The sequence below is a fragment of the Paroedura picta genome, chromosome 2 (assembly GCF_049243985.1).
Source record: "Paroedura picta isolate Pp20150507F chromosome 2, Ppicta_v3.0, whole genome shotgun sequence".
In the NCBI taxonomy this organism is placed as follows: Eukaryota; Metazoa; Chordata; class Lepidosauria; order Squamata; family Gekkonidae; genus Paroedura; species Paroedura picta.
The window spans coordinates 55,489,255-55,561,343 of record NC_135370.1 but is presented as its reverse complement, the minus strand read 5'-3'; positions in this window follow the sequence as shown (position 1 = coordinate 55,561,343).

Sequence of the window (72,089 nt, the reverse complement as noted above, 5' to 3'; positions counted from 1 at the left end):
ATCATAGTTTAAATAAGCCATAGCATCATATAATGTTTGAACCAAGTCTTAATGTGATACAAACATTCCAGGTTAAATCCTGGGTTGTTGCCTGAATACTCCAACCATATACATGTGCAGGAGGTGAGTGGGAAAGTACAGGTACGGAAACCCATAGGCGTTGGTGGAAACCAGGATTTGAGCCAAGTCTTTGTTTCACAATCTAACTAGAATGAAAATGAACCAGAGTTTCTCTGAGCCAAGCCTATAATGTTCATCCAATTTATAATCTCCTTAACACATTATGAATCAGGACTAACAAACTAAGGAATAATCAGAGCATTCCTGATATGCTGTTGAAGCTAAACAAAATGGATTGTAGTCGTGTAGTGGTTAGGAATACGGACTTCTAATCTGCACTCCCCCACATGCAGCCAGCTGAGTGACCTTGGACTCATCACAGCCCTGATAGAGCTGTTCTGACTGAGCAGGAATATCAGGGCTCTCTCAGCCTCACCCACCTCACAGGGTGTCTGTTGTGGGGAGAAGAAAGGGAAGGTGACTGTAAGCCACTTTGAGACTCCTCCGGGTGGAGAAAAGTGACATATAAGAACCAACTCTTCTTCTGTTCTGACCGAGCAGTAATGTCAGCCTCACCTACCTCACAGGGTGTCTGTTGTGGATAGGATAGGGAAGGCTACTGTAAGCCGCTTAGAGACTCCTTTGGGTAGAGAAAAGTGGCATATAAGAACCAACTCTTCTTCTTATTATTATTATTTAACAGTATAGCCATACATTTCCTCTATGAGTAAGCTCCGGAACTTCAACACTTATGGGGAGCTTTACAGAATATGTATTAGCAGCTTCCAAATGCTGCTACAATCCAAGAAGGTTTCCAGGTATAAATAAATCAGCTAAGCCTTTGATTATATTTCTGTGTTCCATCTGACTTTTGTGCTAATGACTTCATTAGCTGCTTTTCACACCACAAACATCTACATACTTAGCTGGCTGTTAAGATTTTGTTCCTTCATAAGAAAGTCTGTCCTGTCTAGCAGTTTTGATTTTTGAAGCTTAACAAGGGCATTTGTCTTCCTGTTGATTTCCAAACTGCTAAATTATCTGAATATAACAAACATCCTACACACATTCAAAATATACAACGGGTTTTATAAAAGAGTGATTACTTTGCTAGAAAGTTCATTATCGCCCCAGGAACACATTTGGCAAGTGCTTTTCAGCACAACTCAGAAACAAATTAAACTAAAAATGTCAGAAAATGAATTCCCAATCACTCAGCGACATCAACAAGCATACAGATCTTGGGGTGATTTTCCCCCCCTCCACCATAAAGTACAGACTGATAAACCAAAAATGAGCTGAAGTCAGCTTAATGCATACCTGTCTGCACACTTGCATGATCTGAGAAATCGTCAGCATTTGAATCATAACGAAGTAGCTAGAGGAAGGACAAATTACATGTTATGAGTAATTCTGCAATTCTCCCTCACCCCCACATTCTTTCTTTAAAGGAAAGTAGCTAAGAACAGCTTTGAGGATTAACATAATACCAGTGCGGGAAGAACAGGAATGGCTGTTTATTGCTTCTTGCCATTTGTCACTTCCAAACTGGCCTCCCCACAACACATACATTGCTCTTCTGCATATGAGATAAAAGACATTGGAGATCACAGAACTATGGTGGAAAAGTGCCATTGAGTCACAGCTGACTTATGGCAACCCAGTGTGATATTCAAAGCAAGAGATGACAAACAAAGGCAGTTTGCCATTGCTTTCCTCTGTGTCACAATCCCGGACTTTCTTGGTAGTTTCCCATCCAAGCACTAACATATGCCAGGCCTGCTTTTAGCTTCCACTGTGTGATGATATCAGGCTTACTTGGGCCAATCAGGTCAGGGCACCACAGTCTATATGTAAAATATTCTCTCATTGTATTATTAATCATAAACACCTACTGTGTGACAAGGAAGGAACATTGACAGGAACATTACTGCTACCTGCACCATCTAAGATGTGCTTTGGCTTGTTCTTCCTGATTCCTTTCTGCAGATTCCTTTCTGCAGATATAAATGAGGGACAGGGACAGAGGTGTGAGCTCTTGGGCATAAGCTGAAGGGCACTTGGCCTGGACTAATGCCTTATGACCTTGGATGAGATAGCTCACTGGACTGAAGACCAGCCCAAGGTCAATTTTGTTTGTATATGAGAGTGTGATTGGACTTTGATTGCCTTTTATTGTTGTGCCACTAGACAGACTAATTAACTAATTAACAGACTATAATTGTTGACTATGGCTCAGTCAGCCAACTAAGTGTCAAACTAGGACTGGAGTGGTCTGGTTTCAGATACCAACTCAGTACCAGGAATGTGCGATATGCTTTGGATAAGCCAAGATGTACCTGGATCAATGCTGATTCAGATGCTCTTCAGATGTATCTGAGCTGAATTGCCCATCCATGTACTTTAAAGTGGACAAATCAGCATATCCAAATCTTGATTTGGCAATGATTCAGCCAATTTAAACTTCTCTCTCCCACTTCCACCTTAGCTTTCCCAAGTGCTCTCGGCAGCCTAGGAAGAATCTAGGGGGAGTGGTGCCAAACAGCTGATCGGTTAAGAGCCGGATCTCAGTTGTGTGAGAAGGCTAAGGGGGGAGTGAATCCTTTAAATGCCTCCTCCTAGTTTTCTCAGGCAGCAGTGATATAGAGACAGATTTCTGCCTCCTGGGAAGTCTGGGGGTAGATATGTACACATGAAAAAAAGGTACCATTGATTAGTGATTCAGTTGTTTTGGATTCAGCTGAATTGATTCAGGTCGAATAAAAAAGGTACTATTTTTTTCCTGTGCACATAAGTATTCAATACCAAAACAGACCTTCATCAATTTCAGATAACATAACTTCCTTGTGTAACTCCCATCCAAACTGTGAATTTACCTTTTTCAATATGGCAGAGATCTATTAATTTCACCCTTTATGGTTCTCATACATGAAACTAATTTCATCATCCAAGGTCAGTCACTTTTTGTCTGCCTGATCTACCTCAAAAGAGTTTTGTGAAGATAATTTTTTTTTTGGGGGGGAGAACCCTGTATTTTGCTCTGAGCTCCTTGAAAGAAGATTTGGATAAAAATAAAATAGATGAAGCATGAACCCTGAAAATGGTTTATATTTTATGGCATTCTGCCCTGCTATGAACCTTCATTCTGTTATAAACTCTTCCCCTTCCCACTGTGAAATTTAGATAACATTATCAAAACTGTTTTTGCTTACTCTGAAATTACTTGAATATTTTGTTTGAATAGGAAACTGCCTTAAAATTTACTTTAGATGAAATTCTGTGGCATCTTGAAAAGAAATGTAGCAAATGAAAACTGGACTGAATAACAAGACTGAAGATGTAAAAGAGATGGGGGTGACATATTATAGCCATTCTTCCCATATCTTCCCTTTAGTTATTGCTATAAAGGGTCATAAAATAATTATGCTTTTGCTCCCTCTTTCTCTGCTATTTATACACGACATAGTTTATTAATGAGACGATAAAAACGTTTCTTAGATCCTGGGGCCTTTTTCCATGCAAGTGAGAACTGTATTGCTTTTAGGGTCTTTTGGACAGCCCTAATCCATATACAAGAATTGGGAAAAACAACATATTTAAATTAAAAGCAGATTAAAACAAATCCCTTCTTTACTGAAAATATAGCACTGAAAACTAGCACGAGTAAAAAGGTCTTACATTGCTTCTGAAATATGATCCATTTTTGACAAACCTCCAGTAAAAAGGAAAGTCTTATTTCCTGGGTTTGCTACAAGAAAGCCAATTTAAAGGAAGACACTTATCTGCTTTGGAAATAAAAGTGGGACAAGGGAAAGAAGAGTATTCTGGGAGCTACATAAGAAGAACCACAATGTGAAGTAAGCACTGAACATTACCTGAACCGATACAGATAATACTGTAGTGATGGCTGCTCTCTTGTCACTCCAGTCATCAGATGTAATTTCCACCCATATAGTTCCAGCAGATCAAATGATTATGCACCAGGCTAATGAGCAGCAACACTCATGTTTGGTGTCATTGGTGTGTGACATAAGTACACTGTGATAACTTCTGGAGCTGAACTTGCATGCATTGCTGGAAATTACATCAGAGCAACTGAAGTCTACTGAAGGAGCACAAGTGCCAGCAGAAATGGTAGTGCTCAGTTCTTTTTGGATTTGTTGAGATTGGAAAACGTATAATTAAAAGAAAAAGAAAGGGATACATTGGAATCATTGTTTCTGAAAAGGCTCAGAGGGACGTCTTTTCAACCTATAAGATGATAAACAATTTTTGTGTGACACAAATTTTATGAATGGCTGTGTTTTGAATGCCTTTGCATGGTACAATGGCCTGGGTGCAGTTTGCTTTGGTTTTACTTGGTTTTCATCTCCCCGTGCTTTAAGACTTCATTCCTTGTTTTGGTTTATTTCAAAATGCAAATTCACAAAACTTTTAGAAACAGAAAGTTTCAGAAGGATCTACAAAGATAAAGCAATAGATAAAACCATGCCCCAGTAAACTGATAAGGAATTCTTGACAAAAGTGATAAATACACTTTGATATTTTCAGTAAAAAAAAAATTTAAATCCAGGATTTAGCTGGTACTACTAATAAAAAAGTTACCATTTTAGTGTCACTAAGTGGACAATAAGACAGATAGCTTCTAGCGAGGGAAGTCAGTCTTTGAGCCTATCTAATGATTACACTTTCTAAACTAGAATGGAAAGAGGAGAAGAGATTCTCTTAGGTACAGAGATGCAATTACACATGTCCTTGAATTACACATGCCCTTGTCCTTCAGCCGAATCAGTATAAAGGAGAAACTTATTATCATGTGCTCTATAGCTTCTGGAAAGCATTTTCTTTGGGTTTGTTCTTCCTCTTGGCAGGGCCAAAAGTCCAAAGAGACTTCTCCAAAGGAAGAGAGGCTTTAAAGAGCAAAAAAAAAAAAAAACCCTCCACTGCAAATGACCAAGCAGAAATGTGCCAGTCAGGGCAAGATTATCCACAACTAGCTAAACATCATTTGACAAGGAAGAAATCAGAATAACAACTCAGCCGGGCTAATTCCGCACACGTAGGATAATGCACTTTCAATGTGCTTTGACAGCTGGATTTTCCTGTGCAGAACAGGGTGTAAACTGCACGGAGCTTTTATTCCAACCCCAGATAGATTCAGTCCCTGCCCTCTACACAGAATGCGATTTCCATTTGAATTTGGGGCGATTTAAATTTTCCTTCTTCAGCAAGAAGGATTGATCCAGAGTAAGGTAAAGGTAAAGGTATCCCCTGTGCAAGCACCGAGTCATGTCTGACCCTTGGGGTGACGCCCTCCAGCGTTTTCATGGCAGACTCAATACGGGGTGGTTTGCCAGTGCCTTCCCCAGTCATTACCATTTACCCCCCAGCAAGCTGGGTACTCATTTTACCGACCTCGGAAGGATGGAAGGCTGAGTCAACCTTGAGCCGGCTGCTGGGATTGAACTCCCAGCCTCATGGGCAAAGCTTTCAGACAGCTGCCTTACCACTCTGCGCCACAAGAGGCTCTTAAGATCCAGAGTGACCCTACCTTTATTGTGCAATATCTCAGAGTGCTTTTAATCCTCAATATCCATTTGGGAAAGAAAGCTCAGTGGTAGAGGACCTCTGATAGGCTACACCTGGTCATGTGACACGCTTGCCTTAAAGGAGAAGCCCCTAATTTCTCTCAACTTCTGTCAGTCCTGGATTTTTCCTCCCTCCTCTGCCTTTTTCGATCCTCTCCCCCACCCCTCCAAGAAAAGAAAGAGGCTCCCTGCTTGGCTCCTCTCCCCCCACCCTTCAAGAAAAGAAAGAAAGAGGCTTGGCTCCCCCCCACCTTCTGAATTACCTTAACCATGTGCAGAAGACATTCCTGTTTCAATGGGGGGGAGAAGAAGACCCAAGTTCAAAGCGATCTGAATTCAACAGGATTGACAATGGAATAAAGAAAGTAAGTGTAGACTCTGCCCAGGAAAATCTACTTCTAAAGTGCATTATCTATTGTGTGCAGAATAGATCCAGGTCTCCACCACCTGATCTTGCCAAGGCAGAAGACTAAATGTGAGCTTCTTCCAATGTTAACATTTCTGAAAGCCACAGGAATTCATAAGAGGAAACTTCCTTTTTTTCTTCTGGTTTCTAGAAAGCATTGTAAGAAAGTACTTCAGGATATATAAAAACAGGGTAGGTGTTGAGATGAGCCAAAATGAAGCATCCTATAGCTGTTATTGGCCACAAGATGTGGCTGGAACTTACCCCAATGCCACTTTGTGAACTGAGGGAGCAGCAGGGTCAACCATTGTGCCCAGTGTCTGGCAAGCCACATGGTTGGACCATGGACAGGACCTGACAGTAGCAGTCAACCCCAGCAGACAAGAAACATATGCAAGGCAGGGCTGGGTGTGGTGGGCTCTGACTGCCCACTCACCCCAGATGTAAGGTTTCTGCTCCATGCAGCAAGGAAAAGATGTGCCATGTGGTCCGCTGCAGAATACAAAGTCAAACATCATCCAAAGATTTTATAGGTTCCACAAAGCTAGCCTCTGCATTCCTGAGCCTTGAGCTAATCCTGGGCCGAAAAGATTGTCTACAGCACCTGGTTCCACTTCAAAAGAAAATTAGATGTTGGGAAAAGGGTAGAAGTGGCACCTGTAGGCTAACATGATTGTGGTGTTCATAAGTGTTGGTGGAGCTCCTACTGACCCATTATGCACGGGGGGAATAACGCACATTCGGGGTGGAATGGTGGCAACTAAAATCACCGATAACGCACGGTGCCGGCTGCAACTGGCCGCAGCTTCGGTGCATGCCGCCAAAAAAGCCGCGTTAGCGAAACGCGGAAGAAAGCGCAGCTTCCAGGTGATCGGGACGCAACCAGAAGCGGCACCGGGATCGCCGCGTGCATAATTGGTTACTCTGGGTTTTGCCGCCATCGCACCCCGTCCCATGCATAACCGGTGTGTGTCGCGTCTTCCCCCTCCGCGTTTTCCATGTGACCCAAAATCGCCGTTTCAGCGGCCGTGCATAATGGGCCACTAAGGTACAAGGTGGAGTGGGTGCACTATTTGAAAAGCCAGCATACACTCCTTATCAGCACTTGACAAATTGGGGAGCGGTGTATATTTTCTCATGGGTTTGATCAGGTCCCTCCTCCTTAGCTCTTGGGAAGGCAAGACGTATCTGAGGAAATGTACATGCACACAGAAACTCATACATTGAATAAAACTTTGTTGATATTAAAGGTCCCACTAGCCTCAAAATTTGTTGGTGCATCTGTTTGGCACACATGGGGTCTCTACGTCACTCCAAACCTTTTCCTGGACAGAGGGCATGGTTACCACTTTAAACTGAGAGCCAGTTTGGTGTAGTGGTTAGGAGTGCGGACTTCTAATCTGGCATGCCAGGTTCGATTCTGCGCTCTCCCACATCCAACCAGCTGGGTGACCTTGGGCTTGCCACGGCACTGATAAAACTGTTCTGACCGGGCAGTGATATCAGGGCTCTCTCAGCCTCACCCACCTCACAGGGTGTCTGTTGTGGGGAGAGGAATGGGAAGGCAACTGTAAGCCGCTTTGAGCCTCCTTCGGGTAGGAAAAAGCGGCATATAAGAACCAACTCTTTTTCTAAACATAGATGGTCCTGGTGCCCAGGAAGCCATGATGGCTCTGGGGGAGAGGGTGGCTCCATAGGCAGCTATGAATGGGACCCTGGATAAATTGCAGCAAATCTGGGGATACATGACCGCCCTTTAGGCACTCCAGTGGGGTGGGGTCACTTTGTTACACCAAATGCATGTCTATAAGGACATGTGTCTGAATTTAGTTGTGGGGAATTAGCTAGTAGAGACACCAAGAGGCAGCATGGCATAATGCAAGATCTTTTATTGCACATTTTACCGGGTAATAATATCACTGAGATAGAACTGAGGCAAACAATGATCTATACATGGAAGGATTTTATTAACACACACTAATTAGACAAAAGTTAACACATGTGCACTCTAGCATAGAAATATACATTCCTAGCCAGTAGCACACAGGGAAAAGGCTCACAGGGATGGAACATATACTATGGGTTGAAAGTGATATCGACCTGTCTTCTGGGTAGAGCAGAGCTCCAGAGGTCCGGGTAAGCGATTCAGGGTGATGGACGAGGGGCCAAGACAAGCGTCGGGCAGTGTTTCTGTAGCCTGGAAACTGACTTTGTGGCTGCGTGAGCCCGATATTTAAAGGAAATTTGTGGCCTGAGGTTATTGGGGGGTGATCCTACCTTGTCCAGGGGTTGGACAAAGAGTTTGATGGCCGGTAACGATCGCAGCCATGTCCCAACAAAGAAACAGGTTGCTGAGACAAAAACTAGCTGCTGGGAATATTTCCTATCTAGAAGGGCTGATGGCCCAGTTCTGGCAAATCCTGGATGATTGCTTGTGCCTGGGGATAGTGATAAGGGAAAGGACCAAGAACAAATTTTGGATTAGATTTAGTGTTGAAAGAGGGTGGCCAGTTCCCTTTACAAGACAATATGCTTGGCAGGGTGGAGGGGTGCCTTTGTGCCACGTGTGCTGACAATCTCCTCTTTTGTTTGCAAGCAAGTGGGTTGGGGAATCCTAGCTCCAATTCCTGCTTGAGTGCAAGAGTTGGATTTTAGTTGCTCTCCCATTATGCTTTGCAAGGCTTGACCTGGCGTTCTGTCTCTGGTGCCACGGTCTGTGCGGGAGTGCCGGGGAGGGTTGGCATGGCTATGAGGTGGAGGAGTGACAGCCTACGTAACAACCTGGTGCAGCGGGCCTCCAGTCAATACCTTCCTAAGGAGTCCAAGTGCACTGGAGGCTGTGAGAAAGGCCTTACCTCAGGACACCAAAAAGCCACTGTGCTCTATAATGGATAGTCTTGCCCTTTATGCACCAAGGCAGGTGCCACCAGGGCAAATGCAAATTCAGCCTGCCTGCCTTGGACTACACCTTCGGCCATCTTGTCGCCTTAGGGAGTAATCACAGCAGCCCTCTTGGGGAGCTTGATCCCCTGGCTCCTGTATTAAGAAGGAGGGAGTATCAGGGACCAGCAACAGTACAGCAGCAGTCAAGGTCAAGTAATTCAACAGGACTGCTACCTTTTGATGGTCATCATGCAAGAATCCCAGTTCACTTGCAAGCCCTGTTATCCCATCGCATGGTACCCCACCAGAGCAGTTGTGAAATACCTGAGGGAGGGGTTTGAAGTGGGTTCTGGATTCCCTTTACAGGCCCCAGGGTCTCCATAGACTGCAGTAACTTGAAGTCCACCAGGGATTTGCTATAGGCCATGGCCAAAAAGGCTGCTAAGGAGTATGCAGCAAAGTGGGTGACAGACCCCTGTGACAATCCACTGATACATAACCTCAAGGAATTCCCCTTGGGTGTGGTGCCAAAGAAGATCCTCAGTGAGCATTTAATTCACCACCTTATTCACCCCAAGGGTTTGTCAGCCAACTACTTTATCACCCAAGAGCTTTGGTTTGTCAGCTATGATTCATTTGATCATTCCATATAGATTTTTGGTCTTGTGACCCAGGTGCCCTAATTGTGAAATGTGCCATTTAGTTAACATTTTTCTTGTTGCCATTTCACCCAGAGGACTTCGGTTTGTTTATGTTTACATTTAACAGTAGCTGGTATGCTGACAAGGCCATGCCCTTGATCCTTTGAGACAGTCAGCTTGTTTCTCAAGTGGATGGTTAAGGACTGCATGTAGTGCTCTAGCATCACCCATTACCTAAATGATGTTTTATTGGTTAAAACTGTGACCAACATGGCTTGTGCTGGTATCCTGGCCACTTTTCAGGCTTTGCCAGCAGAACTGAGGTTCTGTTAGCACAGGACAAGAAGGGGGCTTTAACTTATATATTTGGGCATACAATTGGATATCGATGGGCATGTCTTGCTTTCTTGTGGATCAGCTGTTCACTGCGTGTGTGTATAATTTCAGTTACTAACAGGACTTTCATGAGGTGTGTATGTGAGAGTGTATGTGTTTGTGCATGTAATTTCAGATTTGTTTGAAGAAATGGCATAGGGAAAAGCAATTCATCAGTATCACAACCATTGATTCAAGATACTACCTCCATGATTTGAAATCTTAGGAAATGGACAATCAAATCAGTGCTGTCTTCTGTGACATGTAATTTGGTCCTAACAACTGTATTTGAATTTGACCTGTACCTATACATTTCTGAAATAGAAAGATCTTCAGAATGACTAAAGACTGTTTTCTTCTCAGCAATGATTTGGGACTATGGTGACCTGCCAAATATTCTACAGTGTGTTAAATTAGATAATACAGTTTTCGTCACCTGAAGACAATGCATTTGTTTAATTCAGATATCTTATTCAGTTATTACCAAATGGAATCAAAACTCTTATGTAAATTCAAGCCCATATAAGTCCATTCTCAAACTGAAATGGATACAGAGATATTTTTGTTCCCTTTCGAATGGAGCATGCTGTTCTATGGGATCAAAGCTGGGCTGAGTGCCAATGGGCAGGAGGCATGGAACAGCTACTTAGACTATCTCCACCTTCCAGCTACAGATTTTTGCTACCAGACTTTGCCAACAAAGAAGTTGTTGGCAAAGTCTGGTAGGGCTTGCCTTAACAAGTATGAATGGATGGGCAGCACAGCATCAGAACCATCAGACACTTTAGCAGTGGAGAAGGGCAGGAAATGCTCATGAGGAAATGTGCTGTTGTGAATATTAGAAAAGTTGGGAAGGGCCAGACTTTTTGTGTCTAGGGAAAGGAGGCTTCTGGAGGTTTGGAATTCTAATTTAACGTTCCCTGGGTACGTGCCAGAATTGTGGAATTGATGGTAGGCGAGTATGCTGTGACCTTGGAGAGTGTTTTGGTAGAGGGGTATTTCCCATCTAAGGGAAGCAGAGGTTGCAAATTTATTTATTTACAACATCCGGGGGGATCTTAAATATAAAATGCATCCAGAGAGATGTATAATACTTCTAGCCTGCTTACCACTTTGGAAAAGCCATAGCTAAAGTAAGCTAAAGTTTGTGATGCATTTTGGCTGATTTGTGGTTCATGAACTTAAGTTTGTGGTTAGTCAACTGGCACAAATTTTTCACAAACTTTCAGTTTATGGAGATTTGTGGCAGTTCATGAATGGATATATTTACAGATAGACTGTCTCCACTCAGACACAATATTTACCCAACTTCAAACCAACAAGAATGCAGAATTTTCTAGTCCTGAAAACACTCTTGTCAGTCGCAAACTAGTTTTGTCAGTTTTGTGTATGTTTTTTCCTCCTTTGCCATTGTCTGTTCCCTTCCTATTTTTTTGTAAAATCTTCCCCCTTGCTAGGATTTGTTGTGAGACTGTTTCGAGAGCAGTTCTTTTCAGCTTGTATTACCACACTGGCAATGGGTTCTGTTGGGCATTTTGCATATTGTAACTGGTTGTGCTGAGCTTAAAGCAATGTCCTCCCCTTTGGGTTACACTACAGGGATTGTATGGCTTGAGATTCATCCTCTGTTACTTGCACTGCAACTGTGGCACTGGATTCTGTACACTGAAGTGGTTGTGATGGACTTACAACTTCACATGTTTGGGTGATGATTCCCATGCCTTTCTACCATCCTGCTTAAGTACCACGCTGTGGTGTATAGCATCAAATAACTGAAAAGGGTAAAGCTGCAAAAGGGTGTATTGATTTGTTACATATAAAAGAGAAATCCTTCTTCTAAAAGACAAAAAAAGCAGATAAGTGGGTATATTTTTAAAAGTAAATTAATTCCACTCACTACAACAGCCCTATTGGCATTTTCCTGATTTGGCATTGGAAAGCATCAGAGTGCCTGGACTGCTGTGGAAAAGGGCAAACAGGCAAGACCTATTTCTGCAAGCATGCTCATTGTTCACAAAATCTGTTCTAATAGTAGTAGGTTTCATGTACAGTTTGGAATGAAAATTGCTACATGTACCTTTTATCCCCCCTCTCCAAGGAGATCAGTGAAATTCCTTGTAACTTTGCAACAACCTTGCGAGGCAGGTCAATTAAGAGATTATTACTGGTCCATGATCACCAGGTGAGCTTTGTGATAGTTATTTGGATTAGAGCCAATCTTTATGCCCATGCTCATTTATTCCAGTTTGCTTGATCTTACTTCCAGGTAAGCATGCTTAAAATAGGTATTGACCTCTCCTGATGAGATGATAAACTGAGCTACTGAGACTACTGCAAGAGCCAAGTGTTCTGGCATTGTTGTCATATTCCAAAGCTCTTGCAGTATTCTCTTCAAATTCTATTTACTTTGCAATGGTTCACTGATAGGAAAAATGGATGTTCAGCATTTGATTTGACATTTTCTACAAAGTGCAGCAAAGTTCCACTTCATTTGTGAACTGACAGATCTCACACTACATATTCACAATCCTAGCAGTGTTGGGAAAACAAACCCGATAATTTTGGTTTTGATATAATGGAAAGGTCAGCTCTCACCGTACCATGAAAAAAAATCTCTTTTGAATTTAAACACATGCAGACAATCAGTTGCTTTGTTTTATCTCAGCAAACATCTAAGGTGTTAAAGTGGGGTATGAAGTCAAGCGCTTCTGAAAATGCAAGGTATGTTTTCTTCTTCCCCCAAGTTACAGTTGACCAGTTTAAATAGGTTTTTATGCCGACTGCAAATTACAATGAGCCTTGCTTAATCTTATCTGCATCTGCTGCATGTCAATGTCAACAAAGTAGTTTTATTTTTCTCGGAAAGAGTTGCCATCAATGAAATGCATCAATAACTGCAATTTTGAGTTTAAAGACCCACTTCCAGAATACTGAATGTGAGAAAGCTGTCAGAGTCTCATCCTGTCTTATCGAAATGTGGCAAAACACTATGATTTTCCTCTATGCGCATAATGCTATAACACTTGGTTCATAAGCTATGGGAAGACACAAGCAATGCCACACTATGATTTTTATCTCAAATAGGGTAATGTGAACTGTTTGAGGTGGACAGGAATAGTCTTTCTCTTTCCTCCACCCCCAATTTATTGGTAGGTATCAATGATATTTTAAAAATTGCTTATCTTCTTTATGCAATGCAAAACACAATCACTACTTCTAGAAGTTTAAAAACTGGGTTTGATGTCTATGATTCCAAACAGATATTTGGGCTCACAAAAAGCTGCAATAGAAGATAAAATAACAATGAATAAAATTTTATTATACATAGGACAGGATTGTTGGACTCAAACTTAGAGGCTTTTCAGAGATTTCTTACGTTTTTTCTTAGATGTAAGTTTTTCTTTACAACTGAGAAGTTTTTGTTTTCTGTGACCCGTTATGCACGGGGCTGAAAATCCAGGATGGCAGCAGCAGGGCAGCCCCGTTTTTGCACCCTGCTGCTGCTATCCCAGCCCTGGCCCAGAGCAGCGCCCTGGAAGACCCGCAACAAGGGAATGCGGAATCTTCCAGCGGGTGCCAGCGGGGGCTGGGTCGGGCCAGCCCCGTGCATAAGGACAACCTATGGTGTCCTTGGAGGGACACTGCACGCCCCTGTCGGCTCTGCAGAGCCAACTGGGGAGTCCCCCCACCCCCACCTTGGTGGGAGAGCATCATGCCACTCCCCGCCATTGTGCAATGGGGGCCCCATTCCCCCCTACCCCCCTCACCTCCTTGCTGTTGCTGCCTCCAGGCAGCAAGTTGGGCTTTCCAGCCCTAGTGTTGTGCATGTGCGTGTGCGCACTTCCACACTATGCCGGGGCAGCCCGCATACTCTGCGGGATTCCTTCTCCGTGAGTACACAGGAAGCGCCGGGGTATCCTGCCCTGATGCAATACCAGGCAGTAGCCCAGTGTGGCTGCTGCCGTGCATAATGAGTCTGTGTTTGTCCAAAACATGTCTGCTTTTATTCTTTTGCCTTTTAATCTGCTAAATACCTGGTTTCTAGAAGGCAGGTATCCTTCTGCTAGTACCACAAATTTTCCTTTTCTTAGAGTACCATTTTCTGTCTGACTTCTGAGGAGTCTGAAGCAAATTTTCCAACACATCTAAGGAGATCCTCATTCCTGATTTCCCCCTTCTCACTGGGCAGGGTTTCGCCTTCTTTACTTAGAATAATTTTTCCCTTTCCTTTTGGCCTTAATTGGGTGAATCACTTTGCTGCACAAATTTCCTCTGCCAAAATATGTATCCCAGTTATCCAGACCTGGTGAGTTCAGCTTTCAATGCTTACTAAAGATTCTTTTCTTTAATGAAGATTTCTTCTCAGAGCAGATGTTCAGCTGAGCACCGATAGGTTCTTCAGTATGCAAATCCAAACCAAATAAATTATCTCCAGCATACAGCTATCAATTCCCTCTCAACTGTTGTTGGCCAGTCAGAACACTTGGATCTGCCTGTCATTGAAGCTCTCTCAGACTATTTCCACACCAGAGGCTTCACTGGGTGCTGCAGGGTGGATTTTGAGCCAGGGCAGGTTGCTCCTCCTGTTCCTACTCCTGCACAGGGGAGCATTTGGCCTGGTGCACCTCATCTACCCCGGATTTGTGTTCTTGCACAGGAGCCAAGACAATGAAGTTCCCAATGTGGAAATGGTCTTATTGAGGAATTTTAACCTATCATTACTGTTACTTCAGTACTTTGAATCTTACTATTATAGTGCTGTCCATCTCACTCGTGTTCTGGAATGCTTTTAATTGTCTCATCCCTGCTGCTTTATTTATATTTTTATATTTATTATATATTTTGATTATTTCTGGGCTCCCCCCTCCCTGCTAGTGGGCTTGGGGCGGCTCAAAACACATAGTAGCATTAAAATCATTAAAAATATAAAACATTTTAAAAATAATTTCTATACTGATTTCTGCTTCCATAGCCCCCTGTGTCATTTTAATCCTCTCATCTACAGGCATGATGGAATTCTGTAGGTGTATATGGGAATGACATGGGAGATGGGAAGGAAAGGGGATGGAGAAAGAGGGGAGTCAGGGAGGGAGCGACATAGTTTGTTCTATTTGTCCTTTCTTCTATCTGAACTCCTCAATCTTTATTTTTGTTGCCACATTCACTATTATTTAGTCACCAGCGCTGAACATGTAATATGTATATAAATTATGAACATTGAAAATACAAATGCTGCATACATTTCATAAAAATGCATCCGTGTGTAGCCAATATAAATGAATCTCGAGAGCCAAGAGTGAAAAGCAGAGAATAAAAATTACTGGAAAAACTAGAAATCAATATAAAGAAGAGATTAAGTGGGCAACATTAGCTCAACTCTGCATATGCTGGTTTTTAGCTATGCTACTCTAGTCTGAGCAATTTGCACAACAGCCAACACAACACATTGGATCACATTTTGGCATTTGTTTGCCACTATAGTATTTTGAGCGCTTGCAATCAAGTGCCAGAAAGGCAATTCATTGCTGTATTCAACACATGAAGTTGGCATTCAGACCAGTAGCTCAGCCTATGTCAAACAGTCCCAAGTGAGCCTGGACAAATCCAAAACTACAGCTACCATGTACTGGAAAAGGTCCACACTGAAGTCTTTTTTTAATATCATGGAGACTTAATTGTTCAAAAGCCATCAATTCTATCCCATGCAGCTTTCTGTTATGCAGATTTTTACATTACTTCACATTAAATGTGAAGTATTGATTTTAGATTTTAATAGCTACACATTGTTATATTTTGCAGAGAAATGACATGTCTTTCAACTATAGGGCTGTTTAAAGCTTGTACTGAAAGCCTTTCCATATTGATAGATTCTCAAGGTCACAACAAAACACATTCAGTCAGTGCATAATTTCGGATGCTGATGTGTGTATGTGTACACGTGTTTTTAAGACTGTTCAGCCTAAGCACACTTGACTGCAGCTTATACAAAGATATACTTTTAATAAGTCATCTCATCTGAAAACGTTTGAGTTTTTTTCTCCCTTATATAGTTATTCATTGTAATGATAACGCTGACAGAAATGGAATAAATGTAAAAGGAGCACAACAATTTAATGCTGTGTATAGAGGATGAATTAACATATTGGCTTGATGTTTGGCCTGTACTGGTGATAAGATGACTTAGATTCAGTACAAAGTTTTATTCAGGCATGACTACTATAATATTGGTCACATATTAAGTCCTCAAGTGTAATACATGCCTAGACTACCCACTGATATAACTTTACATAAAATATCAGTTACCTTACAGCTAAAACTTTAGTTTAAGCATCCTACAGGAACCAAGTGGGAACCAAGTAGAAGGAAGGACTCCCTGGAGAAGAGCCTAATGCTGGGAGTGATTGAGGGCAAAAGAAGAAGGGGACGACAGAGAATGAGGTGGCTGGATGGAGTCACTGAAGCAGTAGGTGCAAACTTAAATGGACTCCGGGGAATGGTAGAGGACAGGAAGGCCTGGAGGATCATTGTCCATGGGGTCGCGATGGGTCGGACACGACTTCGCACATAACAACAACAGGAACCAAGTCCCAGTACACTGGGACTGAGAGCATGAAGGGAAGCAAGGCTGAGAAGACCTAAAGAAGCAAGGCACCAGGGATGCAATCCTGACCCAATTCAACCTCCCCATTTTAGTCATTTTTGAGAAGTTTCAAATATCTGAATACTCAAGCATAGTTCTACAGTATTTCATAATTTATCCTTTAAAGAAAATGTTGTGATCCAAGCACAAGTCTCTTATATAAATATGGAGTTTGAATTTCAGTGCATTTTGTCCAACCGGAATGTGATGTCATAAATAATCTATGCCATTCACTTGGTTAAAAACGAAAGGATTGCATTCATTAATTTTTTATACATTAAAAAAAATAGAAACAATTTTTAAAGGAACAAATGGTGGTGAGCATTTTATGGAACTAACAATTCAGTCCTAAGTAGAGCTACACCCTATGACTGCCCCCATATGCTTCTGTCTCTTTCTTACTGAGCCACCCTATTAGTGTGTTTTCTTTTTTGCTGAAGAACTCTGGCAGTCCCATCCTATCATACTATGTAATTTTACTGCTAGCTCAGGCCAGGAACCTGAGGGAATGGCTGAAAGCCCATTTCCCCTTCCACCATTAAAATGGTACTCAAGGCATTTTGCAAGTAAGAAATATCACACTATTTTATTTAACATAGAAGGTAAGGTCATGTGAAATCAGGGGTAAAATTTCTGAGGTACTAGAATAAATAATTTTGAGGTAAAACAGTATATGCACATAATTTAGTTAAAATGCATTTCAGGATATTGAAAGTTTCATAAGATTTTCCCAATGACTTAGGAACTTCAAGGTTCAAGGAGCTTTTGCTCCAGTGTTTCCCAAACATTCCAGTATACTTTCTTTGAGTATGCAGTGACTCTTTTAGTTTCCAGAAGGCTGGTACACTTATTCCAGTATCCAACCCCCTTTTCTTGAAACACAAGTATTGATTCCTAAGGTCTCTAAAAGCAATTTCTAACCACATCATACCAGAGATCTCTGTCCTTTTCTGCACGATCACACTGTTCTAACAGGACAGGGAAAAATCGTTTCTCTTTAGATCTATCCTCTTTTCAGGCTTAGTCTTTGCCTAACTATCCACTCATCCTTGCCAACTTCCCCAAGTTCCCTGTCTGTGTTGTCAGATATCAGAAGCTAAGCAGAGGCAGTTTTGCCTAGCATTTGGATGGGAGATCTGCAAGACATACCAGGGTCAACACAGAAGCAGGCAGTTGAAAACCACCTCAGAAATCTCGTCTTAAAAACAACTACAAGAACAACAACAACACGAGGTTGCCAGAAATCAACTGTGACTTGACAGCAAAAAATTTTAAAATCTTTTTTTACTGCTTAGTTCTGCACTGTTATACATTAATATTATCAGTTGTGTATCACATCAGTGACTGACCTTGCTTCTATTGGAGTAGCATTTCACACACATACACAAAAAAACATCTATGTTTCCTGCAACAGGATTTTGATTTCAAGTCAGGTTCTTGCCTTCTAATTAGCCATGTGTGCTCCTATGAGATTGTTTTGGCACAGAAAAAAAGAGATCATCCAGTTTATAAGGCACAAGTCCAAGAAGACCACACATGACATGTTATTATTTTAATTAGATCTCAGGAGCTGAAATGTATGTTATTTTTAAAAAAGGGGAAAAAAACAATGTTTCCTAGCATAGTGTTTGTTGCAAGAGTTGGGCAAACTACTGCTGAGGTAATATGCCACTTAAAGTAGCTGCTGACTGCCTATAGAAAAAAGATATGGTATGCCACTAACAAAAAGGCGAATGCCATTTTGGGGTTGTATCAACAGGGGCATCACGTCAAAATCACAAGATGTCATAGCCCATTGTATACGGCACTGGTCAGACCACACCTGGAGTACTGTATGCAGTTCTGGAGGCCTCACTTCAAGAAGGACGTAGATAAAATTGAAAGGGTACAGAGGAGAGCAACGAGGATGATCTGGGGCCAAGGGACCAAGCCCTATGAAGATAGGTTGAGGGACTTGGGAATGTTCAGCCTGGAGAAAAGGAGGTTGAGAGGGGACATGATAGCCCTCTTTAAGTATTTGAAAGGTTGTCACTTGGAGGAGGGCAGGATGCTGTTTCTGTTGGCTGCAGAGGAGAGGACACGCAGTGATGGGTTTAGACTTCAAGTACAACAATATAGGCTAGATATCAGGAAAAAAAATTTCACAGTGAGAGTAATTCAGCAGTGGAATAGGCTGCCTAAGGAGGTGGTGAACTCCCCCTCACTGGCAGTCTTCAAGCAAAGGTTGGATACACACTTTTCTTGGATGCTTTAGGATGCTTAGGGCTGATCCTGCGTAGAGCAGGGGGTTGGACTAGATGGCCTGTATGGCCCCTTCCAACTCTATGATTCTATGATTCTATGAAAAACATTCAGAAAAATATTTTGTTGCTAGGAAAACTGGGCCATGGGAGGAAAGAAACAGATATTGATTAATACATTTCTCACAGCACAGTCTTCTACAGAAAGACCCCATAGACAATAGTAACAGTGCATAGGATTGTGCCATATGTGTAGAGGAAGCCAAAGAGCTTAGGGTTATTGATGAACCAAAATGAAGGGTCATTATGGGGAGCAGAATTTATCCTTCTAAAATTAACTTTTAAAAAGATATATGCATTACTTCCTAATGTTCTTTTTTTTTCTTTTAAGAGAGGGACATTCTTCAAAGATAAATCAATATATATTTTTGTTACACACCAAGGGGGGTGCTGTTGGAGGATGGTAGGGAGATTTGGGCAAAACATTGCCTGCTTCTGAGTGTCTACACCAGCCTTTTTCAACCTTTTGGCCATGGAGGAGCCCCTGAAATAATTTTTCAGGCTTTAAGGAGCCCTGAAAGTGTTGTCAACTGGCCATACTTCTTTGCCATGGCTGCTGGAAGTGAAATTTCACTGGAAGTGACATCACTACCTGTGTTGACAGGCAGGCTCAAGGAGGATTGAGGAGGAAGAGATAGGAGGCAGTTTAAAGTGGGAGAAGGCATGCAGGTTCCACCCCCTCTTAAGTGCAATAACCACAAGATAACTCACTTACACTCGGCAGTGGGGACAGGGGAGCAATGGAAATGGCTGATTCCCTAACTTGTGGCTGAGTCCATTAAGGAAGGAGAGGAAAGACTACAGCCCCCTGGTTGGGAATCCCTGGTCTACTCAGTGAAATCACAAAAAAAATTACAGACTCTCCTTTCCCATCCCTCCTCCCTTCAAATTTAGTTTTGATCTAAACCTCTAGACTAGACTTCTGTCACTTGCTCCACGCAAGCCTGCCCTTAGCCTTGATCTAAAAACTGCAATTGGTCCAAAACGCTGTGACCAGGGTCCTCACAGCAACACCATGGAGGTCCCACATTTCGCCCATCCTGCAACAACTACACTGGCTTCCTGTCAAATACCAGATCAGGTATAAGGTTCTGGTAATCACCTTTAAAACTCAACAATGGCCACAGGATTGGAAAAGGTCAGTTTTCATTCCAATCCCAAAGAAGGGCAATGCCAAAGAATGTTCAAACTACTGCACCATTGCACTCATTTCTCATGCTAGCAAAGTTATGCTCAAAATCCTACAAGCTAGGCTGCAGCAAGATGTGGACCGAGAACTTCCAGAAGTACAGGCAGGATTTTGAAGAGGCAGAGGAACTAGAGAGCAAATTGCCAACATATGCTGGATGAAAGCTAGGGAGTTCCAGAAGAACATCTGGAGTTCCAGAAGAACATCTACTTCCAGAAGAGTTCCAGAAGAACATCTACTTCTGCTTCATTGACTATGCTAAAGCCTTTGATTGTGTGGAGCACAACAAGTTGTGGCAAGTTCTTAAAGAGATGGGAATACTAGAGCATCTTATTTGTCTCTTGAGAAACCTATATGCAGGTCAAGAAGCAGCAGTGAGAACCGGGCATGGAATCAATGATTGGTTCAGAATTGAGAAAGGAGTTCGGCAAGGCTGTATACTGTCGCCTTGCCAATTTAACTTGTATGCGGAGCACATCATGAGAAAGGTGGGGTTAGATGAGGCACACATTGGGATCAAGATTGAAGGGAGAAATATCAACAACCTCAGATATGCAGATGATACCATTCTAATGGCAGAAAGTGAAGAGGAACTAAAGAGCCTGTTGATGCGGGCGAAGGAGGAGAGTGCAAAGGTTGGCCTGAAACTCAACATCAAGAAAACAAAGATCATGGCATCCAGCCCTCTCAACTCCTGGCAAATAGATGGGGAAGAAATGGAGGTAGTGACAGATTTTATTTTCCTGGGCTCCAAGATCACTGCAGATGGGGACTGCAGCAAAGAAGTTAAAAGACACTTGCTCCTGGGGAGGAAAGCTATGGCAAATCTAGACAGCACCCTAAAAAGCAGAGACATCACCTTGTCAACAAAAGTGTGTCTAGTCAAGGCTATGGTCTTCCCAGTTGCAATGTATGACTGCGAAAGTTGGACCATAAGGAAGGCCAAGCGTCAAAGAATTGAGGCTTTTGAACTCTGGTGCTGGAGAAGACTCTTGCGAGTCCCTTGGACTGCAAGGCGAACAAACCGGTCAGTCCTAGAGGAGATCAGCCCTGACTGCTCCTTAGAAGGCCAGATCCTGAAGATGAAACACAAATACTTTGGTCACCTCATGAGAAGGAAGGACTCCCTGGAGAAGAGCCTAATGCTGGGAGCGATCGAGGGCAAAAGAAGAAGGGGGCGACAGAGAATGAGGTGGCTGGATTCAATCACTTCCCATTGGCCCCTGAGCCCCCCTCTCATGAAAACCACCACTAACATGTCCATCGTGTGGGGCCATCAGTATGTTACAGTTAAAATTGTATGTTCTCACCATGTTTGTTCCGTTATGTTACTGTTCTCCTGTTATTACTCTTTCACTATTGTTCAATTTATCATGTTATCTGTACTGTTTTTTTTAATTCCAATTCCATGTAAATTGCCCTGAGCCTCAAGAGAGAGTGGTATATAAATATAACAAACAAAAAAACAAATAAATAGAATTGATTAGAAGTAGGCTCCTAATTCCTAAAAAGAGGAAAAGAAAAGGATTGTTGGTTTACAGGGGGGAACTAGGCAAAGAGGAATTAAGAGAATGTATCTCCACAATCCTAGAAATTGGGAGTGTAGAGAGGAAAAGACTGGACTGGGGAGTTCAATCCTACTTACCCCACCAGCCTGTCTTCCTCCTATTGTTCAACCATAGCAGTTGATTAGCACATGCCTAACTCAGAGTTCCATGTTCAGCCTACTCATGCCAGAATCAGGAATTGTTCTGTAGGCAGCTTTCTTTAATAGAAGTTTGAGTTCAGAAAAAGAACTGGAAAGTGTCACAAAGATCATTTATGCACTAGAGGTTTAATGCCAGGCTGCAGGCTGAAGTTTTAGCCATGGCAGGTTGCCCCACCTCTTCCAGCACCCACACTGGGGAGCATTTGGTCTGGTGCGCCTCATCCACTCTTGATTTGTGCTCCTGCACGGTGGCTGGGGCAGTGAAGTTCCCAGTGCATAAATGGTTAAAGTGGTATGCACTGGGCAGAAAGTGGTTACTCAAGGACTTGCAGTGTTCTGTACAGGCACAAGTATGCATCTACATGTAGACTGCTTTTTTTGCACTTTTTTGTCAGTCCACATGAGTACCTGTCTATTATCACAGAGGAGGAAAAGATGCAAATGAACTGAAGAAACAGAACCCTGTGTAACACTGCATACAGACAGCACTCTGTACAAACTCCAGAGTAAACAATGAATATCTATTGTATCCACCTTGCTTTAGAAACAAGACCAGCTCATTTTTAACTCCAAAATTCAGGTAAATCATTGGAAGAAGAGAATTTTGGAAGTGTTCCTAAATATAGTTGCAAACCTAAGAACACTTTCCTGGGAATAAGACCAACTGAATACAATTGAGGCTTACTGTTATCTACTCTGTATTATACGTGGTTGTATAGCAATGGGTTTTCAGAGAAGCAAAGCTGTTATAGTGTCATTGATGTTCTTTGTTACAGTCTTTATTACAGGATTTTGAAAGGTTTCTGAAATAGAGTATACTCCAGTTCCACCCTGTGTGTTGTGGGGACAAGTGTTAAAATATTTCAGAAGAAAATTGGAATGCAAATCAAAAGGACATAATATAGGTGAGGTATTTATATAGTGCATTAAACACTGAAAAGGACATGAGTTGTGTCCTGTATAGACTTAGTGAGAATGTTGTTCAATAAACCCAGTTTAGATTGAAATTATAATCAATAAAATGGGAAAGGTTGATGCCTGGGTGCTAAAAATAAAACTGAGCAATCTTTTTCATGCAAATGACAATCTTTGCTGAGATCTTTGCCTTTCTTATATGGAAGGTAAAGCTTAGAAAAGTGAAGAAGAGGAAGCAAGAGGTGCAGGAAACATGAGGCTACCCATTTGACATGGGCACTAAAGGGAGATATTCCAAGAGGGCAAATGTGAGAGTTAATATGTGTTTTATAATATTCTGCTGATCATCGATATTTCAACAGAAGTGATACAACAACAGCCATTTCTAGCCATCTTCCATGGTACCAGGTCTCTCCTCCTGAAACACTTCTTTTGTGGAGGATGAAGAGGCAAAGGAGAATATATTCATCCACTGACCAGGTAGAGGAAGAAAGACAGGTTTCTTATTAAAGCAATAATGGCTAGTTCAGAGGCTCCCTATAGTTATTTTATTTATGGGTCCACACCATGTCAAGTCCACTATGGATCCTGTTGAAGCAGACATGTGCTGGGAGTTTCACATCAAACCTGAATTCCCAACCGTGTGGATGCTCAAATTAGATTGAGACTATAGCATGTGAGGATAGAGTGCTCCAGCCTCCTCTGGACATCCTAACCTGATATTGCTGGAGCGGCGTAGAGCTACTATTTGCTGTGTTGGAGAAATGTATATGTAGTTTCCCAACAGGGCAAAAATCAGCTTCCCAGGCTGACAAAAAAACCCAGCATGGGGACTATGATATTGATGAGAATTGGACCTCCAACAGGCTTGGGAATATAGACAACTTCCACATGTGCAAAATTAAGCTGAACATCCTCTGAATGTTGGTGGCATATTCAGGCCCCTCCACATGATGTTGCCTACATTTATTTATTTATTTATTTATTTATTTATTTATTTATTTATTTATTTATTTATTTATTTATTTATTTATTTATTTATTTATTTATTTATTCATTTAGGTTTTTATACTGCCCTTCCCTACGGCTGCACATCCCTACATCCAGAGGCTGCACAGCAGCCGGCTTGTGATTTCACCATTTTTAACTCATGAAGTGGTAAATCCAAGAAAGTGGATTTATTACCATAATATACATGAGCCACAGGTGAGCAACCATCAAGCAACAAGGGAAAAGAACGTATGGAGCGACAAAGGCACGATAGACTCAGCAGCATTGTCCTGCCCTCACTGCTGCTTTCCCCCCTCCATTTTCTGCCCAATGAGGGAGGCAGATTCCCACCTCCATGTCATGTCAACCTCCAGACCCAGTTCTAAGATATACAGCTGGCATTATTGATTGGAAAAAACCAGAATTAGTAGCAGTAGATCAGAAAACTTGCAGGGTAATAACACACTACATCCTAGATTGTTTTTACGTACCAAGAAAATTTGGTGCCTTAAAATTTAAGCAAGCAGTTGAAGAAAAACAAGCACTGAATGACAACACCAAGAAAAGCAAAGAAAAGCTTCTAAGTTGAAATGTACCAAGGCATACTTATTTAAAGCTACAGAAGCCAAAGAAGATTACAACAGGAAACAAAAGCGCTGGACGCTATTTGAATGACATTGAGAATAAAACACCTCGAAGAGACTCCAAAACAAACACATGAAGAAGGAAACAGAAGGACTCATTCTAGCGGCACAAGAAAAGGCGCTCAAAATGAATAGTATGAAAGCCAAGATTGATAAGACCAGTGATGATAGCAAATGTTGACTTTGAAAGACAAAGGATAAAATAGACAACCACATGATCAGTGCCCTTAGTTTCTGTGTGGCATCCTGAACTGAATGGCAGTGTTGATATTTGCTCTGTGAAGAATTTCTTCTGGATCCTTTAGTTCTTCTGTAACCTCAAATAGTGAGTTGTTTAGATAAATGGCCACTCTACATTTTTTTCTTTGGTGATGAAGCAAGATGTGAGCCCAAAGGCACCTTTGAGACCTACAAAGTTTTATTCAAGGTATGAGCTTTCATGTGCATGCCCACTTCCTCAGGCAATGGAACAAATATCATAAGAGGATACATATAAGGAGAGAGGACAGATATGCAGCATGATGATGAATATTGGATAGTTCCTTGCTAGAATAGCAAAATCTGTCCTTTGGGTTAGAGTTTCTAACTAGGATCTAGAAGATGCAGGTTCAAATCTCTGCTCTGCCCAGCAAACTCACTGAGTGACCTTGAACTAATCACATATACTCAGCCTAACTTACCTCATAGGATAGCTGTGGAGATAAAATAGAGGAATGAGAATGATGTTTTGGATCCCCATTGTGTAGTAAGGTGGAGTATCGATGAAGTAAATAAATATAGCTGAAAATTGTGGGCAGACAAAAGGTTTGTTGGTGGGTGGGAAGAAGACAAGAAAGAAGGAAAAGGTAAGGCTATAGAAACTGCCAGAAGGAGAAAAAGAAGAACTAGTGTGGGCAGGAGAAAATGAGGTACCCCCCCCCCCAATTTCCTGTAGGCTCTCTGCCTTGTAACTAGGCTGGTTAAAAGGTAAAGATAAAGATATCCCCTGTGCAAGCACCGAGTTATGTCTGACCCTTGGATTTGCCATTCCCTTCCCCAGTCATTACCGTTTTACCCCCCAGCAAGCTGGGTACTCATTTTACCGACCTCGGAAGAATGGAAGGCTGAGTCAACCTTAAGCTGGCTACTGGGATCAAACTCCCAGCCTCATGGTCAGAGCTTCAGACAGCATGTTGGCTGCCTTACCACCCTGCGCCACAAGAGGCTCTCTAACTAGGCCAGTTACAGTAGTCAAAAATATACCGCTTTCCTCTAGTTTTCCTGGGTGGGGGCAGCTGGCAGAGGGAAAGAAGGAAAATTTAATATTGGGGAAGATAAAAGTAGGCTAGTTGTTGGGTGGGGAGGTAGCAGGAAAATGGGAGAAACTATGGGCAAGGCAAAAATAAGATGCGCCACATAAGTCCTTGAATGATATATATTTGTCCAGGTGTAGAAGAAATATATGTCCAGGTGTAGAAGAAGACAAGTGGGATATATAGATATATATAGGAATCAAATTTTGATTTATCTGACTTTACCTAGAATACAGTGTTGTTTAGAACTAGGGAGACTCTCCTTGAAATTTCTATGTGAGCTTGGGTTAGTCAGTTTCTCTGCCTAATTACCTCTGCCTAAGCTTGTTGTCCTGGGCTCCTTGTAGGTAGTGATGGATAAATATATAAGATGTATAAGATAAATGTATAAAATACACACACACACACACACAAACACAATAGCAAGAAAGCTGGAGCCATAGCAGGTAATCAGGGCTCATTCTAGCAGGGAATCAAGGCTTGTTAGCAGTTTGGGGCTCGTTTGCAGTTTGTCTCTGTCTGTCTCTTTCCCTCTCAGCAGGAGCCATAGCAGGTAATCAGGGGTCGTTTGTGGTTTGGCAGGGCTCTCTGTGTCTCTCTCTCAGGCGTCTGAGAGCAAAGTGGCTAGTGTCCAGGGAAGGAATGTGGGAGCTATAGGGGCAGGGCCAATCAGGGTGATTGGCCCTATTTCAACTCGGATACCCTGGACATGTTCCACCCCCCAGGCAATATGTTCCCATTAAATGAAATATTTCCCCACAAAAAGCTGGGAAGACAATGGATTAGATTGGAAAAAGTTGTTGAGGATGTCAAAATGACCCTCTTCCCTTCATTAGGTGATCAAATTCCCTATATTATCCCTTTCTTTGGATGGAGACAGGTTAAAGGCTAACCAAAACTCACATCCTGACCACAATGGAATCCGTAGTTGTGAATTTATCACCACAAGCTTACCCATACTTTTGAACAATGAGAGACATTAAGCCTGAGACATTCTTTCCAGTATTCGGGCAGCTGGTGAGACAAAGAACTGAAGAAAACAAGGTGAAGAAAGAGAAATGAAAATATCAACATGACATCGTAGAGAGTTGGAAAGCACTTTTTAGAGAGTGTCATGTGTTTGCTTCACACAATTATTGTCAAAATGGTTGAATCTCCAAAGAGCTTAATGAGTGTTCTTCATGAGGCAATTAGCATTCTGAAATTTCCATGATTAGAAACTTCTTCTTAATCTCTCTTAGTGTGACTTCTGGGCTCATCACAGATTTTCTCCAAAGGCAGGTTCCCCAGTCATTAAAAATTCATTTTCTATTAGGACTAAAAGCCTTAATTGATTGATTAGTGTGATTAACTGACTAATCCATTAATTTCAGACTAAACATGCAGATATTAAATTAGATTTTAAACAGATTGGTGCCCTTTGAAAATGTTGAATCATGTGGGCATTGGTGTAAATAATCTGAATGCATCTGGTATTTTAAGGCATTTCATGATTTTTTTTTTAGTCAAGTATTCACATATAAGTGCTAATGGGTAGCTGGAGAACTTCTTTGCCAAATAATTTGTTCCCTCTCCTGGCTGGCAGATCACCATCCACCAGACTAATTATCAGCTAGGCAGCTGCAACTGGAACAGAAACTGGTAAATGTGATGATGATAGTAAAGAATAATCTGGAAGTGAAATAAACATACTGGTGACCGAATGACCAAGCTAATTAGTGACTTGCCATCATTAAAATCTTCTTAATATCAGAGTTAGTGGCATATATACATCATCAAAGGGGAGGGCAGTCACTGTAGGTATTACTGGTTCTGGTGATTCGAACTTCAGAGTTTTCTTGTTTCTCATGGCTACAAATGCCAGAAAAATAATCTATCTGTTAAATGCCTGTGCTGTTTCTCCTTAGGACACACGCTGACTTCAACACCTGTCTTATGTTGCCATAATCCAGTCATAGATCTCATGGCATAATGTGATCTGGGAAACAAGGTCAATGGTCAATAAGTGGTCTTTTGAAACACAGGCAAGGAAAACAAGCTGAACTCCCTGCCTGCTGTGGTTTCATCCCAACAGCTGGTACTCAGGGCATCTGAACATGGAAATTCAATTCAGCCATCAAGACTAATAGCTGTTGATGAACCTGACTATACTTAAGGGTTGTCACTACATCTCATAGCAGTAAATTCCATTGTTTAGAATGTCTGCAAGCATGTGGATCACTACTGATTAAGCACAGTTGCTCTCCCCAGGATCTGACACAGAGAGACTATTCTTCTAGAGAATTGATTTTATCAATACAATACAATCTTTTTTTCATCCTCCCTTTTAGATCTGAGTACTTTTTGAATGTGCATCCTATAATCCATTATCATGCAGAAGACTCCTGAGAAGATTAACAAAATTTAATTTAATGTAAAACTTAGTAGCATTGGAGGAGAAGAATACTTCTCTGGGGATGGATGAGGTTCTCATATTGGTCTCTTTCCTTTAGTTTACTTGGGTGGGAGATTAAATTTTATTAGTAAAAGGCTGCAACTCTGTAAAGGACAGGAGCTCAAGAGACTGGATGACCTTTAAGAGTTGATGTTGTCACTTAGCTCACGTGATTAAAAAGGAGAACTGGTAAGGCTTCAGAGACAGAATACTGAATACACCCAGTTCTAGCTAGAGACAATTCATCAGAAGTATTAGATAAATTAATACATAATTTAATTTAATGCAATGCCTACTGGAGGAGAAGAATGCTTTTCTGGGGATAGAAGAGATTGTCATATTTGTTACTTTTGTTTATTCAGATGGAGATTAATTTATATTATTAAAAGGCTGCAACTATGTGATAGACAGGAGCTCAAGTAATGGGGCGATCTTTAAGAGGTGGACTGTCACTTAGCTCACATGATCAGGAAGGACCATTGGCAGGACTTTAGAGACAACGGCCGTGAACTAAGGACTTGCTCTTACTGAGATGGTTTAACTTTAGGTACAGTCAGGAAAAAAACAGCAGCCACAGCCTAAACACGCATCTCTCAAGATATCTGCCTAGATACATTAAGTCTTCTCAGCCTTAGTTCTCTTCATATTCTCAGTCCAACTGCTGCCATTGTTCAGTAGACTTGGCTCCTGTAGGATGAGGCTTAAACTCAAGTTTCATCTGTGAAGTAATTTTATGTAAAGTATAAGGTCAGTGGGCTGTCTCGGCAAGTATTATACCTGATGACCTAATAAGTGACCAATATTATATCGTCTGAATAAAACCATGTACCAAATCTAAGTCATCTTATTGCCAATACAGCCGAGATACCAAGTCAGTAGATTAATTCATCCTCTATACACGGCATTAAATTGTGCTCCTTTCACATTTATTTAGCTTCTGCCCACATTATCATTACAATGAATAACTATGTAAGGGGAGAAAATCCTCAAATATTTTCATATCCGAGGACTCCTTTAAATTATATTTTTGTATAAGCTGCAGTCAAATGTGGTTAGGCTGAACACTGTTAAAAACACATGCACGCGCAGACATACATCAGCATCAGAAATTATGCACTGAATGAATGTGTTTGTGATGACCTTGAGAATCTATCAATATGGTAAGACTTTCAGAACAAGCGTTAAACAGTCCTGTAGTTGAAATATATGTCATTACTTTGCAAACTATAACAAACTGTGTGTAGGTATGAAAATCTAAAATCAATACTTCACATTTAATGCTGTGAAAAATGAATTTCTATAAAAATCTGCATACTAGACAGCTGCAAGGCATAGAACTAATGGCTTTTGAACAAAAACTTTGTATTTGTATGTATAAAAATGTTTTGTTATCCATTTGTATTACCAATACATTAAATGGTTTTCTCCTTAAAGTCCTGAAGCAGCAGAACAAGGTTGCTCACAATATTGTTTGCTAGCATTAAGACAGATTAGAATTGATGATGATAAACAGATCACATATCTGAGTAGAAGAAAGCTCAATGGGGACGCTTCCTGATTCCTTCCAGACAGGAAATCTCTCTGCAATATACCACTGTAATTTTAAGTTGTATTGCATAATGGAAGCTCATGCATACTCTTTTCACTCACATTCTCTCAGTGTGTCCTTGATTTGGAGGGGAAAATAATTTAGATCCACATTTCGATATATGGAATCATCCGGGAAGTACTAGGAATTCATGGATGGCAATATCTATCAAATATGTATAAAGCACATACAATATACACATCTATGCCATGTGATTCATCTGAATTATTTAGCAGTTCCTGTTGGCAGCAGGGGATAGGACCTGCAATAATGACTTTCAACTATGTGTAGAACAGCACCAGCTAGATATCAGTAAAAATTGCTCACAGACAGAGTAGTTCAGCAGTGGAATTGGCTACGTAAGGTTGTGAGCTCCCACTCCCTGGCAATCTTTAAGTAGCAGTTGGACAGATACTTATCCTGGATGTTTTAGGCTGAGCCTGTATTGAACAGGAAGTTGGACTAGATGTTCTGTATGCACCCTTCCAACTCTATGAATCTGATTCTATTATATCCATGGAAATCCATAGTGCATTATTGGAAGGATGTAGTAAAAGTTGCAGTACAGGATGGAACAGCCCTAGAACTCAACTCACATTTACTGCAAAGCTTTCCTTTCCTGCCAAATGTGCAGTTGCAAATGCCAGTCTTGATGTATTTCCCTCCATTCATGCACATAGGATTGCAGACACCTGCAGTGATGATGTGAAACAATGGAAGAAATTGAGAAGTATTCCAAGGCTTTCTGTTCAAATGTGTTTTTTTCAGTTCCATGAGGACAATGCTTTGTATACTTAAGGAATTTGTTGAGGTCCATTGCATGCAAGAGACATTTCAAGGAGCCTTCAGAGTTGTCTCACTGGAGAAATGAGAGAGTCATTAATTATAATGGTTCTTGAAAAAGTAAATAAGAAATCTTTAGTGGCAGCTATAGCCAGACCAGGACCACTTGTTACTGCTGATTGCCAAATTCTTGTTAAATCCAGTCCCCTCCTGATTGGAAAACACATTCTCAGGCATTCATCTGGATCTGCAAGAGCTGACAGAGAATTGATTAGTTTCACACAATAACAGGAAAGGGTTTTGATTTTATCCATCAAGGATGAGAGACAAGGTAAAGCCAGAATTGTCTGAGAACAAAAATTAAAAACAGGAGTCTAACTGTTAACTATGCTCTATTTCAAGCATTTATGTCAAAATCCTTTGGCCACTGAGGTTCAAATATCGCAGATCTGTTGCCTAATGATTATAAATCTGTTCACATCCAACAATATTTTTTCCAGTCAGATGAAGCACTAGCCAGCTATAGATTGAAGGTGGAATCATATGGTCACTTGGCTACGAATAAAATGTAAGAAAAATTTACATTGCAATGCTTTTTCCTATACGTCTGCTGCGAGTACATGTCAATCTGCATATGGATCTGGTCACCTTGGTCCTTTCTACACACATTGGATAATGCTCTTTGAGTGCACTTTAGAAGATGCAAAAGCACCCTGGAAGTGCATTATCTAATGTGTGTGGAATTATAATTCTAGTTATCACAAAGGTTATCTGAGAGCTGGTGGTATAATTGTTAGAAGTTCAGGAGAATGAAGCCCAAGTTCAGGAGAATGAAGCCCAAGTAAAAAAGTTCAAGTTCAAGAGGACTATGTATGGGGCGGGAAGTCCAGGCTGGTGGTAGCAGGGTAGTAAGGCAAATCCCCGATTGTGCATAATACAATGCCATCCTGGCCCCATTCCAACCCTGGCCAGACTCAGACCCTCAGACGGCCTGTGGTAGGGGAATGTGGATTCTTCCATGTTCCCTTTGGTGCCATAGTCACCATCATGGTCACCATGCACACAGGGGCTGCTCCCCCAACCTACAGCATCCCTGCAGGGACACCAAATGCCCCAGTCAACTCTGGGGAGGCCTGGAGCCAAACGGGGCATTTCCCCACCCCCACAATGATGGGATAGCAGTATGCCACTCTCCTGCCATTGTGTGGTGGGGCCCCTTGCCCCCTGCTCCCCATCTGCTGCTGCTGCCACACAGCACAAATGGCTCTTCCAGTCCTGGTTTTGCACATGCACAAGCACAACATCAGGGCAGTCCACATGTGCCGGGGGATTCCTTCCGCTGTGCATTCTCAGAAGCAGTGGGGCATTCTACCCTGCCACTAGAAACCAGCAGCAGCCTGGTGTAGCTGCTGCCATGCATAATCAGTCTTGGTGACCATGGCAGTGTCTCTGACCATTTATGCAATGAGAATATCACTGCCCCAGCTCCGTGCAGGAGCACAAATCGGGGGCGGATGAGGTGCACTGGGCCAAATGCTCCCCCGTGTGGGTGCAGGAAGAGGTGGAGCAACCTGCTATGACTAAAACTCCAGCCTGCAGCCCGGCATGAAACCTCCTATACATAAACGGTCTCTGACTGTCTCTCTGTGTCTCTATTGTTAAGTAAATAAAAGAGAGAATGGAAGAATGATGCTTGATAGAGGTATGCACTTCACAAATTTTCATTGGGACACTGGATTTCAGCATGGACATGCTTGTAGTTATTTTCTGTGGAGGCAGAGTTAGCATCCCACAGCACATGGTGGAGGGGATTGTCATGTCAGTGTCTTCTTGTGAATTTCTCTGAAGCATCTGCCTGGCTACTGCAGAGAACACAGAGCGGGACACATGGAACTTTGATTAGATTCTGCACGCTTCTACTTATGTCAAACTATACGTAAGGATAAACATGCAGATTCTGCACCAGCCTTTTAAAGTGACAGAATATGAATGACTAAGTGGGAAATTCTGAATTGGTTCCTCAGAGTAGTTAACTACTTCTTTAACTTGCTGTGATTTTGCATCTGTGCAGTGAGAGGCAGTTGTGCACATGATTAAATAGTTAGATAATCAATTTAGCTTGGATACATTGCACACTGTGAATTTAATATCCCACATTCCAGACATTATATTAAATAGATTGTATGATCTGGATTTTTTATCTTGGTTCTGGTGAATTTACATATATTAGTTGCCACCTTTATGCTGGTGGTTTTTGTAAAGGATAAAGGGAAGCTACTTGGGAAGGCAACATAGATGGTGTCTGTTGTGGGGAGAGGAATGGGAAGGTGACTGTAAGCCGCTTTGAGCCTCCTTCGGGTAAGGAAAAGCGGCATATAAGAACCAACTCTTCTTCTTCTTCTTCTTCTTCTTCTTCTTCTTCTTCTTCTTCTTCTTCTTCTTCTTCTTCTTCTTCTTCTTCTTCTTCTTCTTCTTCTTCTTCTTCTTCTTCTTCTTCTTGATTTTAGTACTCCCATTCACCATGGCCTACCTTTACTGTTTCCTTCACCCAGCATGAGATGCCATTTTTAGTAGCCAGGAGTGGTGAAAAAGACTTCATATTATTTTGCAGTACGTATCACTCTTATTTGTATTTATTGGTGTTTATTGCAAGTTATTGAAAATGGCCCATGATAACACATGATAGGCAGCCATGTGTCTTTTATTTTAATCGATGTGTTGGGTGAGTCATCTCAGTTTAACACTAGTGCCCAGTGTCACTAGTGTGCCTGCAGAAATTTTAAAAAAGGGGAAAGGCAATTTAATGGCAGGAATGATTACATCAATGGTGTCCCCTGCCCTCAAATTTTAAAACTGGAATGCAACCCAGTGTGAAGAGAAGAACAAGGAATTAAAATAGGAAATAGTATGAAAAAAGGAGGAGGAGTAGACTGGGTCTTTATGAGGGAAAAGTCATAGGACTGGAAACCTGATTACTGTATATGCATGAAAACAATTTCTACTTTAAATATGGCCAACATTACATATTTTATTGCTGACAACTCCTTGGGGGGAAATTCACCTGCCCCTTTCTTAGAGGCTTAATGGGATGTTATTAACCAAGTGTTTTTATTTACTAATGTTCATGAAAAGTCTCCATGGGAAGACATTTATTTCTCCTGGCTATTTGGCAATCCTTGAAAATGACTGGCATTTTTGATTATTGTGTGACATGGATATTTTGTTTTGTTAAATGTTAATAAATCAAATTTTGGCTTACATATGATGACTGACCTTTGCCTTTTCCAGGGAGACCACTCCTGATTTGATTTTTGTTGACTCTTTCTTTTAAAAAAAAGGAGGAGATGAAGAGAAAAAAAACATTGTGAGTGATTTGGCACTTATTAATTAAATTGGGATTGTTTAAAATGCTTCTTAACTCCTGCTGTCCACTGCAGGAGCCCAAAATGTGTGTAGTCAGCAAGTAATTGGATGAACAAAGTATATTCCACTGAAGGAACTGCTGTACTGATAAAAGAAGTAGCTGAGGACAGTAAGAACAAATATAGGATAATATGGGAGCAAATTCAAGTAAGTTTATGTGCAAATAAGTCCCATGTAATTCATTAAGATTTACTCCCAGGAAGGTATCCTTAAGACGGTACTATGGAGTAAGTTATCTATTAAGACACAAGTGGAAGGAGGTCAGCTGAAGCATTTTTAAACGGAGTTATGAAAAGGTACTTCAGATAAAGAGATTTAACCATTTTCCCCACTTAATCTTGATAGCACTCTGATAGTGTGGGCCTGAAAGAACACCCAAACTCTAGGATAAGGGCTGGGGAGAAGAGTCTGAACAGCCAGCAGCCATAATCACCTTGACAGCAAGACCAGTTGTATCCTGTCACCTAGTGTCCCACTACACAAGCAAACACCCACGTTCCACAGACAGGGAGAGGGTGGGATGTGTGGCGTACTCCAGAACCAGTCAGTCCTTCAGTAGTATGAAGCAAAGGGGATGGATGTGAGAGGATTGTGTGGCCGCCATGGGTGATAAAAGCAACCATGAAAAGGACAAGTTCCCCTGAGGACTTGGACTGTATTGACTGCTGTGTTCAGTGCCAACCCTGTCCCAGAATCGCCTTGGCTGTGGTATGGTTGAAAGGGGGCAGCTCCAGATTCCTGTAGGAAAGGGACACCTCATGGACCTTTAATAGTCAAAGTCACTACAAATCAACATCCTCGTATGCAAGCAGAAATCCGGCCCTGTGACCCATCAAGCAGTGGCTGCCTCCCATTTCTTTTTAAGTGCTGAATATAAAAACTGTCTCTTGCCAAAAAGAGTTTGCATCAGTTAGTTTCCTATATAAGTCAGTTTGAATCAGTTGCCAACATTCCTAACCTCCACATCTAAAAAGCTGATTTTGCTCTTATCGGATGTCATGTATCACCAGCACTACCTCTCCTCCAAGTCACTGCCAACCCTTCCAACAGAGTTTCATGCTGCAGCTTAAGGGGCAATGGCAGAAACTCTCCAATGGCAATTGAAAGCCCCATGGATGTGGATGGAAGAAGAAAAGTTGGTTCTTATACCCTGATTTTCTCTACCCAAAGGAGTCTCAAAGCGGTGTACAATTGACTTCCCTTCCTCTCCTCATAACTGATAATCTGTGAAACAGGGTTGGCTGAGAGAGCTGTGACAGAAATGCTCTGTAAGAACAGCTAACCTAACTGTTACTAGCCCAAGGTCACCCAGCTGGCTGCATGTAGAGGAATGGGAAATCTAACCTGGTTCCCCAGATTAGAAATTGCAGCACTTAACCACTACACCAAGCTGGGAGCTGTGAAAATGGGCACTGAGATCTTTGGTGATGTTCTGGGAGTGTCCTTCACTGAGGAGGAAGGTGTACTCATTACCCACAATCACCTGGCACAGCCATGAGCATGACCCCTTCTAGCCCCTCTCATGGAGTCCAACGGAGAGCCAGCTTGGTGCAATGGAGTTCTAATCTGGCAAGCTGGGTTTGATTCCACGCACCCCAAATGCAGCCAGCTGGGTGACCTTGGGCTCGCCACAGCACTGATAAAGCTGTTCTGACCAAACAGTGATATCAGGGCTCTCTCAGCCTCACCCACATCACAGGGAGTCTGTTGTGGGGAGAGGAAAGAGAAGGCCACTTGGAGACTCATTCGGGTAGAGAAAAGCAGCATATAAGAACCAACTCCTCCTCCTCCTCCTCCTCCTTCTTCTTGTCAGACAGTACATTTTTCACCCCAGTTACACTGGTCTGGAACAAGTCCCCCAAGGAAGGATGGATGGAGAAGGAAAGGAGGCAGGCTGACAAAGACAGATCATTCCCAATGAGAAGCTGGTCAGTGGGGGGAATTGTAATGCAGTGTTGGGCAGTACATTGGCCACCCCAGTTACATTGTTCTGGAATAATTTCCCAAAGACAGGGGAAGTGGAAGAGGAAAAAGGAGGAAGGCTGACAAAGACAGATTTATAAGCAGGCCAGGAAGGTGGTTTCTTATGGAGGGATAGACAGTAAAGTTAGTAGTCAACCCAAGACAGATTGGGTAGAAGAGGAAATAAGACAGGAATAGAATGAAATCCAGGATAAGGCAAATAGAGAACATTGATGGGGTTTTGTGAAGATTCCCTAACTCCTTATCAAACCGTGGTCTTCTGTATTCAATTCCACTATATTTGAATATTAATCTGTTTTATCTGAGATCTTCTGACTGCTGTTGTTCCTAATTCAAATATTTTCTTTGTACTCTTTTATGCCACCCACACCATTTATACAATATGTGCTATGTACAGTGAAGTCATGCCATCTAAATCCCTTCCATAGGCTTGGAAAGCTGTGATTTTTAGGACTGCACCATTATTCAGTGTTTATATAACACCAGTGTTGAGGTTGAAGAAATCCAGGGTTGCCTCTTTGATTTGAAATAAAAATACCATAGGGAACAAAGAAGGGTGTGCCAAGATGCCCATGGATGCTTTCCTGGGAGAGACAGCCCAAGCCTTATCTAAATGCAAATGCCAGTGCGCATTCTGTTGAAAACGATGCCTTAGGAAACACATCTGAATGCACTCCCGTACATAAATTGCAAGCATTTTCATGGGTCAACTTGCCTTGAAAGCCCTGCAGGGTCACCATGAGTTGTCTGTGATTGAACCATACTTTACAGAGGCACACACATTTTGTACATTGAAGAAGGCGATTCAACAATTTATAAATGCAGTTGTTGCAATTTCAGTCAGTGAACCAAAATTGCTCCTTCAGAAGGGAAAAAAAAACAGATAATTGAATAGTATCTAGTAGGTATTTTCAACTTGAACTTAGCAACAACAGCTTATACACTGCCAACCTCAGTAGGTAACTGGCACTGGAAGTAAGAAGGAAGAGAATGCAACATCCAGGTCTCATGCAGTATGCTGTGGATTTTGGAGTACTCTTACCTCACCTTCCGTAATATCTTGTCTCTTTTTAATAAGATTGCCCTTTCTGCCGGATCACAATTTAACATCAAGGGCCTAGGCATCTATTTTAACACCTCTTCCATTTTAGTTATGAGGTGAAGAATCCTGTGTAGGACTATTATTAAATTGGTTTCTTGATGTCATTTATAAGCCCTTAACTATTGTCTGGGTCATTTCAGGGGAAATGAAGGCCCATGTACTTAGCTAGTACAATTAATTACCTGTCATCACATTGCCTAAGCAATCCTGAAGCGGAGTGAATAACAAGATTGCCTTGCAATGCTGACTAGGAAGATACTATTTAAGACAGGTTGGATTTCTTTGCCCTGCGAAGCTGGTAAATTGACCTCAATAATATATCTCAGCTCGACGATAGTTAACCTATAGGGATGTACAATTCGGATTCAGGACAAATCTAATTTGACCAAATCACCCATAATTTTTTTTTTAATTTCTTCATATCAGTCAAACCAAATCTGACTTGATTCAGCATCATTGAAATCAATGGCACTATTAAATATTGGAATTTTTCACTTTTCATCATTTCTGGGCTTGGTGGTGGGTGGGAGTTTGATGTGGAAGCACCAAACTTACAGTGTGGCTACAGAAGCCTCTCCTCAAAAGAACATCCAAGCTGCTAAAAGATTGGACCAAAAGGTGCATTTCCAGAGGGTCCATATTTACCATCTTCTCAGGGCAAAGAAATTGATTCAGTGTCACTGGAACCAATGGTGCTGATAAAGTTTATAGGAATTTCTCCACATCCAATCTCCATTATTTCCTATGATGAGAAAAAATAGATTCATTGGTCTATTTGTAAATTCTTGTCATCATCATAGGAAATAATAGTGGTCAGATGGAGGACCGTCTTTGGGCGCCCTTAGAACTGGACCCCCTGATCCAATCTTTTTGCAACTTGGGGTTTCTTTTGAGAAGAGGCTTCTGCAGCCATGCTGCAGGTTTGGTGTCTCAACCTCAAACCCCCACCCCCCAGAGTCTGGAAAAGACAAAAAGGGGAACTTTTTTCTCTTTCTCTTTTCCTTTAAGTTTATGGCTGCTTGTCCTCATTCATTCATTCATTCATTCATTCAGTCAGTCAGTCAGTCAGTCATTCAGTCAGTCAGTCAGTCAGTCAGTCATTCAGTCAGTCAGTCAGTCAGTCAGTCAGTCAGTCATTCACCACCCTTCCTTGAGGCTTAGTGTGGTTTACATGGGAATAGGTACAACACTGCTTTACATAGAACATGGGAATAAGTACAACACAACACAGCAATGTCAAGTAAATACAACAACAGCAACAGTAATCTCATAACAGTTTCAACAACATTATCATACAGTCCCATATGTTGGTTGAGTTGGGTTCCATTCATGGGGAGGGGGTTTCTGGGGGGCCCAGGAGAAGATTGGTCAACCTCAGCCAAATGCCTGATAGAAGAACTCCATTTTGCAGGTTCAGCAGAACTGCAATAGCTCAGACAGGACCCTGATCTCTTTGGGGAGATTATTCCACCAGGTAGGGGCCAGGATGGAGAAGGCTCTGGTCCTGGTTGATGAATCAACGAATCGTGCTGAATCTTGATTTGACAATTTGAACATCACTGATTCAACCATTTAAACTTATTGGGGAAGGGTGATTCAGCCTGGATTCAGATAATTCATGCACAAATCAAGGTTGATTGGTGTACTTTTCAGCCAATCCAAATTGAATTGCACATCCCTAAGCAGAATAACTTTAAGGGATATACTCCAAATTAGCTAAACAGTGCAACGTACCAGATGTAGCTGTGGGGTGGTTGTTTATGCCCAAAAATAATAAATGATTGAGAAATAGGACAAGGTATGTGCCACTCCCCCAACAGTATTTCTTAGGCATATTGAACCCCCCAAATATTGGTATTTCCCAATATTCCCAAATCCCGTTAGCGGTACGGTCCCTTTAAATGCCTTTTGGAAGCTATAGGTGAACTTTTAAGGCATTTAAAGAACTCTTTTAAAATGTGTTCTGCAAGCAGTGAGTTCACCTGAAAGGATTCTTAAAAGGGACTACAATCTCTTTAAATTCAACAAAATAAAAAATATCCAGTCATCTAAAAAAAAAAATCCCAAAGATTTTCAGGATTTTTAAAGTTCAGCTAATTTATATCTGGCTGAAAGAATTGTCAGAAAATACTAGTGAGGTATCTCTTGGTGTTTTTTTCAGCCCAAGTATTAAATATGTAAATACATGCATGCATGTTTCTGTGCATGTGTGTGTGCATGCATGTAAAGTCACTTGTAGCTGATGACAACCCTACGAATGAATGTTTTCCAAAATGTCATATCAGTCATAGCCCTGATCAGGTCTTGTAAACTGAGAGCTATGGTTTCCTTTATAGAATCAGTCCATTTCATGCTGGATCTTTTTGTTTTCTTGCAACCTTCAACTTTTGCTAGCATTATTGTATTTACCAATGGCTCTTGTTTTCTCAATATTTGATCAAACTACAATATATTGAGTTTACTAATTTTAATTTCTAGTAGAGTTCAGGCTTGATTTAGTCCAGACTCCATGTCCTTTTGGCAGTCTATGTTATCCATAAAACTCTCCTTTACTACCATATTTCAGATGAATCAACATTCCCCATTGTCCATCTTTCACATCGATACATAGAAATGGTGAAAACTATGGCATGTATTAACTTGATTTTGATTGCCAGTGACACACCTTTACACTTAAGAATCTTTTCAAGTTCCTTCATGGCTGCCTTTCCTGATATCTTGATTTCCTGATTTCTTGGGTGCAGTCTCCATTTTGGCTGATGATGGAGCCAAGGAATAGAAAATGTTGAACAAATTCAATTGCTTCACTATCAAATTTAAAGTTGTACAATTCCCCAATAGTTATTACTTTTATCTTCTTGATGTAGTCCTATTTGAGCATTTTCTGCTTTAAATTTTAGCAGTAGTTGTTTCAGGTCTTCACTGTTCTTTGCCAGTATTGTGGTGTCATCTGCATCTCTCAGATTGTTAATGTTCCTTCCACAGATTTTCACTTCCCTTCATCTAAATCTAATCTAGGTTTCCTAATGACATGTTCTGCATATAGATTGAAGAGATAGGGGGATTCTTGTCTGAAACCTCTGCCAATTTAAAACCATTCTGTGTTTCCATATTCTGTCCTAACATTAGCTTCCAGTTCAGAGGACAGGTTGCACATTTTTAAAAAATCAGATGTCATGACACAGCCATTTCTTTTAAAACATACCATAACTTTTCATGATCAACACAGTCAAAAACTTTGCTGTAAACTATGAAAGACAAGCTGATATTTTTCTGAAATTCTTTCATATGCTCCAATAATCTACATTTGCAATATGATCTCTAATGCCTCTTCCTTTTCTAATTTGTTTTAAATGTAATGCATTCAGAAACATGGCAGGGAATACATTATTTATTTTAAATTATTTGTCTGTTCTAGCATGAGAACTGAAGAGGTAGTATTAAGTTAATTTAGGCAGCAGGGCTGATCCCCATATATGCATGATGTTGTTACCATCCTGGCCCCCTTCTGACCCCAACCCACTGTAGGACCTCCAATGGTCCGTTGCAAGGGAACGCTGATTTTTCAGCTTTCCCTTTTCTTTTTCTGCAACCACCATCAGAGGTTAGGCTGGGACAGGCCCATGGATATGGTCAGAGCCAAGCCTTTGAGGCCCAGCTCCTTTGAGGCCCAGGGAATAGAAAGCAGGGGCTCAAAGAGATTCAGAGTCCCTTTCAGTCCCTGCTTTCTGCTCTATCTACAAATTGCCATGAAATGCTTTAAATGTTTGTGGAAGTTTGCAATGGCAGACCCATCACAAATGAACAAGGCAATATTTGTGATGAATTTTGCTTTGTGCTTTGGTTCATGCCCATTCCCACTTTCTATCATAGTGTCAATATCAGTAGCAAACCACTGAAAAATAAACCTTGTTCCCCCCTCCCCTATCAAATGTGCTCTATAATAATCACTGAATGTATATTGGGCCTTTGTATCTGCCAAGACCTTTGCTCAAGGGGTCTTAGCACGTTCCAGCTTCTAGTACTGTTTTGAATCAGCTTGAATCCTGACAACTGCTCAGTCAGAACAGCTTTATCAGTGCTGTGGCAACCCCAAAGTCACCCAGCTAGTTGCATGTGGGGGAGGGCAGAATCAAACCCGGCTCCCCAGATTAGAAATCCACACTCCTAACCACTACACCAAGCTGATGGCAAGGACCATGTTCATTGTGATGCTTCTTCAGCCACATGGTCATAGGACAGCCACTGGGAAGCTTGGGCTGCATGCATAAAAGGTTTAGGGTTAAACTATTAAACATTAAATCAGTTGAGCCTGGCTCCTGCCTTCCACCCTTCCTTTCATGCTGTGGTCCCAAGTCACAATGGGAACCTGCAGCTGCTGTGCAGCTGTTGGAAAAGTGATTTAGGTCTGGGTTCTCAGGATCTGTCTTTTCCAAAGATGTATTACTTAATTTCTTTTTAATGATTGAACAGCAATAACTTTCTGCAGGAGGAGAAGAGTTGGAAGATCGATTCATAGTCAATAACCCTCTGACTGGGAGTTTTAGCTGGGGGCATTAATAATTTTGCATAGGTTTTAATTTTTAACTCGGTATGTTGTTTTTAATGAACGATATGGAAAAGCAGAATAAAAATTTAAATATATTGCTATTGCTATTGCTATTGCTATTATTAGGCTTTAAGGCCTAGATGGGATAGTAAAAATGTATTTTATAGTTTGTCTTTTAGTTCCCTTTGAACTAAGTTACATCTGAGACTGCTGGGGCTTCATATGTGCATCCTCTCTGTAACATTCAAACCAGCCTTTTAGTTTGTTCAGAATCACGAGCCCCACAAAATGATGAGACAATTACATTTACATTAATGGATTTTAAAGCTTAAGGCATGTATGGGGGGAGGTTGGTTGCTTTTCTTGATACTGAGCCTTTATAGCATATTAATAGCAAATTTTCCATTCAGTCTTTGAAATTATGGCCAACAAGCACACTACTTATTATTTATGAATGAAAATTGAGTTTTCAAGATGACAGCCTAAGTCTGTGACCTTGGAGACGTTATTTGAAGCAAAGATCTTCCTTCATATATCAGTTCTGATTATGCAGCGTATTTGAGCCTTCCATTCATGTACACAGTCAATGACCAAGTTGTCTTTCCTACATTCATTATGCATGGGGAAGGCAGATTCCTAGCCACATCCTGCAGTGTGGATTGGGCTTGCATCAGTTGCTTTGCATCTTGATGTGTATCTGAATCAACCTGATTCAAGGTTTCAAAATATATTGAAAAGACTGGGAGCACCATCTGCATACTTTGGCCACAGATACTGTTAGAGTACAAGGAGGTAAAGCTCTAAAAACAGGTAAACACTGGGCAAAAAATAATTTTATTTTCATACAGCACTTCATTATTCCCAAAATCTACCATTCATGAGAAAAAATTCAGACAGAAACATCATTGAGACAACAGTGGATATAACTGAAGCTGCTGGGTCATAAGTGGCAATTGTATGGCTCCACACTTAGTTTGAACAGGCACCCATATATATTTCATAATTACTAAGTTACTGTAACTCATTTCTGCACTGAGTTATACTCAGAAGAGGTCATATTTGCATTATAAGGAACACTGGGAGAAAGTCTGTGGATGCTTCACTGAGTTTGTTACTTGTTTTTCTTGAACATTTCCAGTACAGCCGTGGGGGGGAGGGGGAACCCTCTTTGGAATTATTTGGGTACAGTTGACAGAAACAATAATATGCAAGTCAATACTGTTAGTTCATTGAGGAAAAGGCTGTCCAACTTCTGTAGCCATTGTCAAATTGTTTTATTTCTGACTGGGTCTGTCTGGAATCAAGGTTAGTCCCAACAGCAGAGATCAGTTCCCTTGTTGAAAATGGCTGCTCTAGAGGGTGAGCTATATGGCATTATCACCCAAACCCTGCCCTCCCAAGCCTCCACTCCCAAAATCTCCAAAAATTTCCCCAACTGGAGTGGGCAATCCTAGTGATAAGACAGCATGCACTGCTAGAAGGAACATTCAAATTAGATCTTGGAAATGTACAGCCTTCAGATGTCACATGCAGTTGTTGCACAGATCTCTACTCACCACTTTGGAATTGGCAGGAGCATGGGGTGGAGGCTGTTAAGAAAATGAATCGGCTTATGCAGAGAAGAACATGTGTATTTAATGTATTATTATTATTATTATTATTATTATTATTATTATTATTATTATTATTATTATTATTATTATTATTATTATTATTATTTCCCACCACTCCTGGAATTGGCGGGTTACAATAGTCCAAAATAAAACCCCAATAAAACCCCATTAAAATAAATACAAGGGCACAGTAAATTACAACATGAGAGCAAGAAACATGGCGGGGTAAACTCAGTCATCCATCCCCTCAATAACAACATCCAGTAGAGGAAGTGGTAGGAGGGAGCCATAACCCAGTGCCAAGATGACATATGGCATAACTGCTGCTTCACACCGGGGGGGGGGGCTGATTTGATCTTCCTTGCCAACCAAGCCTCAACCATAAAACTGGCAGAAGAGCTCCATTTTGCAGGCCCTGAAGAATGCAGAAAGCTCCTGCCATGCCCACAGCTCTTCCGGGAGCTCATTCCACCAGTTAGGGGCCAGAACCAAAAAGGCCGTGGCCCTAGTTGAAGCCAGGTAAGCTAGTGGTAGTGACAGCATTCCAGTTGAACTATTCAAAATCTTAAAGGACGATGCAGTAAAAGTGCTACACTCAATATGCCAGCAAATTTGGAAAACTCAACAATGGCCACAGGATTGGAAAAGGTCAGTTTACATTCCAATCCCAAAGAAGGGCAATGCCAAAGAATGTTCAAACTACCGCACCATCGCACTAATTTCTCATGCTAGCAAAGTTATGCTCAAAATCCTACAAGCTAGGCTCCAGCAATATGTGGACCGAGAACTTCCAGAAGTACAGGCAGGATTTCGAAGAGGCAGAGGAACTAGAGATCAAATTGCCAACATACGCTGGATCATGGAGAAAGCTAGGGAGTACCAGAAGAACGTCTACTTCTGCTTCATTGACTATGCTAAAGCCTTTGATTGTGTGGAGCACAACAAATTGTGGCAAGTTCTTAAAGAGATGGGAATACCAGAGCATCTTATTTGTCTCTTGAGAAATTTATATGCAGGTCAAGAAGCAACAGTGAGAACTGAACATGGAATCACTGACTGGTTCAAAATTGAGAAAGGAGTTCGGCAAGGCTGTATACTGTCGCCTTGCCTATTTAACTTGTATGCAGAGCACATCATGAGAAATGCGGGATTAGAGGAGTCACAAATTGGGATCAAGATTGCAGGGAGAAATATCAACAACCTCAGATATGCAGATGATACCACTCTAATGGCAGAAAGTGAAGAGGAACTAAAGAGCCTGTTGATGCGGGTGAAGGAGGAGAGTGCCAAAGTTGGCTTGAAACTCAACATCAAGAAAACAAAGATCATGGCATCCGGCCCTCTCAATTCCTGGCAAATAGAAGGGGAAGAAATGGAGATAGTGACAGATTTTATTTTCCTGGGCTCCAAGATCACTGCAGATGGGGACTGCAGCAAAGAAATTAAAAGACGCTTGCTGCTGGGGAGGAAAGCTATGGCAAATCTAGACAGCATCCTAAAAAGCAGAGACATCACCCTGCCAACAAAAGTGCGTTTAGTCAAGGCTATGGTCTTCCCAGTTGCAATGTATGGCTGCGAAAGTTGGACCATAAGGAAGGCCGAGCGTCAAAGAATTGAGGCTTTTGAACTCTGGTGCTGGAGAAGACTCTTGCGAGTCCCTTGGACTGCAAGGCGAACAAACCAGTCAGTCCTAGAGGAGATCAGCCCTGACTGCTCTTTAGAAGGCCAGATCCTGAAGATGAAACTCAAATATTTTGGCCACCTCATGAGAAGGAAGGACTCCCTGGAGAAGAGCCTAATGCTGGGAGAGATCGAGGGCAAAAGAAGAAGGGGACGACAGAGAATGAGGTGGATGGATGGAGTCACTGAAGCAGTAGGTGCAAACTTAAATGGACTCCGGGGAATGGTAGAGGACAGGAAGGCCTGGAGGATCATTGTCCATGGGGTCGCGATGGGTCGGACACGACTTCGCACATAACAACAACAACAACAAGCTTCCTTGGGGCTGGGAACAACCAACAAGTTGGTACCTGCAGAGCACAAGGCTCTGCAGGGGGCATAGGGTGACAGGCAGTCCCTCAGGTATGTAAGTCCCAGACCTCAGAGGGCCTCAAAGGTCAAACCCAAAAGCTTGAACTGGATCCAGGCAGCACCTGGCCACCAATGCAGCTGCCTCAGCACAGGCTGGATGTGGGCCTTCCATGGTGTACCTGTGAGGACCTAGCAGCCACATTCTGCACCAGCTGCAATTTCTGGATCAAGGACAAGGACAGTCCCACGTAGAGTGAGTTACAGAAATCTATTATGGAGGTGACAGTTGCATGGATCACCGTGGCCAGGTATTCAAGGGACAGGTAGGGCGCTAGTAGCTGTGCCTGGTGAAGATGGAAAAATGCCTGGCAAGCTACCCTCTTGACCTTTGCCTCGAAGGTTAGTGAGGCATCTATGGTCACTCACAGATTCCTGATCTGGGGCACAGTTGTAAGTTTTGTTTGAGCCAGGATGGGTAAGCGTGCTTACTAACCCGCTCTTCCTACTTCCCAGTCACAGGACCTCTGTCTTGGAGGAGTTGAGTTTGAGTTTCCTACTGGCATCAGATTGACCGTTTACCCACTGGGAACTTCACTGCCCCAACTCCCGTGCAGGAGCACAAATCGGGGGTGGATGAGGTGCACCAGGCCAAATGCTCCCTTGTGTGGATGCAAAAGGGGTGGGGCAACCTGCCACGACTAACACTCCAGCCTGCAGCCGAGCATGAAACCTCCAGTGCATAAACGGTCATTTTGGGGTCCTAGATTTCCATCCCACCACCTGGGAACTCGCTGCTACTTTAGTTGATAAAGTCCGACTTGTTTGTGAGTCTGAGAGGTTGACTGGAGAGTTGAAAACATCTTGGGAACAGGTAACTGGAGCTGGTATTGTTTTGGAATTTTGGGCATCCTGTTTTGGTTTTTAGTTTAGGGACTACGGAACCCAACTTAAGCCCCCAGACACAAATCTGGCTATTTGAAGATTGCATTATGTTTGCAAGGCCATTTTTTATTTGTACAGTTCATAGCAGCATTTGGCACTTCAAAAGGTATAAATGTTAACAATACATACTTGGAAATTCACTTAATTACAGATCACAAATCAGTTTGGTTGCAGGTTGCAACTCAATAACTGATTCTTTAAAGTCTACTCCTTTATTTTAATAAAGAATAGAAAGCTTTAACCCATACGAACCCTTCAGTTAAAACATCACACATATCTTGTACATAAAATGTCGTTCAAATGGCATAGGTTTTGATTTGAAGGAAATTTTTATGACATTGATTATGGTGTCCTTCTAGACCACCTTTCAGCACTTGCAGGTCTAGAGAGAATGAATGACTTTGCACCACGGCACTTATGTTGTGGCATTCCACAAGATTCTGTCTTGACTCACATATGTATACCAAATCACTTGATGACTTCATACAATGTTTAGAGTGAGGTGGCATCAATAGGCTGATCAATGTGCAATATCTTCTCTTTTACAACTATATCAGGAATGGCAGTGGAAATACTAAAGAGGTACCCAAAACTGGTAATGGTAATCCACTAAACTATATTTTAATCAAAAGGTTTTGCAAGACCCTACCCCCTCCTCTCTCCCCCATGTCAGAGAGAGCTGGGCAACTTATTTTACTTTCTGTTTTAATATTTTTAACTTATTTAACTTATCTTAAATTCTTATTTTTTGCATGCTAGTTGTGTATATGCTAGTTTAGCTTTGTTGTAATCTCCCCTGAAAACTTGAAGAGAAGGCGGGAAAAAAACAAACCCTTAATAAACCAGAGGATCAGTGATACTAGGAGCATACATTTAACCTACACTGGGTGTCACTACACTCTCTAAAAGAGCAGGTTTTTCAGCATATGGGTGTGGCATATGTGCTTTAGTTTTTGCCTGGTGATGGAAAGTGTCATCAAGGCAGAGTAGAGTTCTAATGACCCTGCAGAGTTTTTGAGGCAAGAGATGCTCAGAGTTGTTTGCCTTGTCTGACTCTGCATAATACCCCTGAACCTCCTTGGTGTCTCCCATTCAAATACTACCCAGGGTTCTGCTTTGCTTCTGAGATCTGGTGAGGTCAAACTAGTGTGGTCCATCTAGTTCAGGGTTTTTGCTTATACAGCACTAAATGGTTTGGAATGAATCAGGACAGCTGAAGGTTGTTCCTACTGGTCTTAAAGATATATATAGATCTATGTCCAGAATATTTCTCAGAATAGTCCTACCTTCAGAGGTCAAATGGAAGGCCGCTCAGCAGAACTATTTTTCTGTGATGACACCCTGTTTATAAATTCTCACCAAAAACAGATTCTTGAGGAACCCACATTATTCTCATTTCACTGCCAGGCTGAGATCTTTTATTATTTTCCAAGGCTATCAGGATGGATTCATGTCTCTGCCATTTTAATTTTTTTTAATCTGCTCTGTCTGACTTGGCATTTCCTCTGCTTGTTATATTCTGTTGGTTTGCATTCCATTTTATGTTATGATTTCCCCTCCCACACACACAGAAAAAGGGATCTATATTAATTGTTGAGATTATATTTTCCATCTTACAAGACTGACAGTGAGACCCAAAGAAACCACAAAAGGCAAGCAGTTATTTGGCCAAATACAATTTCCTCCATCCAGACAAACAGGATTACAAACAGCTGTACATGAAAAAAAAATCCATTTAGTTGGACAAAAAGACATTTTATTGTTCTGCAAGCTTTGCATAAATATTCTCATTCAAATTGAAGATTCTAATTAAATTTCATAGGTGCTCTCATTCTAGTTTATCAAACACCACTGTTCACTGAAGAGTTTGACACACTCAAGGTCATTGATTTCAATGTATTTGATGGACTTATATTTTACTGGAGTCTGATGCATTGTTTATTTAGATGGGAGCAGTGAGAAGGAAGATGTGGGGAGAAATCCCTGAAGCTGACTTTATAAGCCTGCTCCCCCTATCAGTGCTTGGCTCAAGTGACACCTCAGTGACATTGCTTGAACATGTATAGAATATATGCCACTTCTTGACTGATTATGCATGGGGTGGAAAGGTTGGGCTGGCGGTGACATGGCAGTAGGGCTGATCCCTGTATATGCATGATGTTGCTACCATCCTGGCCCCCTTCTGACCCCAACCCACTGTAGGGCCTCCAATGGTCCGTTGCAAGGGAACGCTGATTTTTCAGTTTTCCCTTTTCTTTTTCTGCAACCGCCATCAGAGGTTAGGCTGGGACAGGCCCGTGGATATGGTCAGAGCCAAGCCTTTGAGGCCCAGCATCTTTGAGGCCCAGGGAACAGAAAGCAGGGGCTCAAAGAGATTCAGAGTCACTTTAAGTCCCTGCTTTCTGCTCTATCTACAAATTGCCATGAATTGTTTTAAATGTTTGTGGAAGTTTGCAATGGCAGACCCATCACAAATCAACAAGGCAAAATTTGTGATGAATTTTGCTTTGTGCTTTGGTTCATGCCCATCCCCACTTTCCATCATAGTGACAATGTCAGTAGCAAACCACTGAAAAATAAACCAGGACATAAATACACTAGGACTCAGAAGCTGTGCTGACTAAAATACTCTCAGTGTACAGATATTTTGGAAACACTGTAATATAACAATTGAAATTGATGCCTTTCTTTCCTGTCAGCTTAATAGAGGAATCTTTTAAATATTCCAACTATCTTAGTAAAGATTTTTTTTTTAAATCTATAAAATGCAACCTGGTATTCAAACAAGGGCTGTAGGCAAGAAAATATATCTTTACCATTCTGTGTGAAAAGAGTTAAAGGCAGCTGATTTATAAAGATGCTTGTTATATTGAGCATAATTTGTAACCTGTAGTGAACAGCTACTAAACCTTTATGACAATATTTGCTCCCTTTTGTTGTATTCTCTTAGTTCTACTGTAAATTATTTGTACAACCTTGAATTTCACAAACATGAATCATTTTTTTACAATCAGTGCTTTTATACAGCAAAGGGTGATAAAGATGTGCATAATTTTTGAATACTAATGTTCTTTTGGAAAGCAAAACAGGAAAAAAAAGTTTCTTCAGCATGAAATCCATTTGTATATTGCTGTTCTCACCTTCCCAAAAGCATATATTGTTTTTCAGCTCTTATTTGTGTCTATCTAAAACATAGAGGAAAGACATAATAAAGATAACATACATACATGTTTCACATCTAGGCCTCTGTTAAGCATATACAAATCTAGATGCGCAGTCATTGGATTATTTCATTTTTCATGTTGAACACATCATCAGGTGCGCCTTGTCAAACAGAAATGTTGATGGACATTGTCCCACCCACGAATATGGAGGGCCCAGCTAGCAGCCACACCAGCCCCTGGGGCCTGGGCAGCCGCTGTGCAACCCACGGGGGCTGAGGCAGCTTCTGCACTATCTGTGGGGGCCAAGGTAGCAGCTACCCCATTCCCAAGGTGCTCGCAGTGACTGCTCTGGCCCCCGAGGCCTGGGCAGCTGGCCCACCCCCAGGGCCTCCATAGCAGCCACACTAGCCCCAGGGGCCTAGGCAGCTGCTGTGCTACCCACAGGGGCCAAGGCAGTGATGGAGGAACAGGTAAGCAGGAAGGGGTAGGGCAGAAGGGAAGGAAGTGAGTTTCACACATACTCTCACATGTGCACAGTCATGCATACTCATGTACTCATGCATGCTCAGATACTCACACGTGTGGGAGCTGCGAGGGTCAAGGCAGCAGCAGTGGAGCAAGTAAGCAGGATGGGGGAAGGGAGTGAGTGCACATGGGTGTGAGTGTTTGCTTGCTTGGAGGTAAGTAGGATAGGAAGCTATTAGGTAAAGGGGGAAATGGGAAGGGGGAAGGGGAGTGATTCTGTCTCTATGTTTGCATGTGAGGGAGGGAAAAGGAAGCAGGGAGGAGGTTGGGAAACCAACAGGTAAGGAAGGAACCGGTGGGGGGGGGGGAGGGAAGTGAGTCTCTCTCTCTCTGTCTCTGTTAGCTAGGGAGGGAGGGAGAGGGCCCTGGCAAAGTCACTCCAGGGAAGGTATGTGTCCTACATACCCTCTGAGACAATTTTTTTTATTTCCACTTTTGCATTTATGTAGTAGGAAAAATCAATCCATGGATAGTGGGGTCAGGCAGTTAACTTGTGTAAGGCATGAGCTACATTTACCATAGGATCGTGTAAAAATGTGCATGCACAAAATAACCGTAATGACAAAATGAACTTAAACAAAACGTTAAGACTCCTTCAATTAAAAATAAAGTATTTATAACCATTCACTGACCAATTTATCTGTTTGCTCTTTATATGATTGGGTGCCAAGTGGCAAGCAATGTAGGCTATGCTACAATACACAGGTTGACTGTACTTATTATATTGTGTTCTGTATGGCGCTGTTCAGACCTCATTCAGATATAGACCTGCACTTAAGAAGCCCTAGGAATCTCATTGGATTTTATATTCATTTAATTCCTGGCTAGAAGTACACTCAATAACATTTTAGGTTTGTGATGGGTATAGGACACAAATGAATATTATTAGAGAATCTCTGCTCCCAATTTAAGGTTTTATTAAAGCATAACTATTGCATCAACTAACTCAACAGAAAATTATACCATTCATTTTTTGCTTGGTAGGTAATTAAAGGAGAGAAATTATATGTCATAAAATTATGTTACCTCAAAGAAATAGTTCACAAGTATGGGTTATGCATTAGGTTGATCCAAGCAAAGAACAAAACCATAACAAAACACCTTACTGGTATTTTCTGATTATTTTTTTCAGCCGGATACAGAAAGACAAAATTTATTCAGCTATCCACAATGGCCTTGAGCAAATCATCATCATCATCATCCTCCTCCTCCTCATCATCATCATCCCAGAAATATTCAGGATTTTGGGAGACTGCTAGATAACTTCAGTTAAAGTGTATTTAAAGGGGCTTTAAGTCCTTTTAAATGCCTTCAGAATGAGCTCTCAACCTGCAGTTCACTCATAGGCTCCCAGTTTGAAGAAAGGATTTAAAGGGGCTGTGATTCCATTAAACACATTATTTCCCATCCATTGAAAATAATGGAGAATATAAGAATCTATTTTGGGAGCACCTTCTTTGGGGGCCCATAGAATTGAACCCCTGGTCCAATCTTCTGAAAACTTGGGGAGGTTTCTGAGGAGCTGAACCAGCAACTATGCTGCAAATTTGTTGCCTGTACCTCAACAAAGAGCACCCACAGAACCCTGGATATACACTATGGGGGCTAGGGATATGTGAAGGGGAAAAAATAAGTATTTTTCAGATTTGCGGTTTCTTGATTTGGTAAAAGTCAAATCAACCAAATTACTGATTTAAGTTTGACTGATTCAGAAACCTCGAACCAATTCAGCTAAAACCCCAGATAGCCGATCTCTGGGAATTAGCTGTTTGGCAGCTCTTCCTCCCCCCCCCCCCCAGTGTTCCCAGGCAGTGAAAAGCCAAATGCAACTTTTTGCTGCTTGGCAAACCTGGGGGGAGGCACTTAAATAGCAGACCAACTGCTGGCTCTGGAGGGAGGCATTTAAAGCAGAGGTAGTCAACCTGTGGTCCACCAGATGTTTGTGGACTACAATTCCCATGAGCCCGTGCCAGCAAACAGCAAGCTGGCAAGGGCTCATGGGAATTGTAGTGCATGGACATCTGGAGGACCACAGGTTGACTACCCCTGATTTAAAGGATATATTCTTCCCTATTCCAGGCTGTGGGGAACAGCGAAGTATGAATATTTTCCAGGGGACATTATGCACAGCAGGATACCTTGCAAAAATACATCCTTTTAAAATTCTGCATGTGGTCCTGGTTTCGCCACTGAAAATCTGTTGTAGTATTTTTCATTCTGCATTGTCCTACCCCCTCATAGCAATGAGTGTGCCTTTTCCACATGCTTTCCATGCAGTAATTGAAACTAGCTTTATTATGACTTTTCTTTCATGATGTTAATGAAGATGCCTGTTTTCATATGCATAAATGTTAGCATGTTTTCGGTCTCCTTCCCTGTGCTATGTTACACCAATGTGTGAAGGGACAGTCCCTAGTCCCTCATCCACCAATGGGAGCTTCAGCTTGATATTCAAAAGGCTGTGTGCTTCCATAGATATCTCTTGCAGAGGTATCCATGTCCATGAACTACAATTCCCATGAGTCCCTTTCAGCAGCATGTGCCACAGTAACAGTCAGGTGGTACTGCAGCTGGCCATGACCTGCTAATGAGCAACTAGCACAACAGAGGAAGTTCCTCCCACTTAAGAATTAGCCATCATAAGTCTTTCAAATGTATAGTTGTATGCAGAAAAAAACCAATGTAGTATCAGAGCATATGCATAAATGGAATTTTTTTTAATGATGTGCATAATAGCCCCAGGTTCAATTTACCTGAAAAAACAAATAATAATCTAGGTTTTTTTTTTTGCACACTCCTAGTCACAATCAAGGAGCACCTTCTGAGAAGGAGCTTTTAGTTAGTCCAACTTCCCATAGTTAGGGGCCAATAATGGTTTGCTGATTCACTATATTTAAAGGCTTTTAAAACCACCCCTAACAATAACTAATTTTCCTATGGGTCACATTGTTGTCTAACTATTTATAATTTAACACCATATAAGGTAATATACTTGAAATGGCTTTTTAAAATATATAAAACTTAATTCTTGTTATGCTTTATCTGAACAAATAGTAATTATTAAACTAGTGATTACAATTGTTTCTCGTAAAATGAATATCTGCTGGCACTCAAGCAACACAACCATTTCAAAACCATATCTTCACTTCCATGAATTTGTTCATTCTTGCTATTATCTGATACTGTCTCTTGTCATTCTCTGCTAATGGGGCTTAATAAATAATGTCTATTGGTATAGGGTAGGGTACATCTATATAAAGCCACATAATTTTGTTACTACTTTATTTCTTGTTTCTCTTCAAAGATATTTTGGGTATTTAAACTCCCTTTTTGGCAAAAAAAACAAGCTATCCCTTTTTTGTGTATACTTGTCTATACTTTTATTTTCTTTTTTTGTTGGAAAGTACAGCAATTGTTCCCTGTATTCCTGGCTATTTTCATGACAACTGTACTGCTTTAGCAAAGAGAACTACCCTAGTGAGCTGGATCATGCTTCCTGCAATCAGTTGAATTCTTCAGAAAAAAATTCAACTTCCTGATATCAACTGGGAAGCAGAATATGGATTGAGGTTGCAGGTGTTTTACCAACCCTGGTTTCTGTGGTAGAATCATAGAATCATAGAGTTGGATGGGATCTCTAGGGCCATCTAGTCCAACCCCCTGCACAATGCAGGAACTCACTACTCTCTGCCCACCCACAATGACCCCAATTTCATGGCCAAATGATAACACCCTATGAAAAATCCCCAGAATCCAGCCTGGCCTGGAGGAAATTCACCTACCATCCCATAGTGGCTATCAGCAATTCCCTGGGCTACAAGAGACAAAAATTGGCACATCCCTTCCTGCCCACCCACTCACAATCTGCCTAAGTTCATAAAATCAGCAAGAAGTGTAGCAGGTGTAGATGCGGTAGAAGTGTAGCAAAGAATGATGAGATTCCCAATGTGTTTGATCTCTATTCGTCTTCCGTAAGGCCAGATAGATTACTTAACAGATGAGCAGATATCTCTTGTGAGACCCCCATGTAAACATCCAGCTATAACCTTCTATCATTATATGGATTCATGTTACTCCTCTAATTAAAATGCTGCAACTAAATTTCTCTGAAAATGATGCACTCATAATCTGCAATCATAGGAGCACATTATATATAATGTGACTTGCTTGCAAGTAAACTTATCCATCCTTCAAATGGATTTAATATTTATGTTTAAATGACTCCCTGACATTTTTAAATCTTTCTCATCATACCATTTCAAAGAGTGTTGTGCACATCACGCCATTTTGGCAATGCCAAATATAACTAACTGTATCAATAAACATATAGGTTTATTACTCAAACTCTGCCTATGCAGAATCTAACATGTTATTCTGAATGCTTGGGGATAAAGCACCATTCAGTTTTTGACTTCACTTAATTAAACAATTAAATGAAAAGGATACAACCTGTTCAGAACAGACCTCATTAGAGAGTTTCCTATAATTACTGCTCAAAATCCCATCAAGTGCTGTTGCCATGCAATCACTGTTTAAAATGGATGTACATTGTGCAGGAGTGGTGCTTGGTGGATAATTGTCCTAGTAAATTATTTATCAACATCAAGCATAATTACATGATAAAATAGAGCCTCATGTTTTGAGCCAATGCACAAGTCCAAAGGGTCTAAATATTTTTACTATGAGATGATTCAAGGAGTACTCTTGCCTATTTAATTAGTGGGCCAGAATCTTTAATCATAACCAGTACAAATATAGCAGAATGGGTAGCAGCCCAGTACACTGGTGTTCCTAATAAGCTTGGACACCACTCCTAGTGTACTCTATCACATTTCTGAAGTCATTTTAGGTGGTGTAAAGGTTGGAGGCAAAGCAGCTCCTATCTGTCATGATTACAGATGAGAGGCCCAATCATCAGATGATTTAAGGCACTTGAATTTATTACTGAAAAAAAATTAGATGGGTGAATTCTAGTGAAGTTCTCTGTAACAGACATGAGAAGTTCTCATTTTCTATTTCTTTGGGGAAACATGGCTGTTATTATCAGCTTCTGAATTTAGCACTGTAAATATTCTACAGAGGATAATTATGAGAGGATGGGAAGAATTAGAAAGGAAATAATCTTTGCATGTATTTCCAGTGACAAAAAGCCACCAGTGTTTTGACTTTTTCTGTGTTTATCGTAAAGCAAGCCAAAAGAAAATATTTATTACTCCTGTAGGGTTCTGCAGCTCTCCACAGGCTACATATTGTCAAGAATATTATTATTTCTGAAACAATATGCAAGATTTTACTTTACATTTCCATCCCTTATAACTATCAGAAAGGCTCCACAGAGAACAATCCCTGTCAGTTCCTGCACATATTTTTAACATTACTTGACAGTGAAGAAGATTGAGAGAAAGGCCTATTATGTATGCACAGCTTCCAACAGAGAAATTGAGCAATCAAGTCTTAGAAACTTGACTTTGTATTCTATACTTGCCATACACACTATTCTTTTTACAACCAAAATACACAGTTTTTCTTAATTGCTCCTCCTCTGGTGACCAGGGTGGGACACTTCCCTGGATAGGAAGGGACAGCGGCTTGGGAACCGCATTCCCAGATGGGAATTAAGTGGGAGGGGTTCAAGCCATTCCCAGGGAAAATAGGGCAGTTGGCTGACTGTTCCGGCCCCTAATCCTCTACCTCACAGGATTGTTGTTGATAAAATTGTGGACTTTTTCATGCCAGCACATGTGAGCGTATTTATTTAGCCCGGAACGCCAACCCTGCCAAGCAATTACCTCAGAAAAGCAACATTTTCTTTCACACTAATTATAAATTGTGCTTAAAGGAATATTCTTGTATCTTAGGGAAATATAAATATATTTGATGAAAAAGGTATTACTCAAGAATTTGTTATCTTTGTTTTAGACTGGTGGTGTATTATTTATATTGAAGGATATTTATTTAAAATTGAAACCATTTCTCTAGATTCTATGTAGCGAATAACATCTATGGCTACTGTTTTTGTAAATTTATTTTATTTCTTATATTATATACCACCCTCTCCTCAGAGCAGTTTACACAGAACATAGGAGAACATAAGGACAGTACAGTATAATTCAGTAGCTGTGAACTAAGCATCAAATAAACAACAGTAATAACATATAACAATGGTTTTCACATATTCCATAACTGGTGGTAGCAACATTAAACATATATCTGCGATCCCAAAGTAGGGTCAGTTCAGGATTCAGGTCAGGGGAGGGGTTCTGGGTGGCCCAGTAGATGGTGTTGGTTCGTACAACCTCAAACGAATGCCTGGTGGAAGAGCTCCATTTTGCAGGCCCTGTGAAATTGTAGAATATAGAGCAAATCAAGATTAGGAGCCACACTTGCAACTTTGAATAAATATACTGTTTCTCAAAGTGTGGGATCTTAAGGAACACAACTGGGGATAGGATGAATATTTGCTTGCCTCACACACAGCAAGTATGAAATCCAAGGCATGGTATGACAACTGTAATCATTAATGGAAAAAAAGGAAGAGTTGTCTTTTATACTTCACTTTTCACTGCCCAAAGGAGTCTCAAAGCAGCCTACAATCAGCTCCCCTTCCTCTCCCCACAACAGGCACCCTGTGAGGTAGGTGGGGAGACAGAGCCCTGATATCACTGCTCTGTGAGAATAGCACTAACAGGGCTGTGACAAGCCCAAGACCATACAGCTGACTGCATGTGGAAGAGCAGAGAATTAAACCTGGCTTGCCAAATTAAAAGCTGCCAGTCTTAACCACTACACCACACACCATGCTGGCCCAAGGTCACCCAGCTGACTGCATGTGGAGGAGTAGGGTATCAGACCTGGCTCTTCATCACTATACTAAACCATTGCACCAGTGGAATGAAATGGTCTAAAGGTGGCTAATGAAGTCCTTTTCTTAACACCCTTTCAGACGCTTGGAAGCTGAGCCCCTGAAATAATATTTTCACTTGCTGATGTGTGTGCTGTATCTTGGATGCCCCCCAACTATTGATATATAAGTATCAACAGGGATTTGTGTACCACCTGAAGTATGTGTCTTTGTTTATCTTCAGCAAATGAATGTACATTGTTTTTCTTTCTTCATTCTACAAACATTACTAAGTAAAATAAACTCTTCTTCTCCCACCTGCTCCAGCTACGTTTCAAGGAAGATGTCAACTGAAGTTCACTGAAGTCAACGGGCTTAGGAGAGCATAACTCTGCTTCGGTTGGCACAGTTACCTGCCTGGCAAGCTCTGCTGGTACTGGCACATTTTTTGCCTTTGATTGTTCCAATTCCTTGCTTGGTTTTTATAGTCAATTTGTTGATTTTGATTCATATATGTGCAGAAACATCAGCACAGATTGCCTTGCACTGGATTTAATTCAAAGGGCTCAGGACCCTCAACTTTTATGAGATTCCAGGTAACTACTGGGAGAAGGAGACCAGGCAAAATCTTCATCAACAAGCAACCATATATTCATGTTCTGTAGAACTTAACCCATGAGATCCAAGAGCACTCTCAAGCTGCATGTTACATGGGAAGTGTAGCTCCAGTCTGAATAGGCTGTACATATACCCTCAGCACCTCCACTTTGTCTGGATTAAATGTCAGTTTATTTACCCATATTAAGCAATTTTTTTCTTCGCTATACTGGATCAGTAACCCCCACCTGGATGTAGACAGAGGTAACATGTTGGTTATGTTGTGCTCCCAAACTCTGGATGATCCTAGACATCTATAACCTAGTTCTTCTCCCCAGCAGATCCTAGGTCTAGGGAGTGTGACAAAATAAGTAGCATTAGCCTAGCCTTTAACAAGATTTACAATCTTTTCTCAAAAGTATTTTGGGAGTGTAAAAGCATATAAAATTATTCGTAAAGGTTTTTCCCCAAATACCCAATTTTTCCAATAAAAAAGTGAAAACATATCTTAAAGAAAAGTAGGAAGAATGTGCCCCCCCTTATTTTTACCTCTATTGATAGTATGAGAACTGAAAAAAAGGGCTGAATAAAAGTGGAATGTACTTGTTAGGATTATTGATAGCCAAAAATGTTAGAGGAAGATAGGGGAAATATAAATTGTGAAGTAGAATATTTTTACTATTGTGAGTGGCTCAATTTATATGAGCCCAAGGATTTCACTTCGAAAAATCAATTGCAGGATCAGAAGGGTTTTTTTTGGGGGGTGGGGGTTATTTATTGAAGGAGTGTGCCGGTTTGGACTCTGGGGTTATATTTCTACACTTCTGTGGACTTTGATTTTTTAGAGACGAGGGAAGGATTTTAATTGTATAGACAGAGCATAGTATGGATCATTGATGGATTTTTTTATATTAAAAGGAGTAGACTTTTATTACAGTTGGGCGAGTGTTTTTTGAGACCATGGATTTCATGCAGTGTGAAGGATGAATGAGTAATTTGAAAAGAAAGTTTTTTTTCTGTGTGATAATATTAAATATGTACTAAATTAGGTACTGGGTAGTTTTTCAAGAGAACTGTACATGCTGAGCATTCATGGGTAGAAACTGATTCAATATTTTTCTGTTGTAATTTTAAGAAATGAATGCAAAACAAAAAAATTCTATGCACACTCATGGAGGGCAGAAACATCAACAGCTATCTGCTCCAACTGGTGCAATGGTTGTCAGTAATGCAACAAAATGATGTTCCTTATTTTAAAATAAATAGGTCATTATTGGTTCGGAATAAGATATTTTTTAATTGTTGAAATGTCCCAAACACAGCTGGCAAGGATGCTCAGTTACCTTACTGCTCACATTGCAATTGGATTGCAAATTGTGAATAGCATTGCTAACTCTAAGAAAAAAAAATCCATTCATTTTTTAAATCTAAAAATAGGATTTTGAGTGCTTTGTACATATAGATTCATACCGTGTTGCCTTCCGCGCTACCTCTGTAATACTTTAATCTTACTCATTTTGACTACCTAACTATCAAAATGTAGTTTGGTCCACTGAGTTATGATTATGTACCAGTACAGTAAATGCTGCCGAAAGATGAATACCATGAAGTGTGCAGGCACAAAGTCTCACATATGCTTTCATGCACCTTATTTTAAATTATGCATGACTCGCTTATGATGGCTCTGGGACATACAACCTAGTAAACTGTGAACATGCCTTAATTCTTGCCGTCTCCCCGCTCACCACATCAAATATCACTATTGTACGGGTGCAAAACCAAAGACAAAACAAATCACTCTACTTGAAATGGTGTTTCTTTTGAATTGTAGCAAATCGATGATGTAAAAATGTGAGAGACTCAGCTAAACAGAAAACAGGAATTATGAGCTCAGTTTGTGAACACCTGTTTTATGCCTAGTTGTAAGTTTCTATAAGAAACTCAGGAGAGTTGCTTAGTTAACAATCCTCATTCCTTTTTTGCATTCCTTTATCTATGCCCTCCAAGGGGGAAAATGAAAATCCATTGTCCTTCTCAGCCTATTGAAAAATAGATACCTTGTTTATTTCCCTTTCTGCTAATCAGATATATTAGTTTTTTATTATTTGGGCAGGTACATATCTAGGGTATGGCAGCCATGGCACATCCCATGGATGCCACTTCCTGGGGGCCACCACTGAGCTGCTGGTCCCCTTGGCCTTCTCATCTGCCACCTGTGCAGTGATGCAACTCTTTCCCTCAGTGGTATGGACATATGGTACCTTTAGGTGTGGCAAGCCAGAGTACCAATGATGGGGCTGCTTTGGCTGCTCTGGCTCATCCAGCCTGCCTGGAAGGTGGTGGTCTGCAGAGATGCCCTGGCAGAACCACTTTCCAGAGCAATGGGGTTCTGTGGGCTGGCTGTTCCTTTCCTTCCCATTGCCCCTTCTTTGGCTGATCATGGAAGCTGGCAGGAGGCTGCTGAGTAAGCACCTTTCACCTTCCTCCAGGCCTGCTGCGAAGGAGCCTCTGACAGCCCCTGACTGAGGGGGAGGAAGGTATTTCCAAGAGCAACACAGGGAAGCCTGAGGGCCTTCCTTTTGAGGCTGAGGGCATTACTTTTTTTGGGGGGGGAACTTTCCCCTTCTGCCAAAGAGTTGGCTGACAGGGAGGCCACAGAAAAGCCCCTTCTCACTTAAACTACTGCTCTGGCCGGGGGTTAGACAAAGCCAAGCCATGTGTCTTTCTTCTTTGCAACTCTGCAGATTTGAGGCCTACTGCACAGCATTATTCTGCAGATGAAACTGGATGCTGTTTCAGAGTTTCTTTTGTCTCCTGTTTCATCTGCACAACAACCCTGTGCAGTAGGCCTCAAGTCTTTCAATTCAACAACAACCTGTGTGGGAGGTCTTAAATGTTTCTTCTCTACCACAACCCTGTCCAAAGTAGCCCTTTCTGCCTGGGGAACTGATCTTTATATTCTGCGGGTGAGCTGTAATTCCAGGAGCTCTCCAGGCCCCACCTGGAGGTTGGCTACCCCTGGGTTGGAAATATTCCTGGAGGTTTGGAGGTGGGACTTCAAAATCATACAATGCCTCAGAGTCCAGCCTTCAAAAGAGCCATTTTTGCCTGCAGTTGGGAGGGAGTGGTGCAGGTGTGTCCCTCCTGGGCTATGGCCAGCCCTTACCCGCAACTGTTTGTATTCTGGGGTGCAGACAAACAGACCAGCATCAGTCCTGTGAGTCTGGAAAGTGCAGGAAGATCTAAATAAATATTTACAGCCGGAAACTGTAAATAGTGAACAAGTAAATGGCTGGAGAGACATGGGAACTGCAATAACTTTTTCAACCTTGGCCTGGCAAATAAAAAGAACAGTATAAAAAACCTTACTAAGGTCAACACTGCTGTGCACAGCCTTCCTCTTAGGGTTGCCAGCTTCCATTTGAGGCTTTCTACCCCACCTCCCTCATGGGGAATGCTATGGGGAGAGAAAGGGAAGACAATTGGAAAATGCTTTGAGACACCTGAGGCCTGCTGGGTCACTGTGGCCCATTCCCTCACAGGTTAACTATTGTGGGGAGATGAAGAGAAAAGATGTTTGTAAACCGCTTTGTGACTCCTTTGGGTAGTAAACAACAGAGTACATCTGTTCTTCTTCTAAGGAGCAATCATGAAAGAAGCATGTGGGCACATAACATTTTATCAACAGTGAAAAAATGGAGAAGAATGAACAGTGTGGACACCTTTGTACTGTGACTACCCCATGTGTATTAGGGCAGAGGGGCATTTTGGTGCCTGTGGCCTAATTCACACAAGAAGGGTAATGATGCAGAACTGGGAGGAATTGGTTGCCTTGTAATCTTCCCCTAAGAATAAGGTGACAAGATTTTAACATTGGTAAAGTGGGACACCATTGACCAAGGGGGTCTATATGGAGCAACAAAATTTTTCATAGAATGCATAACATGCAAAAAAAGTATTGTAATATATATTTTTAAATTTCAACATAATTACTATTTGCCAGGTGCCCCCCGATGTCCCTCCAAAAGTGGGACAATCTGGTCATCTTACCTAAGAAGAGTCTCCAGTCTGATTTTCCCTTCACATAACTGAAGACATGGCTCTGGAAAGCTCATCTGTAACCACTATGCCACAATTCCCAAAGGTCAGTCCTGTCCCACAGTCAACAAACATTTCAAACCACAGGTTCTTGATACCTATATTGTCAGGAATTAGGCTGAGCCCAGCCTGCAGAGTCCGAGATAAAGGCACATCTGAAATCCAACAGCCAGTTGAGGATTCTAAGAGAGATTTATTAAACAGAGTCTACAGAATGCTAAGTCAAACCAAGATCTTCCCACACAAAGATCTTGATAATAACAAAGTACAAAGGGATACTCAGGGCAGATATAGAACCCATCACATAAGGGAGGGGGTACATAGGCATTTTGGTGGGAGAGCGAGAGGACAGCAAAGATGGGTTGATTCCCAGGCGACCAGAAGGCCCGGAATCTTATCTAAGCAGTTGGCACTTTGTTGAGACTTTGAGTTGTCTCCGCAAGGACACTTACAATAAGATTGATACATCAGCATGGAGCCTCTCCCGCTGGGAAAAGGAAGGGAGGCTGGGAGTTAGCCGACAGGTTTATTGCTTATGGCCTTGGTTGGGGCCGGCTGGTGAGAAGCCCAAAGGCAGGCGAGAAAACAAAACTCAGATGGCATGAATAGCGGTTCATGACATATATCTCCACACCCATGCCCTCATTTGCCACCACAACCTCCCACACAACACACACATTCAACCCCATGCCCTTACAGGCTGGACAACTCCTCCCCTTCCTCTTCCCACTGCCAAGCTCTAGCACCCATTGTATTCTTGGATACAATGGGCTTTGCCCCTAGTTTATATATATATATCTGTAAATCGTTCCTCGGGAGTGGTAGTAATAATGCAGTAAGATCAATGTGGGAGGAGAAAGGGGCGGGGCAAGTCCGGGATAAAAACTCGGAGGGGGGAAAGGCTCCTTTTGCCACGCTGAAGCTGGGCCCTCAGGGGGGGGGGAGGCAGTGAGGCTGGTACGGAGGAAGGGGCCAACCAGGAGCCCTAGAAGACAACCGGGGCCAGCAATGCCCAGGCTATCTCTAGTATAAAATAAAAGGATGGAACTGCATCCTTTTATATATATATATTGTCTCTGCAGTGCAGCTCCAGGGAGCAGGCTCCTTTGCCGACTCTGCAGAAGTGGCCTTTGGAAAAAGTCCTTTGAAAAAAAGGACAGGGGAAAAGGATGGAAGTGACTCTTGGGGGTGGGTGGGTAATTGGGAGGGCCGGGAAAGGGACAGTCTGAATTTTCTCTTCCTTACTTTCCTGCTGCGACTTTCTGCTCATTGTCTCCCACGATAAAAAAGGAAATGCATTCCCTTATTGCAGGGCAGTGTCCATGCAGAACTGCACCAGCCCCAGGAAAGCAACGCGAGGGAGGCGATATCATGAGGAAGCCTGAATAAACCCTGCAAACAAGCAGAGAGTGAACCGAAGAAAATGACTTGTGCAGAAGTGGTCTTGGAGATTAATTTCATAGTCTGAACTTTGTAAAATCTTTCTTTGGAGTATCAGATTCTTTCACATCTCATTGGTATCACAGAATAAATAAATTCAGGTTATATTTCTTTCCAACCAGTTAAATTAATGAAAGGTAGCATTTTGTCTGACACTGCAGATGTGAAACCATATTGCCAGTTGTTTTTTTTTTCATAGTGACAGGTGCCCAATTTTGCCCCAGAGTATGATTTTTCCCCCAGTCACATTGTAAGGAAATCCATTTGGAACTGGGCCATAAGAGGCTGAACATACATTTATTTTCATGACTGCACATATATGACAAGCTGATATTTTTTTATTAGGGTTGCTAAAGGGCTGGTGGCTGCAGAGCAGAATATATATACCAGACATTTCCCACAAGAATCCATCATAACACAAAGTTTTTTGGTGGGGAATCCTCAAATTGAAAGGCAAAAATATTTGATGACATCCTGGAATCACTTTAGTTTTGTTCTGAAATGACACAGGTGTCATTTAGACAGGATGTGAGCTGTGAATAAAGCATGTTGCTGGCATGCTAATTCTTCAATTCTATGGTGATACATAAAGAAGAAGCCTTTAAATGGGATGGGAGTTGTGTGAAAAGTCTGAGTAAATGTTTTTACTTAAAAACAGTGAAGACTTACCTCCAGCTGCCATTAACACCATGGAGGAGCTGGGCGGTTAGGAGGACATGCTGGGGGGGGCGGGGGAGGGAGGAGCCCTGCAGCATGCAGGGCGAGTGCAACAATGGCATGCTGCATCTGCAACACGAGCAGGGAGGTGTGGACCCAGGAGTGCCTTAAAAGGCACCACGTGCAAGGTGTTTTGCCAAATTGCCACCAGAACAGCTTCCTGCCGATCCACCCAGTTATGTTGGCTAATACTGTGTATGTTTAAATGGCAACTGCCAAATGTTTTGAATTGCATTTCATCACAGCTGGTGATTTGGCATGGGATGAATCCTGTTTTGGAGGAGTAAAGTCTGCCCATTGGATTCCCCAGCTTAGGGGCCTCCTGAAGAGATGACAGGTCTACAAATGGGGCTGACCCGGCTGAGGAGGCTTGGGGCTCACAGTGCCAGTTAGCCTGGGGTGAATCAAGGGAGGTGTGTGCCTCTCCTTGGCATCCCAGGGTTTAAAGTGCCAGGTGGCCTGGGGTGGGACCAACGGAAGTCTGCACTTCCTTTTGGCACCCAGGTGGAGACTTCCCTACAGTGGGAATTCAGCAGCAAGGTGACCTGCATTCCAAGCAGGGTAACCAGGTAAGCCCCAAGGCATTGCTGATCCCACATGGGTGGGATCCCAGTGGTAAGGGGACCTATGTTTCCAGTGGGGGAACTGGGTGGTCCCAGGGCACCACTGGGGTCCGGGGTCTTGTGGTTAGCCGACTGCAAATCAGGCTCCCTCTCCCATGCTGTGCAAACACTCCTGTGGAGTTAATAAAGCTGTGGCCTAGTTTAAGCCTACAGAAATGTGTACATGTCTTCCTTGAGCCCAAGTTGCCCTCCTGCAAGTCAATGGATCATGTCACATCTATTTCAGGGCTTTAATAAGAGAGTGGTTTCCATTCTCCTACTGTGTTGCCTTTTACCAAAGCTGACTTATTCAAACAATGATTTGCACAAGAACATGAATTTCTTCTGAACTTTGTTCAGCTATAGAAGCTTGTTTTCTGTTCTGTGATGTTCCTTCAGGTGAATCAGTAAAATTCCCAGTTTAACTGTCAGGGATTCATAACACAGATGATGGCAAGCCCTAACAGATAGAATCCTTATCATTTTTCTGCCTCCTGTCAGGATGTGTTCACAGTTTTCAAGGTAGGAAGAAACAGCATCAGATAAAGGGGGACAATAAATAGTCTTTCAGCAACCATTCCTGTTTCTGGGCAATAATTGGCAGCGGTACATAGAGACGTGTGCTGGTGCAAAAGAAAACATCAGATAGATACGTTATTTAGTCAAGGGACATCACAGGCCACAAGAGAAAGAAAATATGTGCCTTCTCCTCGGTCTCTGTGACAGAAAATGATGGGATAATAATGCTCTTTATGCTTTGGATATATATGGAAATACGTGCAGTGTCTCAAAAGAAAAGGGAATTAGCTTCTGGCTTTTCAATGGAATGAATTAATGGCACTTACAATTTATGTTTCAAGTAAATCTCCCTTCCAATTTATTAAGCAGGGCAAAGCTTTATAATAGTCCCAGGAACATAATTTGAGGGGGCAGAGCATTTAGGGCTGCAGCAGCAGCAGAAGAGGTGGTTTTATACCCCACTTTTCTCTACCAGAAGGAGTCTCAAAGTGGCTTACAATCACCTTCCCTTCCTCTCTCCAGAACAGGCACCCTGTGAGGTAGGTGGGAAGAGTGCTGATGTTACTGATCTGCGAGAACAGCACTATCAGGGCTGTGATGAGGCCAAGTTCACTCAGCTGACTGTATGTGGAGGAGAAGCAGGGAATCAAACCCAGCTCACCAGATTAGAAGCCATCACTCTTAACTGCTGCACCAAGGGGAAATACTTCCATCCACATAGAATGCTATGAGAGATCTACCTCCACCCTACCCTGCATCAGGCAAAATAAAAACATACTTCCAATAATGTCATTGAGTAAGGGAGCTGGGAACAGCTATAGCAGCTGGCTCTAACCTCAAATGTTTTTGCTGCAGGAAGGCCTGGAGAATAATGTGACTTTAGCTTTTAGCGACCAAGTGGTGACTTAACAATCAGGCCTTCAGACTGGTTAGGCTATAAAGAGATAGGATATAAAATGTGCTGCTTGTTAGAGTGCAGGTAGAGCTAAATGGCAAGAAGCCTGGTGAATATAAAATGAACCCACTAAGCAATTGGTTTGAGTACCCAGGTAGATTGGGAGGGTGATAGTCATGGTGCTGAGTAACATCAACAAATCGTTCAAGTAGCAATGATAGGAAATATGAGGGTTAAGATCTCTTAGCACTATTTTATATACAGGTTAGCAAAAATGATGCCAATAATAATGTCAGACAGTTTTGGAATCAGGATAGTTTGTCCAAATAATACTGGTGATCAGGCTGCTCTGACTAATAATGAGTGCAGTGTTTTGCTGATGTTAATAAAATTTATTTAACCCATAAATCTGGTGACTTTAGTCCATCTTTAGGTGTTGATATAAGCATTTTACCTAATAAATTGGTCAATACAGGAAGCAAAAGTGTAGAACAGATCCAGAAACTTTCTATTACTATTCCAGAATTATTGATTCTAACATATTCTAGTGAAAACTGATTGTCACTAGTTTAATTTTTACCTATTTTGGCTTTACTGTTCAGATTATCTAGCACCAACTAACTTTTGGAAGATCCAGTATTTTAGTGACCAATTCCGCACAAGGAATTTGCCCCTGCACAGTCTCTCATTGCTCACGGGTTTTAGTCAGTAGTAACCTGTAGCTCTCCAGTGGGTGGTGCGAGTTTTGTCAAATTTACTCTACAATGCGGGAAATCAAAAAATCCCGCTTTCCCTTTCTTGTCACATTGCAAATCAGAGTGCAAACAGAGGCAAGCCTGTCTGAAGGGAGAAACATGTGACAGTCTCAGTAGCATTGTGCCTGCCCTTGGATCCACCTTCCCCTCCCAATTTCCAGATAATTTTTTTTTAATGGTGCAGTACATGTAGCTTCATGTAGCAAAGCAATGTGCCCTCGCGGAAATAAAATGTTCTCTTCAGTGTGCACAGTAATATTGAGACTGGGCAGCAACCCCATCTAAAACACATTCCTGTTGTGTTTTCTGGCGATGGGGTATGAATGGAGAAGGAGGGATGTGTGTGTGTGTGATGAAGTAGCCCTTAGCTTAGTGTCTGTGCTCTGTGTTTTAAATCTTCATTGTGAACACACAACCATCGGGGTCCAATTACCATGGCCATCCTATCACAAATCTACCCAAACCTAAAGACAGACCATTATACAAATAATCCTGAAAAGAGATATAAATAAATGTTTTATTATTGTGATGTGTCCCTATGGCAATGTGGAAGTGTATTCTTTAAAATTAATTTTGGGATGGGGGGGGGTGATGGAAGCTTGAGTCCCCAAAAACACCACTGTGAAAGGGATTGATGGCTGGTGTTGTTTGACAACCCAAGGACCTGGAGAAAACTTTGAGTGGTCCATGCTTCCTGCTTTTCCACTGCCTTAAAAAGGTAAAGGTAAAGATATCCCCTGTGCAAGCACCGAGTCATGTCTGACCCTTGGGGTGACGCCCTCCAGCGTTTTCATGGCAGACTCAATACGGGGTGGTTTGCCAGTGCCTTCCCCAGTCATTACCGTTTACCCCCCAGCAAGCTGGGTACTCATTTTATCGACCGCGGAAGGATGGAAGGCCGAGTCAACCTTGAGCCGGCTGCTGGGATTGAACTCCCAGCTTCATGGGCAAAGCTTTCAGACGGCTGCCTTACCACTCTGCGCCACAAGAGGCGCCACTGCCTTGTTGTTGTTGTTATGTGCGAAGTCGTGTCCGACCCATCGCGACCCCATGGACAATGATCCTCCAGGCCTTCCTGTCCTCTACCATTCCCCGGAGACCATTTAAGTTTGCACCTACTGCTTCAGTGACTCCATCCAGCCACCTCATTCTCTGTCGTCCCCTTCTTCTTTTGCCCTCAATCACTCCCAGCATTAGGCTCTTCTCCAGGGAGTCCTTCCTTCTCATGAGGTGGCCAAAGTATTTGAGTTTCATCTTCAGAATCTGGCCTTCTAAAGAGCAGTCAGGGTTGATCTCCTCTAGGACTGACCGGTTTGTTCGCCTTGCAGTCCAAGGGACTCGCAAGAGTCTTCTCCAGCACCAGAGTTCAAAAGCCTCAATTCTTTGACGCTCAGCCTTCCTTATGGTCCAACTTTCACAGCCATACATTGCAACTGGGAAGACCATAGCCTTGACTAAACGCACTTTTGTTGGCAGGGTGATGTCTCTGCTTTTTAGGATGCTGTCTAGATTTGCCATAGCTTTCCTCCCCAGGAGCAAGCGTCTTTTAATTTCTTTGCTGCAGTCCCCATCTGCAGTAATCTTGGAGCCCAGGAAAATAAAATCTGTCACTATCTCCATTTCTTCCCCATCTATTTGCCAGGAATTGAGCGGGCCGGATGCCATGATCTTTGTTTTCTTGATGTTGAGTTTCAAGCCAACTTTTGCACTCTCCTCCTTCACCCGCATCAACAGGCTCTTTAGTTCCTCTTCACTTTCTGCCATTAGAGTGGTATCATCTGCATATCTGAGGTTGTTGATATTTCTCCCTGCAATCTTGATCCCAATTTGTGACTCCTCTAATCCCGCATTTCTCATGATGTGCTCTGCATACAAGTTAAATAGGCAAGGCGACAGTATACAGCCTTGCCGAACTCCTTTCTCAATTTTGAACCAGTCAGTGATTCCATGTTCAGTTCTCACTGTTGCTTCTTGACCTGCATATAAATTTCTCAAGAGACAAATAAGATGCTCTGGTATTCCCATCTCTTTAAGAACTTGCCACAATTTGTTGTGCTCCACACAATCAAAGGCTTTAGCATAGTCAATGAAGCAGAAGTAGACATTCTTCTGATACTCCCTAGCTTTCTCCATGATCCAGCGTATGTTGGCAATTTGATCTCTAGTTCCTCTGCCTCTTCGAAATCCTGCCTGTACTTCTGGAAGTTCTCGGTCCACATATTGCTGGAGCCTAGCTTGTAGGATTTTGAGCATAACTTTGCTAGCATGAGAAATTAGTGCAATGGTGCGGTAGTTTGAACATTCTTTGGCATTGCCCTTCTTTGGGATTGGAATGTAAACTGACCTTTTCCAATCCTGTGGCCATTGTTATGTTTTCCAAATTTGCTGGCCACTGCCTTGCTTGTAGGCAAAAAGCTGTGATGAGATGGTGGGATAATGAAGGAGAGGTCTCCTATCAGGAAGCATGAAAATGCACAATTTACTATCGCACATTTGCAAGCAGGAGGTGGCACATGTTTTACGCCTCCGTGAGGAATCAGTGAGTGTGTCTTCCCCGATCATGCCTAGGGGATGTCTAGATTCAGTGTAAATTTTTCCAGTTGTAACCGCCTGGTATAAGAATCGTCAGGTGTAAGCATCATTAGCCCTAGAACCAAATCCATCCCCATTTGAGACGCCATTGTCTTATCTATTTGTGAAAAGGGCCTTTTCAAGCAACAGGTCTAAGCATAAGAATGTTGAGCCGCTCTGCACATTCTGGAGAAGGGAGAAATAAGAGCTTAATGACATTGTCTCTCCATGCTTCATCACTTCCTAAAAGTTACTTCCAACTGACAACTGTGGTTGCCAACCTCCAGGTGGTGGCTGGAGATCTGGAATTACAACAATCTCCAGATGACAGATGTTGGTTTCTTTGGAGAAAATGGTTGTTTTGAAAGGTGAATAGCATTGCATTATACCCTGTTGAGGTCCCACTCCACCCCAAGCCCCACCATCCTCTTCATGCTCCACCCTCAAAATCTCCTAGTATTTTCCAACCCAGAGCTAGCTGTCCTATTGACAACCTTCAGGTGGGGCCTGGAGATCTCCCAGAATTACAACTGATTTCCAGACTACAGAGAACAGTACCCCTGGAGAAAATGGCTGTTCTGCAAACTGGATTCTATGGCCCTATAACTCATCAAGATCCCCACTCCTGCCAAAATTCTGCCCTCCCCAGGCTCAACTCCCAGATCTCCAGGAATTTCAGCCTGGATTTGTTAACCTTACCTCACAATAAAACTATTCACTGACCTTACTAAAGTCTGTGTTTCCATCTGTAACATATCCGTGCAGTCATGTTTTATGGGATCAGATAAAAACAAATAGTAAGAAGACAATATATTATTGACATGTAGCTTGTCATTTCATCAGGCAAGAGAGACTAATTTTTCTCTCTTTGGTTATCCAGGCTTTCAGAAATTAATGACCTCTCAAGTTATTCTTCCCAAGTTATTCTTCTCATAGCCCTTCTTGTAGATCATGAGAGCTGAGGTGACCACAGGCACAGATAAATAAATATGTAGAGTCACTAGCTAGTGCTTGTTTAGGCAACTGTTTATTAAGATCCAGTTACTGCCGACGTTGTTTTGATGTCTGTGCAAAACATGGGTGATAACAATGGCAAGTGACCTATTATATGGGATTTAATCAGTTAAAACCATCCTGGACATTTTACCTGTGCAAAAAAACTTTCTATGCATGTGGAAAACAATTAAATCATGTGAGTGCTTCAGTATGATGATGGATTCAGTTTGCCAAATTATCACAGAAATTTCAACAGAGGAAAACACCCTGTCTCCCTTAATTGTTTATAATGTTGTTCCACTGTGGTCTTTTAAATTGCCTAATTAACGCATTAATTTAAGCAGCAAAATTAATCATCTGCTTTGTAATACAGATGCTGTGATTATGTCCCTGGAGCCATGTATCTAAGGTCAGAGGCCAATTCTCTTTTCAGAATAGTAGTGGTAAAACTGAATAGCAAAACTGTCATAATTTGGCACAATATAGGCCATCAGTGATGATGCACTTAGTACAGACATACGGTGCCTTATGCCAGTATCAACTGTGCCACTTATATATTGTCTGAATGTTACTGACACCAGTAGCCATTTCTCAATTTTCCTTCTAGTATAATCTAATTAGGAAGTCCACTGTCCAACTTGGCCAAATGACTGAGTCCACTTCACAAGTAGCTGCTAGAACATTAATGTTAGATCTATGAGACTGGAAATTATGAAGTTTCCAGACATGATATTGGATCCATTATTCTTTGGCATAGTAAAGTAAAGGTAAAGGTATCCCCTGTGCAAGCACCGAGTCATGTCTGACCCTTGGGGTGACGCCCTCTAGCGTTTTCATGGCAGACTCAATACGGGGTGGTTTGCCAGTGCCTTCCCCAGTCATTACCGTTTACCCCCCAGCAAGCTGGGTACTCATTTTACCGACCTCGGAAGGATGGAAGGCTGAGTCAACCTTGAGCCGGCTGCTGGGATTGAACTCCCAGCCTTATGGGCAAAGCTTTCAGACGGCTGCCTTACCACTCTGCGCCACAAGAGGCTCTTTTTCTTTGGCATAAAGAAGCATAAAATCAGCAGCACCAGCATGCCTCAGCTACATCCGTCCAACAAGCTGAGCTTCACCCTTTAACGTCTGCTTTTGGTGGCATCCTAGCAATGCCTCATCGGGGTTACTGAATCAATTTTTCTCTTAACACAGTTTTAAAGTTCCAGGGCATGGTTCAATGCTCATGTTGCAAATAAACGTGACAGAACTAAGGAGGTCAGAGACAATATGAAAATCATTCTGAGAACCCCATCTTGAGTTTCCACAGTGGAAGGAAGGTAAGTTTTTCATATAATCAAGCAGTAAATGACATGCTTTCTTTCCTTTTCTGCATACATATAGGATGGTTTCTTCAGTCTGCTTGAACTGGATAAGATTGTTGTATGAGGACAGATGCTGTTTAAAGCATGGATAACAACTATAAAGTCATACATTTCCCCCTCTGTCTAGATTCAGTCTCTCCAAAATATTCCACAAGCACAGGGCAGCCAATGAGAAAGGCCAAGCCCAAACTATTAGAGTTCATGCTTTAGTGGGTCCTCACAATAGACTTGACTAGGGAAAACAAAGATGGTACAGAGGAACATGCAAGAAGAGTCAGTCCTTCAGGTATGTGGGTCCCAGATCCTGAAGGACTTTAGGTATGCAGTAACATCTTAAAGTGAATCTGGAAAAAATCATCAGCCAGTGACTGCCAGTTAGCGCCAAATAAAAACTGGACTGCTGCATTTTGCAATTGCTACAGTTTCTAGATCATCTTCAAGGGCAGCCCCATATCGAATGTGTTACAGTGATCTAGCCTCAATGTTGCTGAAGTATTACAAGAATGAGCATCTGCAAACAGGGAGGAATTCTCCTAACCAAATGCAGCTGGGGGGAAAAAGATAACTTTTTGCCATCATGGTTCTCTTAACAGGAAGCCAAGATCTAGCAAGATTCCTAAGCAGAAACTCGATACCATCAATAGTCCCAAGAACAAATCTAATTTGAGAAGGATCTCCTCCAGCTAGCATCACTTTTTGTCTTCAGCTTCAGTTTGGTCTCCATCAGCCCTTTGACCATTAGATTCAAATATTTGGCCAGGACTGAGAAAGAAGCAATCACTGTTTTATTCCTGGTAATCCAGCTATATATCATCAGAATATTAATGACAACCTGCTCCAAACCATTGGACAATCTCATTAAGGGACCTTTAAAAGATATTTAGCAACCCAAGAGGTAACATGCAGTCTTGTGGCTCCCAGCATGT